Source organism: Nyctibius grandis, chromosome 6, assembly GCF_013368605.1.
Source record: "Nyctibius grandis isolate bNycGra1 chromosome 6, bNycGra1.pri, whole genome shotgun sequence".
Classification (NCBI taxonomy): Eukaryota; Metazoa; Chordata; class Aves; order Nyctibiiformes; family Nyctibiidae; genus Nyctibius; species Nyctibius grandis.
Window position 1 is genome coordinate 63,937,942 of NC_090663.1, and position 70,737 is coordinate 64,008,678.

At 40.9% G+C, this 70,737-nt stretch overlaps 2 protein-coding genes across 5 annotated transcripts in view; both read left to right on the top strand.

Moving 5' to 3' along the window:
* The first annotated feature begins 391 nt into the window (after positions 1 to 391).
* On the top strand, positions 392 to 42,164 carry LOC137665063 (transmembrane protease serine 11A-like). Its single transcript, XM_068403845.1, has 10 exons — positions 392 to 555; positions 8,516 to 8,637; positions 9,359 to 9,477; positions 22,455 to 22,522; positions 25,804 to 25,967; positions 35,175 to 35,213; positions 38,343 to 38,538; positions 39,352 to 39,611; positions 40,378 to 40,520; positions 42,003 to 42,164. The coding sequence occupies exons 1-10, from the start codon at positions 392 to 394 to the stop codon at positions 42,162 to 42,164; spliced, it is 1,437 nt and encodes a 478-aa protein (XP_068259946.1).
* A 6,569-nt stretch (positions 42,165 to 48,733) lies between these two features.
* The window catches only part of UBA6 (ubiquitin like modifier activating enzyme 6), a 33,627-nt gene continuing 11,623 nt past the window's right edge, over positions 48,734 to 70,737 (top strand). The window contains exons 1-24 of one of the 4 annotated variants that reach the window (XM_068403688.1): positions 48,734 to 48,797; positions 49,033 to 49,210; positions 51,503 to 51,565; positions 53,103 to 53,197; positions 54,025 to 54,053; positions 54,851 to 54,945; positions 55,438 to 55,549; positions 56,648 to 56,728; positions 57,283 to 57,405; positions 59,267 to 59,390; positions 60,636 to 60,739; positions 61,535 to 61,597; positions 62,629 to 62,705; positions 63,378 to 63,444; positions 63,846 to 63,989; positions 64,651 to 64,718; positions 64,982 to 65,060; positions 65,267 to 65,347; positions 65,715 to 65,792; positions 67,093 to 67,274; positions 67,865 to 67,970; positions 69,023 to 69,112; positions 69,223 to 69,303; positions 69,923 to 70,051. In XM_068403688.1, coding sequence (XP_068259789.1) covers positions 51,525 to 51,565; positions 53,103 to 53,197; positions 54,025 to 54,053; positions 54,851 to 54,945; positions 55,438 to 55,549; positions 56,648 to 56,728; positions 57,283 to 57,405; positions 59,267 to 59,390; positions 60,636 to 60,739; positions 61,535 to 61,597; positions 62,629 to 62,705; positions 63,378 to 63,444; positions 63,846 to 63,989; positions 64,651 to 64,718; positions 64,982 to 65,060; positions 65,267 to 65,347; positions 65,715 to 65,792; positions 67,093 to 67,274; positions 67,865 to 67,970; positions 69,023 to 69,112; positions 69,223 to 69,303; positions 69,923 to 70,051 — 2,049 coding nt within the window. In that variant the 5' untranslated portion in view covers positions 48,734 to 48,797; positions 49,033 to 49,210; positions 51,503 to 51,524. Of the gene's footprint in view, positions 48,851 to 49,032; positions 49,211 to 51,502; positions 51,566 to 53,102; positions 53,198 to 54,024; positions 54,054 to 54,850; positions 54,946 to 55,437; positions 55,550 to 56,647; positions 56,729 to 57,282; positions 57,406 to 59,266; positions 59,391 to 60,635; positions 60,740 to 61,534; positions 61,598 to 62,628; positions 62,706 to 63,377; positions 63,445 to 63,845; positions 63,990 to 64,650; positions 64,719 to 64,981; positions 65,061 to 65,266; positions 65,348 to 65,714; positions 65,793 to 67,092; positions 67,275 to 67,864; positions 67,971 to 69,022; positions 69,113 to 69,222; positions 69,304 to 69,922; positions 70,052 to 70,737 lie in introns of all 4 variants that reach the window. The other 3 variants (XM_068403687.1, XM_068403689.1, XM_068403690.1) reach the window with 3 other exon arrangements.

A 70,737-nucleotide genomic window follows, 5' to 3' on the forward strand; every position in this document is an offset into this window, starting at 1 on the left:
GTGTTGGCTCTCTCAGGAGGCAAGTGACTTAGCGTTGTGGACAGTGCGGTGCCTCTCCTGTGTGGGTTTTACAGTGAGTGTACAGTAGAAGGTGCTGCCGCTCAGGAGAAGGCCTGCTGTAGGGATACAAGTTGGACAGAAAGGGAGTGCTGGAAAAGGGAAATCTCACGCACTTCCTGTTCTGCTGTGGTGAAGAACAAGTCTTCTTGCCTGGGCCGGTTTATCTGCTCTGTCCATCTCTGCCTGGGGAGCTCTTTGATTCGGAGCTGATCTGAAGGATACAGTCTCCTTATCAACTCCATGCTTACCTCTGTTTGTTTTTATTCTGAAGTTCGCTCCCTCGTTTTGCAATAACCCACAGAGTGCTGGGTGTTGCGCCAGCTGTGCCTCAATGAAGGATCTTCATTCAACACCTTTCCCTTCCCATCACACCAGTCAATGCGACTCCTGCGTTTTCCAGCAGCATTCGCTATGCAGTCCAGACTTTAGTCAAGCCTTGGTTGGCGGTCAGAAAGGCTACCAGACCTACCGGGACCTACCATGGGATCTTCAAAAGTAGGTGATGTGTTTTAACTTGGCAAGTCTGATTTGGAGGTGTAATGGTGGTAAAGGATACTGTCTATGGTACAGCTTTAGGTCTTCAAGGACATATATAGGTCCAGAAAAGAAATCTGTTTGTTCTCTTGCCTGACCTCAGACCTCATTGCTCTCTCTCTGCCCCTTTCATCTTTTTAGATCTAGGGTACATCACGGATTCGTCTGAAATGTGCAGGCTGAGAAAGGGCGATAGATGGAGGGCAAGCTAAACAGTAAGTTGTAGGCTGAAAGGGAGGTTTTGGCGGTTGTGGTCTGGATGAAAAGAATAACATATGGCTGGAGTGAGAAATGCAGAGGGAAATCCTACCCTAGCATGGCCAGGAGCACAAAGATTTGCTTTCTGTTTAGAAAGATGATGTGATGGCTTAGGGAGACACTTACCTTTCCTCCCTGTGATTGTCTTATCCTGCCCCCAGCAGGCTTTTATTGCAGCAGTGCAGAATCCAGGAAGCTCTTTTGTGTCAAAATCAAATGTTAGTAACACGATTTTGGGAAACCATGGGTTTTGGTCAGGTCTGTTTGCAATATTATTTAGCCCAAACCCTGCAAAAGGTCCCATTATATCAGTGACAGCAGCATAACTAAGTAAGGAGAGCGCTATAGGTGTTCATCATTCCAGTTTTGACCCAAGTACTTTTAAGGAAGAAGCCATGATTTCTAGGGAGTAATGACAAGGTATTTTGTGTCTAAGTATTTTGCACAGTCAGAGATGCTGAATGTTGTTAGTTTTGTTTTACTGTAACAATATTTGAGACAGTGCTGGAAACTTCACAGTATTTTTACAAAAATAAGTCTCCCAGCTGTGACACTCTACTATCCTCTCTTGGGTCAGAGCAGGGATCCGGTCATAAATGTACAGCGAGCCCCCTGGAATTTGTTGTTTCTGTTCAACGCTCTGGCTCCTGGATTCATGTGGCAATAGGAGATGCTCAGTCTCCCCTGAGTTTGTTTTTTGTTGATGCCTCAGCGATTGATGAAGCTTAAAAGTATGACCTCAGATACAAAACCAAAAGAATCTGAAATATTTTTTTTAACACCCTAATGATTTGGCTGGATGGATGACTTTTTATGTGTGTGATTGCTAAAGACTACAATATTAGTCTCCTCTCTGGCATTTCTTTGGGCAAATGTCTGTGGATGATTGCAAGATACTACGTATTTTTTCCATCCTCAGTATTGTTAAAAATTGGGAGCTTTTAATAATTTCTGGACATGCTGAAATAAAAACATTGCTTCTGGATTGACAAAACTTATTCTCTATGCCCACTTAAGTATTTTTCTTATTTTGTGAGGACAATTTCATTTTAGTCAACACAGTATTGACTTTGCCAGGAGAAGATTGAGTTCAGCTTTTAGTTCTGTGCTCCTTAGTGGTACCCTGCTCAATACCCAAAGATCCTCTGCCCTGTTTAATATCCATACCTTAAAAGCTATGCTGCTCTAACTGGCAGGTGAGGAAGAAATCCCCTTCAGTTGTGAACACCAGTTTCTGCATGTTACAGAAAGCGGGAAAACTGAGAGAGTTCTCTAGCTAGCAGAACTGAAAAGCCATTCCTTTTTCTAGTTAGATGTAAATCTAGTTGCCATGTCTTATTGATATCAACAGTGGTGTAAATAATTTTAATAACAGTGTGCTAGAGGGTAGTTAAACAACATCTGAGTCTAGTTTGGTTGCCTCCTAGTTAGGAAAGTATTTAGTTGTTTAAATAGTTGTTTAGATTATTATAAAACCTAAAGTACATTAGGGGAAATCTGTGTTGGATAATTAAGTATTTACACATTTGGGAAGGGATGGAGAGTGCCTGGTTTTAATCAAAGACCCTGTGTAGCATGTTAAATGTCTAGAGTTCTTTGGTGGGCAGGGATGTAGATCTGAGTGTGGAGCTGTAAGCCTTGCTGTTTGGGCTTACCATGCTGTGCCTTAGTCTCTCACAAGAGCAGTACTTCAGTATTAGCTTTATCTGGTTCCAAGATGCCTCTTTTCACAACATTTCAAGATAAGTTGGAACACGTGCTCCATAAAGGAAGCAAAGCTGCTGAGGAAAACTGGGTGGAGTAGACAGCCTTGCTGGTCTTATTCCTCCTCTGTTGTGCTGTGTCCTGCAGTCTGGGGAGCAAATGCAGTGTCCTACTGGCAACTTCCTTGTGAAGATCTTGTGCCCTGGCAGGGTGGAGTAAAGACTAGCTGATGTTGTGTATGGTAGTCTAAAAGTGAATATGTAGGTGGAAATGCAGTGCCACTTGCACCAATTTGTCATGCAGGAGGTGGGCAAAATGAGTGTAAATTACAGACTGCTGAGGTGTAGCAGGAAATGGATACCAGCCCTGGTGCAAGGACACTCATGTCCCATTGGCATTAGTGGGAGTTAACCTTGATTATTGCAGGAGGCAGATGTGGTTCCTGCATGGTACCAAACAGAAACCTATTCTGTTCAGTTTGCCCCAGGGTAGATCCTGATTCCAGGAAATGCTAGTGAAATACTTTTGGTTCTAGTACACACCACACCTGATTCGTACTATTTGTGTTTCCTTGCCCCATTCACTGAGTTTCTGACCATTTTAGACAGGAAAACCAGAATGAGAAAGGACCTTCTCCTGAGCCTTAAAATCTAGTCGCCTTCATTAACTGAGCCAGCCCCAGTGTAAATCCAACAGCTTTTCTGCCGTCTGCTGTTCCTGTTAGAGGTGTTGCAGAAGTGCCTCACTTTATTAACTTTTTTTCACAGACAGTTTTATGATTGGGCATTTTGGGTCAGCATAAGCTTTTAAAATCAAGTCATTCTGCTTCCATCACATATTCCTTCCATGTCTGTATTTCTGGTTACACAGAGATCTTTGTTCTGAACAAAGTTCAGCTAACACAAAGCTTGGCATGGCTTAATTTGACATGCTTCTGGTACAAGGCAATCTGAAAACTTCATGTGGTCTGTGGACAGATTTGGTGATAACAGGGGAACAGATTTCATACAGAACTGAACATGGGAATTGTCCAGTTTCTCTGCCATTGGAGAATTGTCTGGGATTTCAGAGTCTCAGCTGAACTTCTTGTCTAAGGAGCCTTCTCTAATGTCAGCAGCATTTGTCCCATGAAGAAATTTGTCCATCTCTGTTCAGTGAAAATACACTGCTAGATTACAGCATCTCACTGTTTATCTACCCAGCCTAGCAATTCTTTATTATATATAAAATATAATATATGAAAAAACTAATTATTCAGCCTGAAGCATAAGCTTCCAAACTACAGGAAAAGCTGGATACTTTGGGTCAGATTCTCAGTGCATATAAGCTGTCACAGATGCACACAAACGATCACAAAGGCAGAAAAGTTGGTCTGTTGTATCAGACTTGAAGAACTCTTCAGGAGTGGTATAAGTGTAGTTGTTCTACAGTGACATTTCATATACCAGTAGACAGATTTATTTCAGTACACAGATCAAAAGATCATCACTGTCCTATTAGGTGTGTATTTATATATTACAATTATTGCTAAGTCTGATACAGTGTTTTTTATCAATTTTTTTTCTCAAAGCACCTGAATGATAGAGGTGTACTGCATATATTCTAAAATTGTGGCGAAAATTTGTCTGTCTAAGCATGCCTCTCTTACAGGACTAAAACCAAAGGACATTTAATAGCCCACAAGAGATCATCTCTAGGTGACTGTTTTGGATTTGGCTGTTAGGTTGTCCTGTCAGCACGTTTCTTGGGCAGACACAGTCATGCCAAAGCAGAGCCTGTGTTCTCTTTCATGGTGCTTGCTGACTTAGCTAGACACTGTCTCTGATATGAAGCTCACTGCAGTTAATGGAGAGGTTCCTACAGGTGTCAGAGCATGCTTTCTGCCCTCCTGAGGAAGACCTCTGAGGCTTTTCCTCTGAAGCAGGCGATTTGACTTGTAGAAGGCAGTTTTAATTCTGTTTCTTTGCAAGAAGTGAACCTAAATTCCAATAGGTAAAAGACACTCTTATTTCTGTTGTAAACTAACAGCTTCAGGCTGCAGTGAGGCAAGTGCATGCATGATTTATTTAATGCGATGTTTATGATACGTTTATTGAGTGGCACCCTTAAAAAAAAACAAGTTAACATATTAGGTAAGATCTTTAATTTTTCTTTGAGACTGACTTTTTTTTCCCCCATACTCCTCTGTTACTAAAAGTCAACAGACATAATTAGCTGTGTCCTTCTTATGTCTGCCTTGTAAAATGCATAAGGGGAGGGATCCCTCTGCCTCTGTGTTTACTGGTGTGAGCTCCTTGTTCAGGGAAGTGTTCCTGGGGGACACCTTTGTGCTTGTGATGGGGGGGAACCAAAGTACAGAATGCAGGGCTTCAGATAACCTACCACCACTCAGGAAAGGTCTCAGTGGGTATTTCTAGGAAAATGCCAGCTGAAAAAGGCAAGACAGTGTTAGGAATTATTAGGAAACAAAGAAAGGACAACCAAGTAAAATTGTTATGTCAGTGCCTGCAATTTTATACCAGTTTTTGTTGTTTCTCTTTGTCAGCAAATATTTCACTCCTCTTCCTAATCGAAAAAATCTTAATCTGGGATTTGGCAGTCTTCTGCCAAAAGATGAAATCCAGTCCCTGATTGTAGTGTGTTTAAGATTACTGCATGGGCATGGTTGTCTGGGAAAGAGAAGAGTCTCTGGGGTAGAGGGGAGAACCATTTAGGCTGCCGGCAGAAGGGACCCTGACAGAAAGCCCACTGTGGTTCAACTGGTATTTGTTTCAGTCTTAAAATCTCAATTTCTACTCTGGAGGATTTCAGTGACCTTCTCAGCTGGAGTGTTTTTAATCCTGCTGTGCATTTCTAGGTTATGCTCCCTGTTCCCTCTCTGTTGAGCAGATAGTTCCCAAGGAGTTAGCAGGGACTGCTTGACTCTTGATGTGAGAAAATGAATTCCCACTGTTGAACTTTTATCAGCTCTCTGCAAAGTATTCAGACTCTGATGGGTCATCATGTGGATCGAAGCTGTTTCAGTTCTGGGATAGTTACTTCTCTTCTGTGTATTGAATCCCTGTTAAGTACTGTCCAACTTTACACAATGGGACGTGTTGTCAGATGGAATAATTGATCTTTGAGGAATGAACCTCAGGAGACAGAGCAAAGCAGCAATAAAGCTCAAAGTTAATGGGAATGGAAAAATATCAGCCCAGCAACCTTTGTGTTTTTATTTCTCAGATATCTTTGAAAATCTGGATTTGAAATCGTCGTGGTGTGCTCAGTCTGCCCTTCTATTCAAATGGGGAAGTATCTAGATGGTACAGCCTAACCAAGGACATTTTGCTCAAAAATACCTCTTGCTTTTCAAACCAATTTTTGTTTTTAAAACAAATTAGGAACGGAGGGTAAAGCTTAACAAACATTTCATATTGTTATTTAAAAGGAAAGGGGAAAGTTTATTCAGAAAAAAAGGAAGAAAAAAAAGATATCCCAAGTCCCAAAATAGGCCCCCCCTCTATTAGGTGACTTTCTAAGATATATTTATCAAACAGCTTCTAGTCTGAGGAAATTCAGTTTAGAAGCTGATGCTGAGTCCCCTCTGCACCTCTTTAAAATGATGCTCTCAAACAGGTTTAATGAATTAAGTGAAAGTCACGTGTGTGAGTAAAATTACATGTGTGAGTAACTGTTGTGGACTGTGTTTTGTTTGCTAAATGATAACATGGAAATTGAAAGAGAAGAAAGAAAGAATACGAATTATAAAAAAATGTTATACTATATACAAAAGAATGCTCAAAAGGTTTCAGCTTACATAGTACTCAGTAATTAACTCTGTCCCAGCCATGTTACTTCTGGTCTGAAACCGCTTTTTCACTGATAACGATGTGCAGCAATTTCTTCACGCTGCCTGCTGTGGTGTAGAGGTGGCATTCAGCCTTTCAAATGGGCTTCTCAAACCCAGCATTTTGGTTTGGGGCTATGCCAGGATCATTATAGCTGAAAGACCTTCGGAGTGTTTTTGCTTCCATGCAGCTTAATGAAGACAGCTGCTTTTTAAATGAGAGTATCTACAAGAATGAATGTGAGTAGGTTGTGTCAAGTTAAATGTGGTTTTTTGTTTGCTTTGTTGGCTCTTCTTGTAACTTAATCTCACTTCAAACATAGTAGCAATGTTTGAAAAGCATATAAGCCATGCAAAGGACTACTAGCTGGGGTGGCGGAAAAAAGAAAACCACCAAACCCATATGACAAAGCTGAACTCGTCACTGAATTTATGGTTTCACATAGAGCTACTATTTAGAAATATTCTTCTTAATGAAGTAGAGCCCTGACTATTTATACCTGCATATTTTTCATTTCTCCAATTAAAGTTTTAAGGCAACTTTCATACAGTAGTCTCAGAAATAACTTTGGAGCTGCTCATCTCCAAATTCTTAACAGGACTGTTTAACTTCAGTCTTTCTTTTTTTCTGCTGTGGATTCATGGATGCATTTTGAAGCAAGCAGATGAGATGAGAGGTTAATTAATAGCTGTTTTAGAGGATAGCAGGAGTGAAGGAAACACTAAGTAGGAGATCCAGGACAAGTCAGAACAGATACGAGTACATACAAATGAGTATTTCCATTTTCACCTAATCAAATGTCACGATGTTTAGCCTGAGTCTGTTGTTTTCCAGGCCGAAGTAGTAAGGCTGTAATTGTAAGGCTTTACAATGAAATTAGAATGAAATCTCAGAACCTGCTTTGATATTTATGTACAGTGCACACTGTGCTTGCTATCTCATTCCTGCACACAGCTGCAGTGGTTGCTTGCAATTATTTTCAACTTATTTTAATGTATTTAAACTTATGGCTCATGAGGTATTTGTTCTAGAAGTGAGCTCTATGTACTTTGTTATGAATGTGGGAACTCACTGAGATGCCTCATACCCTCAGGAGAGGATCCCTGCAGCCTGCTTTCCTGGGGGAGGCTGTACCTTAACCTGAAGGTGTGCATGTTTGCATGAATGAGGTAGCTGGCTCTAGAATGAAGGACTCTTTGCCAAAAGTTGTGGCTTCCTGTTCTGTATTTTGTAATGGCTGATACATAAAAGACAAATGGCTTTAAGAATATTCAGATGTCTTTGAGTTTGTAGCCAAAGGCAAAATTTGCTGTAAGTAACCTTTTTCAGGCAGTTTTTTGTCTAATACTGACCTACTGACTGTTGACTTTCCTTGAGTTAGTTTATTTGGATTAGCACCTGTGTAATTAAGAGCATGGCAGAGAGAAGTATCTGGCGAGGCTTCCTATGTTCCCTGGTCTGCTCACATGTCCTTGCCCTTCCCTGTCATTCCGTCATTTCAGAAAATACTGCTTAAAGCAGCGCTTGCCTTTTGCTTTTAGATTTAGTCTGAGTGAAACAGGAAGCATAGGCTGGCCCTTTGAAATATCTTTCTCTTTTTTTGTCTAGCCTGTTTTGCAGGCTGAAATGGACTGAGCAGCTTGGATAACATATAGATATGTACTATACAAAGCATGGGATGCTTTTCACCAATTTTATTGCACAAAGCAGTTTTGAGAGCAAAGGGGCAAGTGTGTCTGTGACAACTGGTTTGTTTAACCAATTGAAAGCTGCCTACATTGCTGTATGAAAGTTCACCTAGCTGAAAAGTAAGTTTTATTCTTGCAAATTTCCAGTCAAGGGTCACATAAGAAAGTGCTTAGTGGGACTCCTATTTAATTGCCCCTAAGAAAAAAAAAACAAACCCTCAAACACTGTCTGTGTTCGATGACTTCTAGCATATCCCAACACCTATTTCAAAATAGTCTTGAGTCATGGTTTCATTTTCAAGGGTGTTGGAGGAGAAGTCAATTAATACTGCTGGGAAGAATCAGCTGATGTTGAAGGAGAAAACTTCAGCTTCATTTTTGAGGGCTTTTAAATAGATCTCTTACTAACCTTCTCCCTTTGTTCTTCTTATTTTCCCCCAGAATTCATCAGCCAGCCATCACAATAAGACATCTTGAGCCCTGGAAAATTGCTCTAATTGTTATTGGAACAGCAGTGGCAGCAGCAATCACCATTGGTCTCCTAGTTTATTTTCTGGTGTATGGTAAGTTTTGCATAACATATCACTCTTCCTATGTTTAGTGCATTTCCTTTGTGCTTGTTGTGCCACACAATGCTGGGAGTTTGCTTTTCATCAGTCTAAAGCTCATTTGGGGAAAAAAACACTGGCTTCTCTAGAGCTCTCTTTCCTTCCTCATTTTGCGTCTTTGCAGATCTCTTAGGAACGTTTCCTGCTGTGCAGGGTGGTTTAGGGCTGTGGTTTCTGTTGGCTTTCACTCCTTTCACATCTTCCTCACGACCTACTTCTGTGATGAGGTCAGCACAAGTCTTCTGGTCTCCCTTATGTGAGTGGCAAACGGAGCCTTCTGCTTGTGTGAAACACCTGTGATGTTTCTCTGTTCCCTTACCCTGATAACCAGCAGCTGCCTGCCAGGGCTTGGTGTTGAGTGGACATACAGGCCAGGAAGGAAGGTAGCTGACCAGCAAGATGCAGCTTGTGATCCTGTGTGAGCCCAAAGTGCTGTTGGTTGGCCACAAATGTAACTGTGGGTTTTTTTGTCACTACTTGGCTTAGATCACCTAACTCAACTGTGTTCTCGCTCCTGGGCTCCTAGCTTTTGGAAGCTGTATTTGAATGGGTTGGATACAGGTGAAGGCTCATCCACTCCCTAGATGTCTGGATATCAGTCAGCCCCAGGTGTTTCTCTAAAGTACATTTCTCTTGGTGCTTTGAGTATTGCCTGTTCCTCTTCTTTCTCTTACAGATCAGAAGCTGTTCTATTACAGTGGCAATGTAAAAATCACCAACATCCGGTACAATAATGAATTGTCCAGACAGTCCTCAGGAAGGTTTAGAGACCTGAACGAGAGGGTTGAGAGACTGGTAAGTTTGGACAGTTGTGCCTTTCTGTTATTAAGGACTGTGTGATAATACAAGAGTCATTAATGTGAACAGCACACTCTTAGACCACAGGTGTCTGGTGTATGCTGAGCCCCCCATGGTTAGCAGACCTGGGAAATGGATAGCATGAGAGTCATGATCATACCTGGCAAACCAGGCACTTGCCAGTCTGCTAGTTCTAGCATGTTGCTTCTCTTTGTCCCTGCAGTGGTGGAGCAGATATTGACAATAATCTCAGCTCCCTCCTATATCACTGATCATTTGTGTGTGTCTTCTCTTTCCCTGCCCTGAGCCTGGCTTTGTGATTTATGCCCCACTATCTCCTAACTATCTCATGCTTTTACACCCTCTCCTTTATGGGGTGGGGAACTCTACCGGTCAGGCTGTTGCTGTGTGTTGAGAAAACAATACACAAGCCCTTTTCCTGCGCCTTTGGTATGTTTTGTTGGGAAACCCTCCTACAAATAGCAGAGGCTGCTGAGTGGCTCTCAGTCATACAGTAGCTATGGAAATAAATAGACACATTGCAATTTCCTTTCTTGTTTTCTCTTTGAGACACTTCCCCACAAATGATAATTACAGAGTTCAGCTCTTTACAGCAATAAGCACGTGATTGTACTTGTGGCTTTTTGTGTTTCATTCATCAGAATCTGATGCATATCTGTTTCCTCCTGTTTAGCAACCTTGCACAGATTGATATTGATAGGACAATCAATTCTTTGCTCCCCATTGTCATTTAATTTAGGGCCATGCCACTTGTCCACAGCAAAATGTGAGCTGTGGTGAACACTGTTCTGTAGAAGTAGGGTGCTATATAGGGACTTGGCAGTGCTAGCATCTCTTCCCAGCTCCACTGCTGAGGGCCTTGGAGATCTTAGTCAAGTTGTCCTCTTTTCTGTACTTGCTTCCTTTCTGCCCTCTTTGCCTACCAGGGACTGTACCATATTTCCCAAGATCTGCTCCTGGTGCATATCTGTATGTATAGAGTCTTACATAAGCTGCATTTACTTAGGTGCTACCACTTTACAACTATTACCTAATAATTGCAGGCTTTTAACCTTGTGATATAGGACCTTGGAGAGGGAATGTTCTCCCTGACCAAGAAGACATTGTGTATTGCTGAGGTGGGAGGACTGCAAGGGCTGGGGAGAAGTCTGAAGAATAATGCTTCATTGAGTAAAGTTGTATCCCTTTCTCCCACTCCATTCCCTCTTCATTTTTTAAAAATGTGTCTCCTTTGGCAAAGAAACACTTATTTTAGCTCAGAAGTTTTCAGACAGTGTACAATGCAGTCAGATTTCCTCTGAACATAGCTATTAATTTAGATGCTTGAATGGAAGCCAATGCTTTAGAAACCCTGTTTCCTCTATGGGTGTTGAGCACTTCTGATAGTAGTGACAGTAAATACCAGTACTGGTTGAGCAGTGAGAACCATTATTTCAGAGCATGTTAATTGTACCTGATAAGTAACACCATAACAAACATACAGAGAACTGTGTTGCCTTTCCTTCATTCCTGTGACTTTTCTTAAGAGCTGTCTAATTCATCCATTAACTTCTACCTCCCTCTCTCAAATTTGGCGAGTTCTTTGCTGTAATTTTAGGTCAGCTGATATAAATGGTCCCTGCCATAATGGTCCCTGACTTTTTGCAGTTTTAGCTCCAGGTGTTCCATCTGGCAAGGATGTATGAGATTGAGAACTGTCCATAAGCTTATTTAAAGTGACTCCATACACTAACGAATAACAGTGTGTTCCTTGTAAGTCTGATTCTCTACAAGCAAAACTCAGGTTGTGGTGACAAAAATCAAAGTAATCTTTCCAGAGACAGAAATATCCTCTTGACTTCTTGACAGACAGCTGTCTCAGAACATCTGCATTTTTGTTTTCAGGGTTTTCACACCATCTCTTTAATAGAGGAGGAGAGAGTTGAGCTTTTTATCACATTTCCTGATTTGTCCAGATTTACCAAAGTCCTTTGCAGTCTTTCCCCTGCTGGTGTCAGGGTTTTGGATGTCCAAGCCTTCCCATCCTCATAGTAGTAACAATACCTTAAGCTCATGTTGTGAAACAGTGAGTCAATGCAGATAAATGCAATGTCTTTCACAATACTTGGTGCAAAGTGAACGAAAGTGAATCATCTCTGATAATCAGAAGCATTCAAATTACCTGAGTTAGTGCAACTCCCTGCTCTCTTCTCTGATCCTCTGATCCTTCTCTGATTCATTTGTCCCCAGAACAACCCTGAAAGGAGCTCTTTTCAGAGTTGATGTTTCACCAGCAAAAATGTTTTTGCTCCCATAGGGAAGTCATCCCATGCCTTCCTTGGAACTGGCAGCAAATGTCCTGATGTTTGCTTTGGTTTCCAGAGTTGAGTAGTAACACCCATTGTGTGAATGACATTCCCAACTCTCTTATCTCATTGAAGGTGGGAGGGAATGTAGCGAGATCATGCCAGAGAGCTGATGAAGCTGGTGTACCAGTCAACATCTCAGGGCTGACTGGAAAATCTGGAAAATGTCTTGTGGGGGTGGAGCTGGGGGAACCGAGGAACAGATGATGAAAGGTCTTTGCTCCTTGCCTGGCTTCCTGAAAGTGTCTGTGAAGGTTCCTTTTGTGCTCTCTTGAAAAAGCAGACCTGGCTGAATGCCACTGTGGAAAGAGATGTTCCAGCTCACTGGAGCCTCCCCATTTTTCTAGCTGGACCAGTTGTTCCCCCCTTGCCAAGTTAAAATGCACTGTGCCAGACCGTCCCCTCTTGCACTGGATAAAAAAAGCAGAGACACAAACTTGATGCCTCCTTTCCTAAGGAGCCTCTATTTTATAGTGGGTTCATTTCGTGCTTGGCTGATCTGCACATCTTTTACCCACTGGTTTTCTCCAACTCCTGCACTAGACTTGTTTTTTTTTTCTTCTCCCACAAAATGTATTAATTCTTCCAGATTTTCCAAGAATGCCTTGGAGGCCCTAACTACCCTCTTACTAACAGCGTCACAGAGGAGACTTCCAAGGCCCTGCTCTAAACTTTGCTTCTTCAGCCCCTCTGCCACCCCAAAGAGTGGAGGGAACTGAGACAGACAGCTCTAGATAGACCTGGATGACTGGGATGATCCCAGTTGCCTGCTCTGGGCAGCAGTACTAAGTGCCGTGTGTGCAGGGAGGAGGGTGGAGGGGCTTTGTGTCCAGTGCGGAAAGTCATCTTTGACCCCAAGGGAAGGAGGTGTGCATTCAGGAGAGCTTGAAATGAGTACCTCATCAAGCCCATCTTAATGAGAATTGTCTCAGCTGAAGGATGGCAAGTGTCTAGATGTGAGAGAGTAGGGGATACCAAGCAGCCACAGCATGTGACACCTTCAGTACATGGCTGGTTGCTCAACAAAAATGGACACCAGCCTTCACCCTGCCCACCAGTGACTTGCCTGTCTGCTCTTTTTTACCACTATGGTAACTTTCTGGTACTTTCCCCTAGATGTTGTGGGCTTTCCCCTCTTGGAGGACAGCCTATGCCGTTTCTCGTATCTCTCTGTCTCCTTCTCTGGCCAGAGCTGTTCCCAGCCTCACTGTCAGGCTGTTTCTCCCTGTCCTAGTTGATGTGTCTTTGACGACTCTTGCATAAGACACTGTACCCTGTCCATTATCCCCTACTCTCTCCTGCTCCCATGTGATGGTAAGCCAGTCTGTGGGTTGGGTGGATGGATGCTCCTCAGGTATGAATGTAGCATGTCTCCCTCCTTGGCTGAGTGGCTGGGGGAGAGGTGAGGTGTTTGTTTTCCCTCTGTGAGTGCCTCAAGCCACAGAATAGACTGGCATGGATTTCTCTTGCTGCCTCATCATCCACAAGGCACCTGGGCTCTCCTCTCTCCTTCCACCATCTGAAACCAACATAGAACTAACTGGCTGGATCTGGGCAGAGTAGTTGGGGATTGTATTAAGAGGATACCTGGGTACTTCCCCTGGGAAACTACTGCCTATCCCAATATTCCTATTGAAGTAATTGAATTTCATCAGTAATTCTTGACTCAGGACTCAGTATTGTATGTCAGGACATCTCTTTTAGAAACAGACCTCATGCTTTAGTGACTTCAAGTGATAAGAGAATGTTCTGTGTCCTTAAGTACAGATGCTGGTGAAAATTTTTAATGAGTACAGCTCTTGAAGTTTGTCCTGTCTGACAGAATTGAGTCAGTGTGGGTTTAATTCAGAAATAGTGTCTCTACTGGGTATTGCAGAGGCACCTGTGATACCACAGGAAAATGCTGCAGAATAGTTCTGATGACTGCACCTGTTCTCGGTCAGTTTAAGGACTCACTGATGAGTCCCTGTGCTGGAGCTGGTACGGAAGGAGGCAGTTTTCTCCACTGGGAGATGATGATTTTAGAGGCTGTTAACACATTTCTCTCACTACGAGGGGGGAGAAGCAGAGGGGCAGGCAGGTGCCATGCACCTCCCTCCCCACACACACACCTCCCGTTCTTTGTGCTACTAAGGTGAGTGAGGATCCCAAGGACTGTCAAGTGCAGCATTTGGTACTCAGTAGTTCTCTGCAGCTCTGCACTGTCCCTGACGCTTTGTGGCTCACAAACAGGGCTTGTTAGCTGAATCCAATGCCTCTGCTTAGCTGCCCTCTGGGCCACCACCGTGAAGGACACCACTGGGGTGCAATGGGAGCTCACTTTGTCCTCTGCATCCTCAGTGGTGCAGGTTCTCAGCTGCTTCAGCACAATTCAATTATGACCAAAGAACCCTGCAGTTTCCCAGCCCCCTGGGCACTGATGTTTCCACTGTGCAGACTGGGAACTGAGTTGGAGAGAGTCAAAAGGCCAAATCCATAAAGCCACTTCAGCACCTGAGAAGAGATGCCCAGATACAGGAAAGAATTTTTCAGGTGCCTATGGGTAATCAGGATAGGACCCACCTAGTTTCTTTCGCACACTCAGGTTTTATTCACCCTCATCACAGTACCTGAGCTTCTTTGTGTTTATTCTCTCTTAACTCCCATGTAGACACTTACACTTCCATGGAAAGCAGAGCTTTAGCACCTGATAACCTTGTTTGGTGGATATTTGTAACTGAAAGACACTCTGCTTTATACCCAGTGATAAGTTTGCAGTCATCCTGATATCAGGAAGTACCTTGTATCATTTGAGTTGTGAATAGCTTATTGTCACATCTGCAGGGCCAAAGCCCTGTACTAAGGCTTCCTCTGAGTACTAAGGTTTCCATCTGAGCTGAACTCAAAGGAAGCCTAGCTGAAAAGACTGGCAGCAGTAGGTGAGTGGAAGAGACCACTGTTTTATGACACCTGGCCTTTTTAGGGTCAGATGTGACTCAGGTCTTCCTGAGAAGCAGAAGTGTGCATGTGTGTATTTGGGAGAGAGAGGGAGGTGAAATACAAATCAATTCAGAGCCAAGAGCTAGCTGCAAAGCTGGCTGAAACTGTACATGAGGTGTGTTTGTCACATCTTCTATGTGGGTGTTCAGGTAAAGCTCAGAAGCATGTGGCTTGCTCGATCAGTGCCTTATGGTCCTTGGGTCGGGAGGTTAATTCAGTAGGAGCAGATCCCCAAGGCAGCAGGTTTTTGAAACACTCCTAAAGACTATTTGCTCTGGGAGACCAGACTGTAAGGACTAATTTAGAGGAGATAACTGAACGTGCCCCAAGAAAAGGGAGTGTGCTGAAGTTCAAGGGAGCCTAACATGACTCTCTTTTTTACAGCAAGTATCTACAAGTATCATGTAGCTTCATTTGCTGTATATGTGCTGTTCCCCCCCAACCCCCATAAAACACATCTTTTCCCCCAACTCAGCCCCTGAAACAAAAGAAAACTGAAGATAAATTGGACAGATCACAGAAAGAGAAATTGTGGTAGCTGCAGCAGCCAAATCCAAGGACTTTTCAGCGTCTTGCAGCATCCGACAAAACTAAGAAAGAATGTTCCTGGTTGTAATAAGTTTCAAAAGAGTTTTAGTAGTGTTTTCAGATACAGATCCTAAAATTTAAAACCTAAGTCCTTATTTAAACCCAAGTATTCTTAGGCTCTGTATGTGCTCCCTCAAGTACCCACTTAGTACCGATACGAGGTGAAAAGAACGGAACTTTCAATAAAAGTTTTTCTTGTTCTTCACTGAAGGCAATTTTATTTAGAAGTGCATCTATAGCACAAAAGCCAAAAAATGAAGCTTTTTAAATTAAGCTTTTTAGAGACTTTTTAATAATACTCTTCATTCGTCTTCTGCAAAATAATGTTATAAAATGGAAAAAAAAATCTTTTATGTATGTAAAAAAGATCTTTAAGATTAAGGAGCATTTTGAGAAAAAAAAGTCATAAAATAAATTTAGAGCATTTGACAACTTCTGCTATAAAAGCTTTACTTTAAGGGAATGGTTCTCACAAATAGGAATCATTGTCCTTGGACTAGCATGGTACAATAAAGGTGCCCTCTATGGGTGACAGGGGCTAGAAACAAAGCCGAAGGCATCCTTCCACGGTAATTCAGCCAACTGGGAAACACGGCAATGTAACAGTGGACAAGATGACAGTGTGGCAACTTGTTTATTCAGCTCTGGAATTAGAGGTTGACAGCACTCTTGGCTGTCAGTATGTATATATACAGGTGTGGCGTTAAAGATATAGGTGAAATGCTGTACACTGAGAGAGGAAATAACTCACAGAAAGCACTTGCATCTCACTTGTGATGCTTTTTTAGAAATTTGTATTGAATTCAAAAGAAGAAAAAGACCACTGTCATAGGCATATACTGCACTGATTTAAAAACTGAGATGTTTTCTTGCTTAACTTTTGTTTCCAGTTTTTCCTGTTTCCACAGGTCATAGTAGCACAGGGAACTAAAAAAAAATTGAGGAAAATACCAAGTACTTTTAAATGCTAGCGTGAGTTGATGCAGTGTAGTGCATGAAGCTGTAGCTTAGTTATTTTCCTTACCTGTAAGATCTCAAACCGTCAGTGTACTCTACCTAAATAGCATGTATTTCCAAGATGAAATGGTTAGTTATCAACAATGTGCCTGATATCCAACTTTTTCTTTAACTTACTTAAATTCAATGATCCTTAAACTTCATTGATTCTTTGACATATTAATACAATGTAATTTTCTCAAGTAATAGGCATACAAGCTGATTTTTCTTTTTCTTTTTTTTTCTTGGTTCATCAAGGCAGAAGGTCTAATAAGCATGTACAAAGCCAGAAAAATCATAAGAAGACACCGCCCTGCCCCCCCAAATAAGTAACTGTAATTCAGATCCAGTATGTGGCAAGAAAAGCTATAAAATGTGCACAAGGAAAATGGACGTGAACCTGAGCTGGAAAAAGGAATTCAAAATGAAATAAAGTGCAGTTATCGATAGTATGTGTGATTAAGGGTAGAATCTTATCTTAATTATAGACCCACAATCCAGAATTACTGCATTGTTTACAGGTAATTAAATCAATGAAGTGATTCAAGATGTGAACTGGTGTCACTGAGATAAAAATCTGGTTGGTCAAGAGAGTGGTTGTTTAGAACATGGTGTTATCAAAAGGGAGAATCCAAATCCAGTACTGAACTTGCATAGTTGGTGGCATTTGGGCATTTGTAACCTGAATACATCACTATTGATCTTCCTTAGATTTCATAAAACTGTTCTCTCCCTAAGAACTATTCACTCCTGTGTTTCAACTCCTCACCTCTAAGTATCGCTTAAAAAACAGAGGGCACAGAGGCATTTTCCTGTGAAAAGCATACTGGGCAGGGGGTACGGACAACACCACAGAAGTCCTTCTCTTCATATTGGCCCAGATGGTTTTCTCTCTGAACTGGATTTTTCTCTACAAAAGTTGGAAAATCTCCTCCCTAAGCGGTCAAAATTTCAATGGCAGTGTGAAAGTTTTAGGAAGGTAATTACAGACAATTGAAAGCAGGGAGTAGGAATGGGAATACTTAGGTGACCTTAATTCCAGCTGTCACTATTACATGGCTATAATGAAACACTAATGCCATTACATGCCTTTGAAAATGGTTGCACTACACATAAGCGTGATACTTTAAATCCTGACATTATCCCATGTATTAGTCCTCTTGGTTTCTTTTATCTGAAAGACCGATCTTTTTAGGAACTACTGTACACGGTCAGTTATTTCTCTTTTGTGGCCAGTGCCTCCAAGAACCATCCGGCTGAGCTCCTTATTTTAGTTCAGAATTGGATAGTGTTTACTCCCAGCTTTAGCAGTCCAGTTAGTTTAAACTCTGTGAAGAGTTTGTGATACCATTTGCAGATGTATGGGATCACGCTGCTCTTGCCCGCCATGACACATGCTGTCTTTGCGTATGTGTGGTTTCTGATGGGAAAGTTTCTCATCTTCTGGTTTGCTGGAGGCCCATAGATCATTACACTCGCTCTATTTCAGGTCCATATACTTCACCTTGGGCAAGCACTGTGGCTGTAGGGCTGTCGCTGCTGCGAGTAATTGGTATCTCTGTTTCTAAGGGGAGTGTGATGTCCACATCCTGGTTTGGGATGGTGCCAGGTTCAGGTTTTGCTGTCCCTGTCTGTCTTTCTCCTCCTGCCCTCTCTCCCTCTAATCCCTGGTAGGGTTCCCAACTAATCCCTCAGTTGAAACCTGGGCAGCAGATACGTCAGGTTCTCAAGGGAGCTGCTATTGGATTTGCATTATGGTCAGCTCTGGGGGTCTCAGCAGGTTGAGCTGTAAATTGGATGCAAGTTGGAGAGCAAGTTGCGTGCTAGGCACAGAATTAACACAACTGATTAGTAATTCATATTGTATGATTGCCACAAAACTGGAGAGAGTCACTGAATGAGATGGTATGTTCCAATTAATATCTACGGTCAAAAAGCTTTAAAAATCACTAATAATAGGCATTACATTCTAAAGAGCTAGTGAGGCAAGAGGAAGAATGTAGTATGAGGATAGCTGTTGAAGGACTAAACTGGCAGCAGGCAAAAGAGCAATAGTATTAAGCAACAAGAGGATTTGTGCTCCCAAACCTACTGAATCCTTTGAACATCCCATGCAAGCAATTCAGTGGCTTTAGCAAATATTCCAGAGGAAAGTTCTGTCAAACTAGATTTAAGATAACCTTTTTGATAAATCCTGTTACCCTGCGTGCAGTGGCAGAGCAGAGTGTGGTGGGAGAAAGCAAAGACTGATGCAGCCAACCTTGCTGGGTCACTTCCAGACCCAGCTACACATCTGGGCAAGCCCAGCTCCTGTCAGCCCCGTCCTACACTGGAATGATTGGATCCCTGTCACATGTGACCTGTTTCCAGAGCTTGGGGTTTTTTTTAGGTCCCAGAGAGGCAGGGCATATCAGGTGACTCTGAAATCATGAAGATTTTAGTAGGTTGCTCACAGGCCTCAGAGTGTTGGCCATGGTGTGACATGAGAAAAAGAGGATAATTATGAGATCCAGAGTTACTCAAGATAGGATAGGAAAACACATCTTTTTCACCAAGGTGTAAAGCAACTTCTGGCTGCAAGGAACAAGGAAGAATTTCCTTTGTGTCTGGGTTCATACAGGTGGGAATGTTTTGCCCTCTTACTGTGTCTTTGGTACTAGCCACTATTAGTTACTGTATTGGCATGGATGGACCAGTGTTGAGGAATGAAGTCCAGTTTATCTTGGAAAATTATACTGCATGGAGAGAATTTTTGTAAAAAGGATAGAGGATATGAAATTAAATTGAGGAAATACTAGATGGAATTAAGCTAGACTAGCCAGCAAACATTAATTTAAAGAAAATCTTGTTTGGATGAATGCTAAAATAAAGGCTGTCGGGAAAATGCTGCTCACTTGAAAGGAGCAGGACTTGGCACTTTGTTAAGAATGCTTGTAGACCTTGCGTGCAGCACCGACTGTCACCATTGATCAGTTGCTAGACAAGGGCCAGTAAAACAACTGTGATGCACTTAATCAGTGGTGAATTTAAGGGATCTGGTCATGACAGAGTCACTTTTGAGTGGCTGTAATCAAAGCAAAATGCTTAAAATTAGTGTAGGTGCTTCTCCTAGGCAGGACCGGGTCCCACCTAGTTACCAGACAAAGTTCCAGTTGCTTTTGCTTCCAGGGTTGTGACTCAAGCTGAAAAGAAAGCTATAAGCAGGCTGGAGAGAAATGTTTACTGTTTGATATGGGTGTGAAAGGCTTTACCAGAAGATGAACAGTAAACACATGAGACAGAACATTAATCTTTGGAAGTTATTATCTGAAGGGATCTTGCTATGTCTTTTCCTATTATATAAACTCTGTATCAACATAAAGATTACTGTTAATTCAGGTTACTAAAATCATCATTGAAGGAAAGAGGAGATTTGGGACAGATTCATATCTGTCAAATGAATTCATCAGCAGGTGAGAGACAGGGGCCACAGTGCAGAGGTTCGGCTACCATGTCTTTTCTGATAAGATACGACAGATTACAAAAGTGAAAAGTACCATGTCAACTTTGAAGGTGTTAAAGGCCCTGCAAGGATCACTGAAAACAAAACCACTCACCAGTTGTTTTTTTTATCTATTGATGATGTAGTACTAGAGCAACTCTTAAGGAGGGGAAAATTAGTGACAGCATGTAACAGGAAGAGAAAAGTGGCTGCTTTTCCATTCAGATATGAAATTGTGAAAGAGAATGGAAGTAACACAAATCCAGTAATTTTGGTATCATTTTAAATCACATGCTTACTGTTCTCTCCATAAAAATAACTAACATCCCTTTTGGATTGAATTTTCTGAAAACAATGTCTCTTGCTGATAGTTCAGTTTCATTTGGACTCCTCAAATTCTTTTCATAAAAAGCACTGTGTGTAATCATGTTCTGTCAGATGCCACTGGAAATCATTCTTTGCTGCAGCACGTGGTGTTCCTGACCAGACTGTGTAGAACATCTAGGAAGTGGCCCAGGGTGAGGAGAAAAGGAGAAAGCTGAACCTAGTCGGGAGTACAAAAACCACAATCACATGAGCTGCTCAGGCTGTAGCAAAGATACACAAGAGAATGGGTGACAGAAGTAAGGATCCCTGTATCTGCTGCAGAAATGCAGGTGGAAAGTGGAGCAAAAACACTTGCAATCTCTGAGGTGAGACAGTACAGATAGATAGGTTGAAAACACAATTGCCAGGAGGAGATAAAGCATTCAGGAATGTCATATTGACTTAACCCTCCCTTGCAAGGGATTGTGAATTCTTGCCCTCTTCAGTCCCAAGCTTAAAGTTAGCCTGCTTTCGCTTTACTGTTTAGCAACGTAGAAGCCTGAGGTGTACCTCAGCACAGCTCAAGGGTCTCTTTTTTTTGCAAAGCACTCTGCAAAGAAGTCGCTGTCCCAAAGATCTCAAAAGTTCTTAAAACAGTGCAGCCAAAGACAGCACATGCCACTGCATGCCACAAAGCTGGCAGTGCTGCTTAACTACATGCTTCTGCTTACATGGTCATCAGTGAAGCAGCACCCAAAATCCTTTTTGTCTGAGGGCAAATACTTCCAGTAACCAAGGGGGGTGGTGGTGAACAGGCTGCAGGGTTATAGGAAACAAAACACTTTATTCCTGATTTCTAACTGTGTGCCTCATAAAATGCAATGATAGCAGCTGGCAATCTGCGAAGTGACAGGATAAAGTGCATTCTGCATATATACAGCAGCTTGTCGCAGTTGATGTATTTTTTCCATAGAACTTTGTCTGTTCCAAATGCTTGAGTAATTCCAGATGACTGCCAGTAACAGCAAGATAAAAGGTCAGCTCGGTGCATGACCATTAAGAACTTTTCTTTTTTCCCTTACTAATGTATGCTTAAAATCACCTTAAAATAATAAAATGTGCAGTTTTCGTCTTGAAATTATTCTGCTTCAGTGTCACTGTGTAATGACATGAGGCTTCATCTTATGAAAGCCAAGGCTGGAAAGAGGGGCTTTGTGTTCTTTGGGAGGAATCACCCCCAGCTTTCATGTTTACATGCTTGTTTCTGTATCTGAAAGATTTCAACATACTAGAAGTTTGAGAACCATTACTTTTTCTTTCCTTTGGTAGACAGAATATCTGGAGACTTGGCTAAATCAGACAGCCTTTATGGGCTAAAAGCTACAAAAAAGACAGCTTGCATGATTTTGTAAAGCATTTCTGTGTACTTTTTCCTGTAATGCATTTGATGTTTACAGGATATGTTCGATTTACTGGGCCTTGCTGGTAGGAGGAACTGCATAACTCACTGGTGACTTCGCTATTTCTCAACACTTCAGTGATCCTGAGCCATTCCTGGCAGAATTTCATGCCATGTTATATCACACTGCACTGTCTCAGACTGATCATGCAATCTTGAGGCAACATTCAGCCTAAAGCAGGATGTGGTTAAGCAGACACCAACAATGATGTAAGGAATCAATCCCCAAATGATGAGTCCTGGAGTTCCGATTTCTGATGAGAATTGCTTGACAATTCCCCTAGCGTGTGGCAAATCACAAGGGTGTTTTGGGGGTATAATTTGAGATCACTGGTAGTTTTGCTGTAAATTTCTATAGGACCAAGAATAAGTGCTGTATCAGAAAGGACCCCTACAAGAGAGGCTCAGTGCAGTGCAGAGCACAGCATGCTGTATCCTTTCTGTAGGCCATCTTTAGGAGACTGTGCTTTGGGAGATTGCAGCAGTGCATTTCAAAGATGTTTATAAATATCCCTCATTATGCCTGGGAGTGGATGGGACAGCACTATAGTCGCACACTGATGTAGTAATGGGATATTTAGAAAAATGAGTTAACTTTTTGTGATGTGTCTTAGGCCAAGTGGGAAACGATTAGGAAAAGTCTGTGGCAAATGTTATCTAGAGGCTGGGCTGGATTATGTTTCTTGGTTCTATGAGCTGTGAGTTTGTAACTGAATGCTGTTTTCTGAATGCTCCTTCAAGCAATATGTCAGTTTCCCTCCTTTTTTGTTATTATCTTGTATTTTTCTTTTTTCAACAGATCGACAAGACATTTTACAATTCCATTTTAAGGAAAAAATACATCCGTTCACGCTTAATCAGAGTGAGGTATGTGAGATTATAATAAATGCACACAGGTGAGAGAAAATGTAATGTACACCAAGCCCAGCCAGAGAGCCATTTGATCTGATGCAGTAAAGTGTATTTTATGCAAGACCGGAGCATAATCCCCAATTGAGCATAATCTTATTCTGAACCATGCTTTCCTTTGAATCTTGATGCAGAACATAAACTTCAGTCAGTCTAAATTCTATACAAGTTTATGTTCAGATCTTGAGCAAGCTTCAGCTAATAAAGCAGATATAACTTGAGATACCTAAAAATAAAAAGAATTTTCAAAACTACTTCCTTCACTATAATGCAGATGTCATTTTACTTATAGTATTGCTACTAGAAGCAATTGGGCTTGTCAAGTAAAACCCAAGCATGGCTGTGCTGGTTCAGAAGGTCCTGCTTGTCACCGTTGCGTCTCTAAGAACGGGCATAAGTAGGTGCTTAGGAATGGTAGCAGCACAACAGACATGTATGATAACTGCTTCTTGGTATGCTCCCTACCTCCAGCTATTTACCACTTGGGATTTCATGAAGTGGTTGTGGTTTGTTTAGCAGCCCCTGGTGGAGTTATTTTCCAAGGACTTGTCCAGTCTCCTCTGGACCCTTGAAATTCATGCTCTTCATTCCTTTAGTAAGGAATTACTTGTGAAGAGCCACCTTCTTTGGATCATTCAATGGCCCCTAGTTCTTGTGCTGGAAGAGGTGATGAACAGTTGATCTCTATCCCTCCTCTCCATGCAATTAGTGGTATCGGACACTTCCATCATATCCCTTTTCTCTCCTGTACCCCATGAGCTCTACTCTTTTTTTTTCAGTTGAAAGTCCCAACCTGCTCAGCCATTCTTTGCAGGAACTGTTCCTTGTCACCCTGTCACCCTGCTCTGTACCTCTTTCAGGTCTGCTGTCCCTGCTTTTTGAGATGACAGGGTCAGACCTGTGGTTGGGATTATCACTAAGCAATGTCTTTTATTCTCTTTTATTCTCTTTTATTCTCTTTTAGTTTGTTTGCCAGTAATACCTAATGTTTGATTTGATTTTTTGACCACTGTCGAGTGCTGAAAATGAGCTTTTTATAGAACTGTCTATTCTAATACTAAGTTCTTGTTCCTGAGTGGCAGTGCCCATCACTTTGCAAGTAAACCTTGAATGTCTTAATAATCATATGCTAAAGCTGCAAGACTAATGATAGCAGCCTCAAGATCTTATTCTTGTGAATGTATTTCTCCTTGTTATTCTATGGTTTGTGACATCTTGCCTCCTGCTTTACCTTAGCTTAATCCCCAGTTAGGCAAATCACACAGGCCATTACTCAAATGTAGCTTTAAGAATATTTTTCGATACTGACTAGAGTTTTATAAGTGTAGACAAGGTGATTTAAGGATCTGAGAGGCCAATCTGTAGGGAGAAGTAATATTTTTCATTACTTCTTGTTCCCAAGAGAGACTGAGGTATTTGCTGTGATGTTTGCAGTGTTGGATGAAAGACTTGTATGCGCCAAAGCTTGTTTATTTTTTCAAATATACAAGCTTTATGCCTCTTAAAGTGCTCAGACTGCAAGCTTTTTAAGCAGGGTCATTGTTGTGAATTTGCTTGGAAAGTCCTGTGCATATTTTTTGGCTCAGTATAAACAGCGCATTAGTAATAATGCCCACTGCTCACTGAGAAAGACAAAACAAATCTTGATGAGGTGTCTTTGGCTCTGGACCTTTGCTATATAGTGAGTGATTCAAGGCAGGCTGTACTTACCTGAGGGTTTCGAGAGGTGTGGTGTGCTTGCAAGAGTCGATACAGTAATTCCAGTGTGGCACAGCACAGGAAGAGGAGTGGGGGGAGAGGTGAAGGAACACCTCAGAAATGCAGAGCAACACCCACAGTTGGATCAGATAATATATGGAAAATAAAACGGAGTGGCAATCACGCTGAAGTTGGCACAAAAGGAAAAAACAGCCTTTTGGAAAGTTCACGTACAGCTACTCAGTCTCAATTATGAGATCCTCGAGGGAAGGAACGTGTCTTTCTGCTCAGCTACGAAACACTCAACATGCCTTGGTGTGCTCATAACACGTGGCCTTTTATTTGGCCTTCGCTGGTGATAGCAGGAATGTCTGTTTCATTTTGGTGCATATTCATTTCAAAGATCATAGCCTGATTGCATGACTTCTGTATAAGCTACTTGCCTTCTATTTTTATATTTCTTGTTTTTCCCTTATATAATTATAAATTTCCAAGATAGTGAGATATAACTGGGAGATCTTCTCTTTTCCTTTCTTATATGAATGATGCTTAAGACAGAGCAACTTGCTTTTAGCTTGCCCCCTGTATGAATTAACTGTGATTCCACCTGTTGTGGGGTGCGTCATTGCTTCTTGGCTCAGGTAGGAGGAGGCACAGGAGAGAAGGTTCTCGGTGCACACTCTTATCTTCCCTGTGTAATGACCAAGGATAAGCCATCTGCAAGCACAGAGCAAGATTTACTGTGCCAGATTAGACACTTTGGTGTTTGTAGTCCAGCATTCAGTCTCTTGCAGTATCTGATGCTTTAAGGAAAGATAAATACTACTACTGCATGAATTCAGTCTGTTAGAAGACTTTTCTTCCTTTTCTTTCATCAAAACTGTGGAATTGTGTGTACCAGTGCGGGTGCTGCTTGTACTTTTCAGTGAGATGTTAGAGGCCCCTTTTGTGGTCCATCTCTTGGACTGTGATAAGTAGATTGTGGATATGCTGCTGAGCTTCATTTATTGCTGCATAACGTGAGGTTGTTGGTCCCATTCTCCCAAAAGGTTGCAGTGGTGGGACTGGGTTGTGTGGTCTCTCTTCTTTGCTCGAGTATCTTTTTGATGATGATGATTGGAAATTTTTATTCTGTGTATGTATAGGGCCCTGGAAAGGTCTGTCTAGATACCATTAACCATCTACCCGATGTTTCTGAAGTGCTGTGTATCCAGCTTTTCATTGCAATCAAATCAGTTCATTCCCTCCTGTTCTTGTGTCCCAAGCATGTAGTCAGTGACTGCTTTTAGACTCCATTATAACATTGGTCTGGCCATTTGTTCACAGAAAGCATCATGCCACCTTCTAGCCTAAGATGCGTTTGTCCAATCAGAGTTTGCTTGGATTTCTTTTGGCAATTCCTTCTCTCAAGAATGTGCAAAATGTTCAAGAATGTATCTAATCCTTTCTGTTACATTGCCATTGCTAGAGGAGCTAAGATGAAACCTAAGAAATGCAGAAATGGGCTGAAGGTAACCAAACTGTGTTCCGTTGGTTTGTAGCCCAGATGCTGATGGTGTGACAGCAGAGGCTTTGCTCACGTTCTGGTTCTCCTCCACGGATTCTAGAGAAGCATTGCGAGAAAGAGTTGAAAGGATATTACGGAGGGGCCTGAAAAAATACAAAGGGCCCCTGCGAATAAATGTCAGATCTTCTACCCTCTCAAGTAAGTATATTACATCACTCTTAAAGGTAGTTCTTGCCCTTTTCTGATTGTTGGGACTTGATTTTTCCCTTCTGATGGTGGCTGTTACTGAGTCTGAATGACAGTCCTTCCTGCTCATTAAGTTAGAACAAAATCAGTGTCAATGTATAAACCCCACCTAAGTCTTTTAAATATGTCTTAAATATGGATAAGCAGGAAGAGTTGCTTTGTGGCCTTGCAGTACAGCCTTAGCATCCCTCCAAACTTCAGTACCAACCTTATGCTACTACCAGGGTGAAGAGTAGGAGCCTCACCGCAATGCTTCAGTACACAGCAACACAAACATGCTCCCTAGGTCTTTGCTTCTCTGAGGAACCTGGAAGTGCAGAAACTATGCTTGGATGACAGTGGGGAAACAGCTAATGCAATAAAAAAATATATTTGGTGGGAGGATCAAAATCCTTGCAAATTCCCCAGGGGAAAGGGAAAGAAAGGGAAAATGTTCTTATCTATGTGACTTCTCAGCTGAGGAACTAGCCCCTCTATGCAAAGCGGACCTGCATCTGCAGGTTGTGAAAATTAACAGCACTGTCTTTTTGTTTTAGTGAATTACCAAACAGACACTGAAAGGCAGGTTTCCCTCCTCTTCTACACTTCTGATCTGTTAGAGAATTTTTGTGCAGGGTTAGACTATATATAGTCAACACTTTTTATGGGTGTCAGACTTTTCAAGAATGAGTTGCTAGTTGAAAGGAAGGGGCAGATACTTGTTCCATTTGTTTTTGCAGACCTTCCGCTTGCTCCTAGCACAAGGGTGACAGTTCAGCACATGGGTGGGTACTTGCTGCTTGCTTTTCCACACTAGACTACTTAAACCAGCAGAGATCTGCAGAGGCCAGATGGCTGTGTTGAAAGAACAAGAAGCCTGGGCCAGATTCCATGCTGGATGGATCCAGACTTCCTCCCACTCAGAAATAACCAGGAGCAACCTCTTGTTCAGCCTCTTGGTGCTTGAATTGAGTGTACTGCATTGCAGTAATGCAGTAAAACTCAAATATGAGCTGTCTCACACCCGTCATTTCTTGATGGGTCAACCAGTCTTCCCCACTGGAATGGTTCAAGATGATAGGTGTCATCCCTTTGGGCAAAGAATCACCGTTTCTCTGCAGTGTTGTTTATATGTCAGTATTTCCTCTTCAGCAAAGAGCACATGTAATTTCTCCCAGATCAAGAAAGTGTGTGGGCATCAACTAGAGAGATTCAAGGAGTTTTTTTGAGTTTTTTGTTGTTTTTTTTTTTTTTTTTTAAAGACAGTCAGGTCATGATTTAGTGAATTTTGAAGCTTCAGTTTAATTTTGTGCCTTACATAAAGGATAAAATTGGAAGGAGTCAAAAAATGCTTGTTAGAAAAGGAGTGTGATCTTCTCATTGAGTTATCTGATTAGCTGCTTTTATTCAGTCTGGTAAATGTGGGAAGTGACTCAAAACTCTTTTAGTTGACCTTGAACTGCAGCAGGGCTGTTACAGTAATGCAGTAGTTGCTAGTTAAAATTGAATCACAATGTTTTCATTAAACATTTGGTCTCAGTAAAAGATGGCATCTCTGTGTTACTTTGATAAAGTTGTAAGATAAACTTTGCGTTGCTTTTCTTGGCTCTCCCAGCCTAACCATAAAACACAGACTACATAGGTCTACTACTCACTACAAGACTAGCGTTGTGCAACTGTTACACATGACGCAAAGGAGCATGAACAATACCTTGCAGTTTCTAGGAGATGACAGAAAAAGGTTCTATTTGCATCTTTATTTGCTAATAGGATTTCAGCAGTGCTACGAGGCTTACTCAAGTTCCTGTTGGTGCTGCCGTTTAAGAAGGCTCACGTGAAGAGTATAGAACAGAGCACTCCTATGCTTTTAGAGGAGATGCAGGTCTCAATTTATAAAGCTCATCATCTTCCTCATGCCTGGGAGAAGTGAATTTTCAGCAGGTCCTGGAAGTCCGGAGAGGGATCTAGGTTTTGCATTTCCCACTTCTCTCTCCCCTCCTGAAATATGCTGTCCAACATTAGTATTTAAACGAAGGAAAGCTAAGAAGCCCTAGATTTTTTCCATGCTCTGCAGTACCTCTCTAAATTTTGCTTCATTGTAGCTTTGAGGGTTTTGCCAACTGGAATCCTTGTTTATGTTGAGGCAATCTCAGAACATTTTTCATAATGGCTTGTAAAAATCATTAACCTGTTCATCATAATCACCTTATCAGAAGATTCTAATTCGGGGGCCATAATATATAGCTTAGTTTAGTTAAGCATAGCTAACCAGTTGAACAAATACAGGTCAGGCACTTATTTACATTGCATGCTAGGAGGGTCTGATAAGTCGAACCTCCTTAAGTCTTCCTCCCAGGATCTAATCAACTTGTTGTTCAACACCATGTCTCAAGTTACACTTCACTCAAAAGTATTTGCTTTGGGGATCAGCTCCAACAAACTCCTGCAAATTGGGTGCAACACTTGGGATCTTCAGCTGTAGTTCAGGGCAGCAGTACAAAACTAAGTAGTCTGCCAGCCCAGGGGTAGAACTTGCTTTGCCTCTTCATTCCTGAGAACTGAGAATAAAGAGGGAATAAATCTAAGCTGACAATGTTTTATTAGTTCAGTTTTTTTTCAAAACGAGAGAGAAGCTTGATCATACAGATGTGAAAAAATAACAAGTGTGCAAAACTTAAAGGAAAACAAAACGTCTTTGTTTTGTATAATCACTAAACAGTAGATGTTCTTGACATAGGGCTGCAAAAATACATTTGTATCAGAGTTTCTTCAGATGTGTTATGCTTTCTTATTTAGCTAGACTTCATAGTCCCCTGGTCAAAGACAGCGGTATCTCCAGATGCCCACTGTAGCTTTGATAGAAAATGGGAGGTGATCGAGGTCTCTGCACTTGTGTACAAATCTCACTGGAAGCTCAAGTATTTTTCAGTGGAAAATGAAGCAAACCAAGCCCTATCTTCTCTAAACAGTAGTGCAAGGGCCAGCAGAATGAGATATCAAAATCGTGTGACTTGGCAACACCCATTTTAGGACTTGCTCTTCCACTGAAAGAAGGTGTTGCCATTTGTCCTCTGTATAGTTCCAGCACCAAAGAGATCTCCTACAAGGCTGAATTTTTTTCCCCAGGGTTTCTTGCTTAGAAGTAGAGTCACCCCACAGCTTGGATCCCTATTAAGCCAAGTGTAGAGCAGCTTGCCAGACTATTTCCCTTTGTCAGGTAGGTTGGCAGTCTCCCAAAATGTATTTTTGGGAATGTACTTCTGACGTCAAAAAGAAACTGGTTGCAAGATCACTGGCACTGTTCAAAGTGAGTAGGAAGTATTCCCACTTGTTGCACAGCCAAGGGTTTTGACCATGAACAATGAGTCATGAATTGGTTTTGATCAACAAGTTAACTGTTATTATTTCTATTTATCTGGCATCTGGGGCTTGCTAAAGCTTCTTACAAATACAAAGTACAGAACCTAGGAGACAGATTCTCACTTTTTTATCAAGTCTTCTTTGGGAGACATGTAGATGAGTGTCTGACCTGAATGATTGAATGTTTAATCCTAAATAACGTATGTAGCAGTGTGGTTTTTTGTACTTTACTAGCCAGAACAGCAGCTTGGGGGAGTGGAAGAGGACATGCATCTGTACATTGGGAAATAGAGTGGAGATCTGACGTTCCTTCACTTTGATGCCATTAGTTTGGCACAAGGTGGTACATTTCAGTGTTTGCAACAGTCTACAGAGGCTGACTGAAATGGGAGGGACTGAAACATATTTTAAAATGAAAATTTTGCAAGGACATGCTTGTGATGAAGGAATTAAGCAGCAAGTCATCCTGACCCAGATAAGTTGATTTAATTAATTTCCTCAGTCAATTCTTGGTTTTCCCTTTGTCTGCCTTGCCTGCAGAGGTTGCAAATCATTTGGGCTGCCCTTACAGTAGTGAGACCTTGATTGCAGCCGGGGCATTGGTGTAGGCCAGTAAGAAAAATAATGCTAAAAACTTTATCAGCTTGGCTACACGCTACAAAACTGATACATAGTTCCCCATGCAGATCCCTCCTCCGGCTGCAGGACAGCCAGATGGAGTTGTAAGTACGCTGTGAGGTGTATACCTCTGTCTGTCCTGATGGACAGAATTAAGATGTGGCTGATGTGGGGGGAAGTCATGGATGTGACGACAGGTCCAGCAGACACAAGTAGGGAGGGAAGGGCTGGGTGAGAGGGACAATTAGAGGTACCAAGCCTTTGTCTTGTTCCTACCAGGTTACTCTCCTCTGTTGAAGGAATGAGAATTGCATCACCTGTATCTAAGCCATGTTTTGCTACTTCTGCAAGGATGCATAACTCTAGGGAGGTAATTCCTGTTGAAAGAGTGGGGAGAATCGTGGAAGGGTAGTGGGGAGACGTTTTAGGTTGTGTGCACTATGTAACCACACATGAGCATGACATTCCTGCTGAGCCCAAAGCTCATGTTTTGCCATCTTTCAGGAAACTCGGGCATTTCGTCACGGGTACAGTTTTTGGGAACATGATTGAATCTGCTGCTTACTGCTCTCATTTCCATTTCACCCAGTACCTCGGGGCCTTCATGGTCTTTAATGTAATTAAAGAGTATTAGGGTAGAGCTATTATCCCCACATCTGTCTGCACTGCAGGACGGATGCACTCTGTGACATTCCTCTCAGCTGCCCAGGTTGGTGACCTACTGAAACGTAACAGAGATCCTTTTTTTTTGCCTGCATGCACTGGTACCCTAAATAACACTGAACTAGGTGAGGCCCGTTTCTGATGCAGCTGAGAATTTTGTAATTCTCTCTCTTTTCGAGGACGTTGTTATTAAAATGTGACAAAGGACAGTGGGGAAAATGCTTCCTCTGCTCCCTGGGGCATTTCACAAAACTGTGCTTCAAACGCATGTCCAAGAATGTGTTATTAGTACTGAAACATGTACTTTCACTTAATTTTTTTTTTATGTTTACAATCCTCTCCTCCCTTCATATCGAATTTAAGATAATCTTTACCTTGCCTTCTCTGTGGGGAAAAAACAACTTACACAAGCAAGGTGTGGGAACTTGATATAATAGAGGATGGAGCATACAGTTTGCCTTTGAAGCTAGCAGTTATACTATGACATGGGTGGAAACCATTAAAGAAAATCAAGTTTCCTGTGGGAATCAACATCTGTGAAAGATTATGTAATTGGGTAAAGCTGTATCAGATTTTTAAAACAGATTTCTCATCTTTAATTTTGCAGCCATGTCTGGCCCTTTCCACATGGAAAATGCATAATATCCCCTAATAAGGCATTTGCTTGCCTTGCTTGAACTACTTCAATATAATGTCTGCTCCATTTATGTCACTGAGTTCTGCCTGATATTTTCTTTTTAATATAAACACTGATCTCTGTGGCTAAAATAAAATGAGGCAGTGGACACAAGATTAATTCCTCTGATGCAGTGACACTGATATTATTTAGAGACATGGCAAAGTGAGAACATTTTTCTGTGGGAATCTCTGAATCCCTCAGAGATAAGGGGTCACATTCACTCTGTAGTTAACTATGAACCTGCAAACATTTAGATGATTGCCAAATAGATCCACAGGCTTTGGGCACTGAACTCCCTTAGAAATTCTGGCCTTAACTGGCTTTTGCAAATAAACAATTACCAAAATAAAGATGCTTTCCTGCTCTGGCATACTCCACTTTTCTCTCTCTGTTTGCTCAAACATATATTGAGGAGTAAAAAGAAGATATTTTCTGATAAGATATTAATCTTAAATAGTAACTGCAAGTCACTATTCTCATTAGTATGAAATTAAGACTGATAATTTAAGTGTGTTTTAATGTTATTGTGTTTACTAAATATGCAAAATAACTGTATTAACAAAATTGGTTGTCCAGTTGGAAAACAGAGCCCTCTTCTGAAAGATGGAATCCCTAAGCCTTGTTTCAATAGATTATTGTGATTTTAATTTAAACAGTAGTTTTCTCTTTTAAGTTAGGCAAGCTTTAATTAAATAGCAAGTTCCATTTTACGGGTAGGCAATGCATGTTCAAGTTGAACTTGTTCTTGTTTACAGTAGAAGCCTGAACACTGTTTTCCTAAATGTGGCACAAACAACTATTTTTGCAGCTGTATGTGGTTGGGACAAGATATGACACTTTAATTGTTACTAATTGATGCTTTTTCTTGGTAGTGCAAACAACTAGGGCAGCTAGTAAATGAGCAGGGCAGCGAAATTGTCTCTTGTGCCTTACAAGTGATTGCTTCAAGGCAGGGCTTGCAACGTGTTGGCTGGCACAACGTGAACAGCTATGCTGTTGACCATACCAAAAATGTCAAGCTAGTAACAAATGAAGGCAAGCCCCTAATGAGGTAAGCCAGTAACCAACCTGATTTTCGGCAGTATCGTGTAACCCGAAGTGCTCTCTGGTTTTGACGGGATCTACTGCGGGCTCGGCTTATCTGAAAATAATGTCAGTTAGTTCAGGTTTCCAAACACATATGTGTGCTCTGGGTTTGGGATGTTGGTTTTGAGTCCTGGATATTGTGCCCTTAATTTCAGCTGTGCTGATCTGCACAATGGGTTTCTGGGTCTGTTGGCAGACAGACCTGCTTTTACTTCTTAAAAACTCCCTTTACTTTGAGGTTTTCTCTTGTTGCTGTGGTGTTTTCTTTAGTATTTGTGTTCCAGCTCCCAGTGTGGGATACATGGTCAGCACACTGTATCTGGTAGATCTCTACAGCAAAGCAGTGCCCCTACCCTGGTGAATATAGCATTGAACTTATTGACAGGTGTCACTGGCCTTTTTCCTTCAGCATTGGCTGCATAATATATTATAAAATATGATATATTATAAAATATGCTAAAATTCAAAGCTGTGCAGACATCCTATTTAAGACTTGCAGTGTGTGTGTGTAAGACTTGTTTCTCCAATTACACACAAGTTGGTCCAACTGGAAGCAATGGGTAAAATTTTGCCCACGTGAGGTTTGTACTTTTTTCTAGGTGCCTTGTAAAAAGGCAAACAGAGATACAGACAGGTGCCTTGCAGAACAGCTGCGTGACTCACAGCAAAACTCAGTGCTGAACATGCCAATTGAATTGCTTCTGGCACCGCACTTGAACAAGCTGGTTGCTCTTTTTGTCTTCTCGATGAGCTTTGCAATATAATGTAAGTGTTAATAATTGACTGCAGGCTTTATAATTAGGCATTATGAGGTAAATGTCTCTCCACCCAGAGAGGAGTTAAAAAAACATTATTATCGATATTGCACTTGAAGGCAAAAGGTGTTCTTTCATTGTTGATTATATTTGTTGGTTTCCTACCAGTTTCCAGTTATAAAATATCGGAGTGACCCAAATGATGAGCTAGTTCTGAAGTTTGTATGAATTTCTAGGAAAACAGTGTATGCTCATCATAGTTGAAATAAACAAGTAGGGCCAGATTTTTCAAAGCACTTCTTGCCAATATAAACATATAGGTCAAGTAGCCAAATCCTTAGAACAGCTCAGCACCCATTCCCCCCACCCCCCCCCCACCCCACTTTGTAACTTACCAAACAGGAATGTTTGCACCACTGCTGAATCCCTCTGCTGGCCTAGCTTTTACTATCTGGTATGATTACATTTTGATGTAAGGGAACTTGGCAACAACCAACCATATTATCCATGGAAATTCACAGAATACAACCGATATTCCTGAAGTGCAGAAGTACTTGTACTTTAGGGTTTTCCTTCTTCTTTCATATGAATTGAGAAAGTACAAGTGAGCATTTTTACTGAAAGGGGACCTTGCAAGTTGTTGCTTGCCCACCAGTAAAACTTATTTATCTTTATTATATGAACAGTTCCTGATTATAGTGAATAAGACTGTGTTGCTATGTAAATGTCCAATTATAACTCATCTCCCAGTCTTACAAAATAAAGCAGTGGCTGCATGCACATACAGCAGCCCTAGCACTGCCTTTGCTCTGTAGCATTCCCCACAGTCAACCTGTACATGCACTGGAGTTGTGTTTGTTTCCTTTTCCTATCATAATCTGCTTAATGGCATATTAAGAAATGAATGAGTACATGTCTAGTAATGGTGGATTGTAAACATGCAATTCACTCTGCATACCAGGAGAAGTGTCAAGCCCAGAAGGAAAACACAAGTGATACAAGGACAATAGGTGACAAGTATGAGCCAGAGCGCTTTGCATTCAAAAGAGACTCCTCCTGGCTTGCTGTAGTTTTGGATCAAAACTAGGATATTATTCTGTGTAGCTGCAAAGAGAAATGAAGTAAGTGGATAAGGACAGGGATCTGCTGGGAAAGGCTATCCAGCTGCAAAATGTGAAGTTGTGGATGCTGTATGAGAATCACTATATAATTTAAAAGTTGTATTGAAAGTGTAATTTTTTAAAAAATTTGTTTTTACTGCTGGCGAGTAAAATGGTAGCTCTAGTAAAAATAGCATTCTGGAAGAAGGGGAATAGACTTATACCTTGAGCTAATACTTGTTAGCATGAGCATACTGTATTGTCCATAAACATTAACATGCATATTAAAGGAGGTAATGTATTGCTAGAACCTTCTGTGCCATGCAAATAAATTTATATTAACTATCTCTTTTTGTATTAATAGTGTACCAGACACCCTGTTGCTCAATAAGATAGGAGAAATGAGAGTGAGCCTCTGCTATTGTAAGCTGGCATTGCTGCAGTGAAGTCAGTGCCTTCTGATCTTGAAGAGGGCACAGAGTGAGTACCAGATCTCCTCTGTCCCTCACTCTGGTGTAAAATGCAGCCAGTTGTTTTTTTACAAAAAAAGGAACTTCAAAACTTTCCACTGTAAAAATCTCTCCCTGACAAAATTGTGGATCTTGAGTAATACAGGGCTTGTTTTGTCTCTGCTCCGCTCCAGAAACATCAGGGTCCAGCAGGATGGGGGAGACCCTGTACCTGGTCCTGAGAGGATATCGGCTGGCTGGAGAAGAGCAAGCAGCACCACAGAGAGGAGTGCAATAGTCAGCGCAAGAATGTGACCATATATGAGCTACACTGATTTCTGTAGCAGCGCCCCTCAGCTGTAGCTCCTGCTGTGCCCTGTACTCAAATAGGTGTTGGGTGGGATGACCATGCAGATGAGGAACCTTGTCTGTGCTGTCCTGGCCTTACCCTGACTGTTTGTTTGTTTCAGATATGGAGACGAAAAGAGCAGAAGCCCTCTTCAATGACAGTAAGTGAGGGCTTTCTAAGCCTGGGAAATCTCCAATTGTTTTAATTAGCATTAATAGTCTCTGAGCACTTTTCCTGGCCCTTAAAAGCCTTTTCTCATCCTCCTGTCTAATGAACGTGACCGTGTACTTCACACAGATGAGCCGTGTGTTTAGAAATCCTGTTCAGTCACGAGGAAGCCTTTTTTATTAGTCTCTTCTGGGATACTTAAGACTGGCTTGAAAATAGTGGTGATGGGGTGAAAAACCCTTCTAGAAAAAGTCTACACCCACTGCTGGGTTCCTTGGTCAGTTTTTTTGCAGTAAGACGCTCCTTCTGTTAAAAATATCAGCAATTCTGTGAGAAAAGAGCATGTGCTGAGGGCTCTATAGAAATCCTCTGTGTTGGGCAGAGAGGAGACATGCAGGCATGCTTCTGCCTCCAGCAGTGCTGGTGTGGAAGGTGGAGGGTGCATCTTAAATGTAAACCCTGCCATCTAGGAAACAGAGGACTTAGCCAGTAAGGGCTGAGCACTGTAATGTTCAGGACACTTGTTTATTTATTAGCCTGATCCAGTTGCTGTTGGTACCAATGAGAGCTTGTACACTGTGTCTGCTCAATTGCGTATTTGGACACACAGAGACTAAAGCCATGTTTCTACATGAAAGCTAAGGCATTTCAGATGACTCCTAGGTGTACGTAGTAAAATTGAGTGAGTGAGGAGGACTTCCAACAAATAAAAGAACCTAATTGCTTGGGCTAGTTGACTGCTTTAATGTCAGGCACAGCAGCTCGCTGAAAGGTGTACGATAATGTGCTGAAGGCAGGAGAGTCCTTATCACGGATTTGAGTGCATTTTATATTTGAGCAGATTATAGTTAGAAGCAATCTATTATAAATAGATTAAAAGATGTACTTAAATAGAATACTTTATCAAGTCTAATCCTGCCTGCACAGGGCAGACACCTTGTCCTCTGTCTCCCTCATGTAAAGTATTAGAACTGCACCTTGGAGCAGTGACTGCAGAATCTGTTTCATATATGCTTGTCTTGGATGCTGTAGCATAACAATTCATCTCCACCTTGCTACCAGCTGTTTTCCTGTACACACATTAAGTGATGAGATTGACACCTGAACATGTATCAGCATGTTGTTCAATTGGTGCTTTAAGGATGGCAGCCTAGCAGAGACCTCTAACGCAGCCCGCGAGTGAGAAGTGCCCCAAAAGCCAATAGGATTGGGCACATGCAGAAGAGTTTGGAATAATGGCTTTCTGTGCGCTCAGAAACTGGGAATATGTCATTTTCTTTAGTGTGTGTTGGAAGGAAGGAAGGACCATAAGGAAATGTATAGAAGTTACTTCAGCCTATGATTATAATGAAAATGTTCTGGATTTTAGAATGGCTAGTCGCACAAAATTGTTCCTTACAGAAATACAAGGCAATATGATTGGGCTTCTCAAGGTATTGCTGTAGGGGTTAAGTTGAGGTAGCTTGTTTTAGAGATGTTTTTGAGCTTTCAGAGAAGGAATTCAGCTTGTTGGGAGATTTAATAGTCATAAAAAGCCATCTTTGCTTAAAAGTTGATTTTCTTTTAACTCTGGGAAGGTTTGATCAGTTCCTTAGCAGCAGGCTGTCAAGTAATGGAAGATTAAATAACACCACTTTTTGGACATCACTTTTTGGGTCTGTTTTAGGTGCTGGTGTTCTAGGGCGCTGATGAAACTGTGAGTCTTTCCCTGTTTTGAACATTGACTGCTCAGGTGGTTGACAGGATTGTGTGGTTTTAGGACCAGTAATTGAGGATTACCAATAGCTTTCAGGAGGGAAACATGCTAGTGCAGTCAGTCTTATCAGTTATGGTATATTCTCCAGTTTTTCTTTCACACAGAAAGTTTTGGACAAGTGAATTTTGATTTCACTGATTTCTTTCATCATGATTTTAAATCTCTGAATGGGGCAGACTCTACACTGAGCACATGAGATGCTCAATATTGTATGACTTTTTGTTCCAAATTTATGAACAGCTTTCAGTCTGCTGTGTTATTGCTGCTGCTTTTGACTATGATGTATTGTTAACATAACCTTGTGCAGATCCTAGCAGGAAGGGGCAGAGGTTACACTCTGTGTGGCTCCAGTGTTTCGCTTCTGAGGACTTCAAGGGCCCTGGGGCTGGCAGCTCTTCAGTGACATACTACTGATTTCTGCTTTGTCCCCCTCTGGGTCACTGTCTGCAGGAGACAGGCAGTGCAATGGTTTGGATTGTGTTGTTACTATGCAAATAATTCTTAGCTCTGTCTCTCCTTCAATGAATTGGGATAGTCCTGTCTGTCAACTTCCCTAATGTCTAGCTGAAATCGGGGCCTGGATGAAAACTAGTGGGTCTTGGTCCAGGTAAGATGGATTTGATGCTGTTTGGATGGGAGAGGACAGCTGAAGCAGCTCTGTCCATTGAGGCAGTTTCTAAAGCTACGGGGGAGCTTCAGCTGCTCCTGAATATCCTGAGTTTAGTGGCTGAAACCATGGATATTTTCATTTCTCTCTGGGTTTGGAGGGATAACACTTTTTGTCATGGATGCATGCTGTGCTGGAGGTATCCATGTCTTTGTCATCTCTGGCTTGGATTAGTGTGATGCCCTCTGCCTGAAGTGCCTCTCCAGGTTCACTTGCAGACTGCCACTTGTGCAATGAACAGTTTCCTGATTCCAGGTGACACCTTGCTGATGTAACTCGCGTGCATGCATTGTAAAAACCCATGGCTTGGATCATTCCAATCTTAGATTTTGCCTTGTTCATGTTTTATCCTAGTGACAAATTACCTGGGACATTAAGGTTGGCAGTCTCTGTATTTGGTCCTGGGTGCATGGTGAAGGTTTTAATTCCTGATTTGGACTGCTCATGCAGCTAAGCCTGAATGGTTGACCACCATGGCTTTCCATAATAGTCAGTTGTTCATTCAGGCTTCTAACAGAATGGGTTGTGCATGAGGACCTCTGATTTGGGGGGCTGGTGGAAGGTATGTTTTCTCGTTGATGTTAATACTGTTAGAGAACCTAGGTGGTGTGTAATTTTACATATGTTTTCCACAGCTATTGGCAGGCATATTTACTAAACAGAAGAATAGCTAATACACTTTTTCTCCTTTTTGACAGTCTGTGGGTTGCGGCAGAATAGATCAGTCAAGTCAATGGCAAAATCATCATCATTACGAATAGTCGGCGGATTGTCTTCTGCAGAGACCGGGATCTGGCCGTGGCAAGCTAGTTTGCAGTACAATAATATCCACCGCTGTGGTGCAACGCTCATCAGCAATACGTGGCTTGTATCTGCAGCTCACTGCTTCAGAGAGTAAGTTCCTGTCTTAAAATCTGCAGCAGAATGTGCCCTATGTGTATCAAGTTGTGTGGCTTTCCAGATTTGCACCACACCCCTGACTCTTTCCAGGGGAACAATTTTCTGCCTTGGAGGAGAAAAGTCAGGGTTAAGCAGACCTATCACTTGAATGTTTCAATGAGAAATCAAAGACTGACTCTTTGGAGCAGAACTGGCAATTGCATGAGTGGAGATCAATAGTCATTTGGCATATTGAGCAAAGAAGTGCAGAAAAGCTAATGTGACTGAAATGGCAGAGTATTTGTTTCCTGTTGCACTAAATATTTCTAAGGGTGCTTATTTGTGTTACAACTAGGTTGCTGCAGCTGCAAGCTGCTACCAGAAGTTATAATCCCACATACCTACCTCTCCATTCAGCCATGCACTCCCAGTACTTTTTTTTTCTAGCACGGCTATTGTGAAGCTGCAGGGCACGTAAGATGGAACAGCTGATTGAACAGATTACTAACATGCAAAAAGACTAACAGAGATGAAGTTTTCTATCAGAAGAGCTTTTTGATTTGATTACAGCCTGCGGCCACACAATGGCTAGACCAAGGATCAGGGGATGAGTATGAAACCATGGTTGAGGAGGGCACGCAGGATTGCCCTCTTCTAGCAGCAGCCCACAATCACGTGGGACGCAGTGTTATGGAAAGTGATGGATGCCTTAAGAATCTAGTAGGGAGCTGGCTTGAAGGAGCTTTACAATAAAGGTGCTTACCAAGTTTGAAGTCCTGAACACGTATATTTACAGCTAAATACTTACAGCACTCTTATCTTTTTCAGCATGAGTCACCCTGAGAAGTGGAATGCTACTTTTGGAGCTCTTTTGAAGCCACCAAGCTTGAAACGATCAGTCAAGACTATTGTTATTCATGAAAAGTACCGCTACCCAGAACATGACTATGACATTGCACTTGTGCAGCTCTCTAAACGAGTTGAGTTTACGAGTAGCATACACCGTGTTTGTCTGCCTGAGCCATCTCAGACTTTTCCGTACAATATTTATGCTGTCATCACGGGCTGGGGAGCACTTACCAATGATGGTGAGTCCTGAGTCTACCAGGTGACCCATATGTTACATAAACAATGGCTCTGATCTACTGAATTGATACCACATCTGTAGCCATATGTTGTATGGCAGCAAGCCTAATGCTTTGTCTATAAGCAATAAGTTTGTTAAATCGTAAGCAGCAGTTTCTTGTTCTAAAATTAGACCGGAACAAGACAGAGCTACAATCCACTGAAGCAGAAAGCAGGAAGAAGACTCTTCTCTTTTTCCAGCCTTTCCATTTCATATTGCAAATTCTTAAGACAGGTAGTCCCGCCATGCATGTGTTTATATAGCACCTAAAAAAAATACTCTCCCAGCCCTAGCCAGAAGCTCCAGATAACTCTGTGTGCTTTCAGGTAAATGTGCAGAGTGAGCTGCAGATGGTGACTTACCCAAGCTCACACTCTTATCGGGCCATGCTAAGAGTAGATTTAGCAATGGAACCAAGATGTCTTCATTTCGTATCATCTGCCCAAATTGCTAGGTAATTTGTGTCCTGTGGTATTATATGGAACATGTAAAAAATACATGGTTTTACACTTAAGGCACTAGGTACCGTGCAGTCGTTCCTTTTGTCTTAATGGTACAGTTCCTAAGTGAGAATATGAGTATGTACATTTTCCTTAAAGTCCTAACCTAGACAGATCAACAAGCAAAACTTCCATGTTAAACCAAGTCAAGCTGGTCCTCCATAAGAGAACATTAAATGCTCTTCCTATACCTTAACTACTGCAAAGTAATTCTGTATTTTCCCTCAGGTCCAACTCCAAATGCTCTTCAGGAAGCAACAGTGAAACTTATCGACTCAAACACCTGCAATAGAAAAGAAGTGTACGATGGGGATGTAACACCCAGGATGTTGTGTGCTGGATACCTGGAAGGAGGAGTAGATGCTTGTCAGGTAACTGTAGCTGAAAATGAGAAAGGAAAACTATTTTAATGCTGACTCCAGTATCTGGTTGACCAAATCTTAACTGACAGTGTATTAGTCCTTTATGTAGGCTCCATTCAAACAGGAATTAAGTCGTAAAATGAAATAGCGTTTAGTACACATCATTTAGCACACAAACCCCATACTAAGAGAGCTAAATTAGTATAATATTCAGAACGTAAACTTTTCATGCTATTAAATTAAATTCTTATTCTGTAACTCAGAATAGTTTCTACAAGCCCATTTGCTTCTCATGATTTCTTGTGTGTGAAATCTAACTAACAATTTGCTTGCGAAGTGATATGACAAGACATTGACAGAGATACTAAATGCTGAAATACTAAATATGAGCTAAAAATTAAATGTCTGAAGTAGCCAAGACCAGACATCTGTACAGTTGGGATGGAAGAAGTTTAAGAATGTAGCAGTTAAGCTGCCAGCAAAAATGCACTATCACTCATTGAAATTAAATTCTGGACGTGATCATATCATAACAGATCTGTTAACACACTTGGATCAGTGGAAGGAAAACTGTCTGAAACAAAGATAACTATAAGGAAGCTAGGTGTAAATGGAATGGTAAGGATACATATGTGGTGCAGGTTTGCAAATGTTGCAAGGAAATGCTTATGTTCAAACGAAATATTTCCATAACGATAACTTTTAAAAAGGTAATTTCTGTTTATGTTAATTACAAAGAATGTACTTCTAAGTGCTAGTTCAAAACAGACCCTTTCCAGAATCCGGGTCTTACAGATTTATGCCCTTCAGAGTAAGTCTGGGTTGCTCAACTCCTCTGTTCCTGTTTGGCTCAGCATTGAAGAGACCTGAACAGAAGGGTGCAACTGCTGTTTATTTCAGTAAAGCATTTTGGTGGAAGATGAGGAATTTGGTCTGTTGTGTGAGGATTGCCTTTCAGCCTGTAAGGTTTCCAGTTTAACTATTATTACCATGTCATGCTATTAACAGTATCTGAATTCAGCCTTTGGAAGTGGCTAACACCTTAAGGAGATATTGTCTAATTAGAAGACCAAGTTCCTGATGAAATCCTTTTTGAAATGTTATTGCTGCAAGTGACTAAAAGAACTTGTTGAAAGGATAGTGGTCACTGGAAAAAAAAAAAATCCTGTTGGATTAGATTGCTGTATATATTTCTGTTTCCCTACTTTGGGGCAGGTGGGAAGCAGCGTTTCACAAAACAGAAGAGAAAGCTTTTTCTTTTACTGTAAAACTGTAAAACCACAGAGACAGGTCAGGATGTTCCATGGCAAACAGGAAAAAGCCAAGATTTTCGACTCAAGTTTCAGAAACAACCTGGATTCTGCACAAATGGCAGCTCTTGAAATACTGCTTGCTTTCTTCTCTTATTGGACACACCCCCCTGTCTATGGAAAGAATTATATTTTCACTTCTGATAAATTAAATCTTTTTTTCCCCCTCCTCTTTCTCTAGGGGGACTCTGGGGGACCACTGGTTACTCCAGATTCTAGACTGATGTGGTACCTCGTGGGAATAGTGAGCTGGGGAGATGAATGTGCCAAACCAAATAAACCTGGAGTTTACACACGAGTGACTTATTTCCGTGACTGGATTACCTCAAAAACTGGCATCTAATTCCAAAATCAAAAATGGATTTAACTACATAGACTACATGTAACTCATATTCCTCTGTAATTCCAAAATGTTATTTTTTTAGTATATATATTACTATGTAGTTTTGGTTGAAGTAACCTTTGCCTGCAGCAAATGCTATCTTTGCTGTCAGAGATCCTAACCCCTTGTGAATTTATACTAAACATATGAGATTGCCTGCCTCATCTTTGAGCCTTGAAACATTCTCACTTATCAGAAATTACAAACTGATGTCATTAAATTAACATTTAAAAGCTACCAATTTACCTGCTTTATAAATACAAACATTTTCCAGGAAAAAAAAAGAAGAAATTTTTCTTCAGCCATGGCTGAGGTCTGAAGCTGCACCTTCTTCCTTCAGTGAAGCAAATGCTGTCACTCCTGCATTTCTAGCAAAGCAAACCTTTGATTCTTGTGAGACACATCTGCACAGACTGCAGCCGAGACCCTGGATGCTCACCATGCTCGGTGGCCTTGGTAGCTAACACTGGATCAGCCAGGACTGAGGGTAGGTCCTAGCTAAGGAAAAGGAGGATTTCTGTGCTTGCAGTAAGTCAGAAGGGAAAAGAGAAAAGACTGATGTCCTTCTTTCGAAGCAGATTTTTAACAGGAAATTTTTTGTGCATTCTGTGAAGTTCAAGTTACTTGAAAATGCTATTGTGGAAGTGCTTTATCACAATAATATGCTGCTACCTCTGTGCCAGTTGCCTTCAAGATCTACTCCGTTCAACTCACAATGTGCTTAAGATACAGAAACACAAGCTCTACCCAAATTCCTTTGTAATAAGTGTGTCCCTATGAACAACTTCCCTGGAAGGAAACCCAGCATTTAAATTCGTGCTAAAGGAAAAATAAATATTCACCACAAATAAACTGGGAATTATCTTTTTTGTTCAAGAAATAGTGTGCTTTTCCAAGGGCATCCCAGCCAGTGGAAATCATCTGACTGCAAAGAAAGCAATTAGTGATACTGTCTTGCTTCACTGATGGATTCTTCTCTGCCATGAACGAATATGATCCTGTCTTATGAGGCTGAAGAGTAATTTCATATTAAAGAACAGTCCCGATAAGAACTTCAGAGTAAATGCACTCCTTATACACTGATTAAGCACTTTTCCTACCTCTGTGCATGACATCTCATGGATTGCTGGTGGAAGGGGGTCCAGTGACGTGACTATCGCTGTCCCCTAGAGCCCAGGCCTTCAATATGAGGATCCAAACTGTCACTCCAGTACTGTTTCCTGCAGTCTTTGACTGGCCACCGGACTGCTTAGGCTGTGAATGCAGGACTCGCAGGAGTCTGTATGAGACATGAAAGAAGCTGCAAGTCCCACAGCTGAACCTACTACAGCTGAAAATTTCTCCGAAGCATCCTGCCTCCCCTTCTGCTCAGGACTGGGTCTCTCCTCAGCCTTCCTACTGTGCAAGCTCTCCAATAATCAGCATCCCTAGGAATGAGATGCTTGGCATTTGTTGAAAAGTCACACCCTGAATGACAAGTCTACATATGGATGGAAAAGCCTATGTTTAAGCCTAGGTGGTGGAGGAGGGAGTTGTCTTATTATTAGGCTCCTTTCATCTTTCTAGATATCTTCTGAATTTTAGTACAAGACAAGATGCCTTATCTCAGAAAGAAATCTATTGAAGGTTTTAAATTAGTTTTGGTTTTGAAATAGTAGTATCTTTACTCTGATTTTCCATGTCCATTATAAAATGAAAAGGATCTTGGGACAGTTAGGAGGATAGTTAGATGCAGCAAATCTGTTTCCTTAATTTATTGATGAAGTTTGTAATTTATGCACTTTGGAGTTGCTGCTATTTTTCAACTCAGAATTTACTCTGGGCCAGGTTCGGTTACAAAATAGAAACTTCATGGAGTTTTGGATTAGGTCACCTGAAAACACTGTTTTCTTCCAGTGTTCGGGTCCCCTTTTTTTCAAAGGCATCCTTTGGAAAAAAATTACATCTAGTTTTTTGTGCCTCTGATTGCTTTGAAGGTGAAAATCATGACAAATGTCCTTCCTTATAATCTGCTGGTGAATTGCAATTGAAAGTAAACAGTAGTTCACTTTCACAGATAGCTAAGGCTTTGTTTTGCACTTAAATCTGTCTTTTTGCCTAGCAAATGGAAGGGCATCAATAAGGAGGCGAGGCCCAGATTAGATACAGCCCCTATAAACTGGTTCCTACCTCACACTGCAAGTGACATGCATATATAATACCTTTAAAATGAGAAAGGCAGCCTTTATTTCAGATTTTCTCGTGAGAGGCTGAACAGCCAAGAGGTGTGTGGGAGAATCTCTACCTTACTCAGGGAGTCCTGAGCCAGCCAGATGCACTTTTCACAAATGCAAACTGTTTCAGCAAACTGTTTCAGCAAACTGTTTCAGCAAACTGTCTGGCCTGGGTTTGTCTTATACTCCATGTCAGTGTTTTATTTATGAAGACTCTGTTTGTTTTCTGCCCTAGAATAAAATAGAGAGAATATTGTGTGATTAAAGAAAAGATTTTTAAAAACCTTTTATTATTGTTGATGTTAAGATTTAACAAGGATTTAAACAATGTAAAGGTAATATGTTTCATAACATTAAATGTATTTAAAAACAGTTGCTCCTTTTTTGTCCTTTTTTTGCTTGCTTAATAATAGCCAAGCTAAAAATTGTTTATGATTCAAAATAGACTAATCTTCCGTATTTTGATATAAGACTATTCTGAAACTGCAGCGCTCTCTGTTCATTCCCCGTCCTAGAATTTGTCTTTAACAGTGGTTGGAGCTTTACAGACATTTCAGCAAAGACAAGGTGGGACATCTGCTTTTCTAAAATACTCAAAGCTGAATTTCAGTTAAGCGAGCGCTATGCAAATATGAGAATGGATCTGCAGCTTCATCCAAGAATCCACCACCTTGCTTCTGGCCTTGGAAAAACTTACCCTTGTAGTGTGGCATTCCTGGAAATCGGCTGTAGGGAGGTCTACACAGCTGACATACCAATACTCCTGAGATTTCCCAGGCAGATTTAAAGCATCAAGAAATGTGTTCCAAACTTCTTGTTATTCAAATCAGGTTGTCTGAGGCTTGTCCAATGCTAATTTTCAGCCTGGAGCACAAGTAGGAAAGAAATAAGAGGCTGATTGCACAAGGCCTAATCATGTGAGCAGGTCTGGTTGAATTACATCGATCTGTCACTGGGATTCCTTGTGTAAGAAACACCAATTCCATATCTGCTGCTCCTGTTAACTAATTAGAAGAGCTGAGAGCCAAAAGTTATTCTTTAACCCAATGAACATTTATCTGGCAGCTTGCAGCCTGCGTTAGAGATGCACATGCATGGAAAAGCTGGCTCCTGTTTTTGAAAATGCATTCACGCACATGTCAGCGTGGAATCAGCTTAGATAATTGGTGCCCTTGTTTATCTGGATCAGGATTTTAAGAATGTTGTTAACATGATTTCTAGGAAGGTGTCACTTGCTAGAGCAGCCTTAAGTGACAAGATCCTTTGGCCCACTCATAGGGAAGCTGGAGTCCTTCTAAACATGCCAGCAAAGCACTCCTACACCTCATGTTGTGCCAAAAAGAGGAGACAAAGCCTTGCCAGTCAGCACCTCACTCCTGCAAGAGCTGACGGCAAGCCATAGCCTATGGCAGGATGTTTGGAAACCCACTGAAGGATGTTGATGTGGATTTATGGCCATTTCTGCACTGGCCTGTGTTGGCCAACTGAATGGTGTTGGCCTTAGTACTTTCAAGTAACATAATTTTTAGGGAGAAAACTACATAGAGTTTTGTCTGCTAATTTGCTTATTAACTAAATAAATTGGGGAAACAAACATATTTCCCCAAATCCCCACTTTGGAGTCCCCATTAAGAATGTGGAAATCTGGAAATTAAAAGACGGGGGGGAAAAAAAGTGCAAGTGGCTGGGATTTTCCCAGCAGATGGAAAGGAGATTTGCAGCTCTATCAGCTTCAGCTCCTTTTGAAAATACTGGCTCTAAAGATGCATTCAATACCTGTATGCAGAATTAATCTACATGTGAGTAGTGCACATAAATTGAAGTCACAGGGATTTGGGGCATGAAAAGGCTTGAAGTCCAGAGGTGGTAGTGTTCTTCTGACCACAGCCATGTACCAATCATTGCTTCAGCAAGTCTGTAAACTGACACCCTTGCTTCGTACCTTTTGCCAACCTCAACAGCTATAGCTGACTTTAACGTGGTACAAATGTAGAGTTGAGATTTCTTTTAAAATTAATTTATTTAACGAAATTCACTAAGATTTTTAGGGTTATATGTATTTTTAAAAGAGGAGGCTATAGGGAAAAAGAAAAGTCAAATGCCTCCAGATGTTTTGAATTTTCAGTCTTGGAAAATAAGAGAAAAACCTGGATGTTTCTTGATTTGGTACCATCAGCCTAGAGGGCTCCTGAGTACACCTAATAATTGATGCATTTGGGAAGCAGTTTCTTTGGCTTCTGGGGCAAATAGAATCTGTCCATTTTTATTTGCCAATTTATCTTAGAATGCTTGTGTTCATGGTTTCACTGATGGTTAGTCTTTGCTTAATTACTGCTAAACTGTTAGGTGAGAATTAACTGGATGTTGCTGTTTCTCTGTTTAGGCAAAAGGCTTTTCAGTATTCACTGTTACTATGTAAAATCTATTTCATGTGAGATGACTGCATATTGAAGTGACTGGTATCTTAAAAAATGCAATAACCAGGACAGAAAGATGGTATGTAGCAGATATTTTTTAAAATTTATTTTTCACAACACATTTGATTGGCAAGTCCTTAAAAATAAGAATCGTTAGTTTAACCTTAAAAAAAAAAATGAAACAGGTTCATTTTTAAAGAAAGAAACCACAAAATTAAAGGTAAAAATCACTGACAGAGCTGAAAATTAGCAAAGTGCCAAAACTGAAGCTGATATTTTTTGCTGTCTTTAAACTTCCTTTCACTTTTTTTCCTACCCTTTATAGCTGGCAGTCCTGTTAATTCTAGTCATCAGGTATGTGCACTGCTCTTTGAAATTACTTTATTGAAATAACAGAAGTAATTTTTTCTTGTATTTTCCGATTTTTATGTATCATGTGAAAAAGCTACAAAGCAAATACCAGCCTTAAATATAAATTCCTTTGCTGGTAAGAACTGCATTCTTCATTCTGAAGAACTGAACTGTTTTCTCCCTTTATCCCATCTTTCAGTCCAGCATTTCAGCCTTCGAGTGGCCTCTAGTGGTTTTTTGAAATTTGCCCACATCTGTCTAATTATTTGTGTGTCACAAAAAACCTGTGTAGCAGACAAATAGTTTCACCATGACCCTGCCAAAGCATAGCTCGTGTTTGAACGAGCACAGTGTTGTCCAGCTGCTCTTAGTCTTTGTTACTAATTCAGTAGAAAAGCTGTATGCGTTGATGGACTGAGGTGTAAATCTTGAGGAAGACATGGAGGGGTTGCGAGAATACTGTTCATTAAAGAGAGAGAAATGCTAAAATAATGCATTGGATGCTCACAAAGAGGACAGAACTTGGGTCTTCTTGCCCCTAGAAGTTCCCCAAACCCTAATCAAGATAGCGAAAAGGCTTGGGTTTTTTTTTCCTTGTGTACTGTAGGATGCAGATAGTTGTTTATTGTTTTTTGAAAGTTACAAATATTTTTAAAATATAAGGTGACTATTCTGTATACACTGTATGCAATGACTTTTTCAGTTGTTGTACAGCAGCATGAATCCCACCCATTCTAAGATGTGTTTATGACATCAAGAAAGATTTAAACTCGTCTCACCTACCCCAGTGATTAGGGATAACGAAAGGGAAGGCAGGGTTTAAATTGAAGGGAGATTAAACTGCCTGATGGGAAGGTGGGCAGTGCTGGGATCTTAATCAGAGTCTGGGAAACAGGAGAGAAAATATTTATAGGAGGTGATGCTGAGGTGGTGGTGGAGGCAGAGGGATGGTTGCCGCTGCTTGTTTTCTCCTGGTTAAATGCCACCCGCCCCCCCCCAAAAAAAAAAAAACAACGGAAAAACGTTTCCACAAGCCTGTCTATATGCCGTGTTGGTATGGGACGTTGTACGTTGTTTTTGACCACTTTTTCCCAAATCTGCGCTCCTCTACGGCCTTGGATGCTCTCTAGCGTTTCGCAACTTTGCTCCCTAGCCCCATTTAATGAAATTTTGCCTATTTTTGAGGTAAGCAGTATCTTGCGGGCACTCTCCTGCAAGATGCGGAGACAGTTACCTCAGGAGCAAGGCTCAGAAGCGCTCTTGATCGTCTACACTGGTAACACTTGAACCTAACGGGGATGTTTGTGGTTTTTTTAACAACACAGTGTGTTACTTTTGGAGCAGAAAGTGGTGGGGTTTTTTAATGCCTTATGCCTCTCCTGTTGGGCGCTAGCTAAGCAGGTGCTGCACGCCGCCATACCGCGCCGTCCCCAGTCCGCCCGCCGCCGCCCGCTCCAGGAGGAGGCGGGCCGCCTTAGCCCGGCCCCTCACATCGGCGCAGGCGGGGAAGCGCCGTGGCACCGGCGCTGCCGTTTCCCACCCCCTTCCTGCCTCTTCTCCCGGCGCCGCCGGCAGCGCTCAGGCCTTGATCGCGACGCCAGGCCGCCGCGGTGGTGAGGGCGGGCGGCGGCGGCGGGGGACCCCTGAAGCGGGCGGCGAGTCCGGGGTAGGCCGGCCCGCCGGGTGGCGGTTCCCGGCGCCTCAGGAGCGCCCCGAGAGCCGGGGAGTCGGGGTGGGGGCTGCAGCCGATCTGGCTCTGCTGGGACCTGGGTCGGGCTGGTTTCGACGCCGGTCGGCTCTGTCTCGGTTCCCCGCTGTACATCCGAGGTGTCGTTTTTCCTCTATTAGCCCGGCTGGACAGTGGTTCTGACCGACCTGTCTCTTTGCCGACTGCACAGGGAGCCTGTGTCGACTGGAATCCGCCTCTGGAAACCCTGGGTAGGTGGGATGAATCCAGGCCTCCCCACCATCCCAGCCTGCTGAACAGCAAGTAGTTAATACTGCTTCAGCCAGCGCTGACTTGGAGGTAAGAAACACTGAAACCGGCCCACTGCTACTGCTCCTGTGGCTTTGTTCCTCTTCAGAGCATCTTAGTCCTTCTTGGTGACATGTAGTGTCTCACTTTGTCCCTGGGTTATGTAGCATAAGTAGCTGAGGCTTTAAAAAATGAAGGACATTACTTACACAGTTAAATAGAAGCCTGGTATTAAAACTGATAGTGTTGGCTTTTAAAAGGAAACAGGCAAGTGTATAAATGTCGAGCATCTGGTACGAACTAGGACATAAGGTTAGAATGGCTTTCCGCCCCGGCACTTTAACGTGCCTTTGTTTGAGACAGATTCAATACCGGTTGAACTAAAATGAGAAGTACAACGTGGATGCGGGAACACATTAAAAAAACTTTGTCCTAGAGCAACTTGACAATGGTACCACTAAGTCCTCCTTTGGAAGGAGGTGTTTTGCTGTGCCTGATGGGTACACTGGCAACAGCTCAGTGCTGTAACAGAGAATGCAGGAGGAGAACTGGGAATTGATAAATACATTGGAAGAGCCACTGTCAAACGGGTCTGTGTGATACAGGTGAAGAAGGTTCTCTTGTGGGTTGATTGCACATCCTCATTTGCAAAAGGCTGTTTGTGAGGGTACACTGATTGACATGGCTGTCAGCAACCACAGTGGAGGAAGCTGGTGTTTTTATCCTCGGGTGGATCGCCTTCCCCACCTTAGTAACACAATCTGTTTATGTTGGGCAGTCCCAGAGTGCCTGTACTGTTTGTGGAGTGTGATTATGGAGGAGCAGAACAGCTCGGGGATGGTTGCTCTGGGCCGTTGTGAGATAGCGCTGGCTTGCTTTGAGGGGAACTTCCAGTCTTTTGTTTCAGGCAGTGGCTGAAATGAAGGCTTTTACCTGACCTGGGACTGAAGTCAGTGACTCTGAGATGAGGTGTGTTGCTCTCTGGTTTGAGATCTGGGTCCTAGGATGATCTAGTAACCTTGGCATTGCTTGTCTTCAGCCCTTGTTGTGTAAGGGCACGGGAGCTGCACTGAAATGACTGAAATGATGGCGATGGAGGTGCCTCATGTAGACCGTCTTGTGTGCTAGATTATGTGTCGGAGTTAGTATCCACACTGTGGAAGAGCTTAACTGGAGAGATTTGTGGCCTGCTTTCAGTGTAACTCTGTCCCTGGCTGTGCTACTTCAGTGCTTTCTAATTCAGCCTAAAAAAATCAAAAAGACAAATTTCAAGTCAGAATGTTGTAGTCAGGCTGCAGGTGCCGCACTTCAGCAATGTTAAAATGCTTGCCAAACCCATCTGAACAGTAAATAGGAGTTAATGTTTGGGCAGGATTGCCTTGAAAGCTGTTTTAGGGTATATCTGTGCTCTCAGAGAAAAAACTCCTTACTATGTCTAGGCCTTTACTTTGCAGTTTCTTGGGAGAAAGGGTTGTCAGCCATGTCTAGTTTCCAAGGTAGTTTGTAGGGAGTTGAAATAAGATGTGTACCTTCCTAGTAGTGATGGGAACTTATGTTCTGGGTCAGACACGGGGTCTGTTTTGCTCATCCTGTACTTGGTGGCAGTCACCTGCCAGGTCCAGGAAGCACCTATTCCCAGCCTGCATAACTTAAGAAACAAGCTGCCTGGTGGAAGTTTTTTCATAATCCTAGTGCTTACTTATCACTAAGGTAAGTTAACAATGAAAAAGTCTTTGCTAATGACTGAAGACCTTAATAAGCACAAGTTATATATTTTCTTAAAATCCTATCGAACCGTTTAACTTGATGTCTTAGTTTAATGCATTAATTTAGATCTTTGGGTATTGATTTCTTCAGTTAGCTAAAACAGTAACTTCTTTGCTAAGGATTTTCAATTAATAGAAATAATTAAACATAAATAACTATTCCTAGTCATTAAGGGATCTCCTATCTTCTCTTTAAAAAAGAGCAACAATCAGGTAGATCCAAGTTAAACAGCTTGGAGCTGTTAATATAAAATGAAATTGTACTTTTAGTAAATCTAACTGTGGCAAATACAAGAAGTTAGTCTTGTGTCTCCTCAGTGGGGAAATTAATATGTCTATATTTTGAAATCATTTATTGAAGGTTTGGGGGTTCTTGTCTTCTGGCTCCTGTGCATTTTAATTACCTAGATGCTGTGGTGTTCTATAGGCTTCTTAATGTTCAAAGTGATTCCTATGTAACATCACTTTCTGTGTTTTTCACTTCTTCTATTGAAGAATTGAGTGGGGCGGGGAGGGGAGGCCAACTGTGAAATTCCATCCAGTATAACCAGATTTTTTCTTTTTGTAACCCTTCTAGTGTAAACAAATCACATTGCACCATGGCGGCAGACTCTATGGAAATTGATGATGCTTTGTATAGGTAAGAATTTCTGATTTTTAAGCGTTGCTCATGACTTTTAGCAACACTTACATTTGCAGGCAGTAATGTGAAAGACAAGACTTGAAAACTATCTACTGCTGGTTAGGTAAAGGTGAGTTTACTTGGGATGCAACTAAACACTTGCTGCTGCGTCCCTCCTTTTGTAAGGCAAAAAACTTGAAGTGTTCAGCAAGTGGAATAGGACCCACTTATTGCAAAGTTAGTGTGAGAACTGGTTGAATTGAAGATACGTTCCAGCTTTCTGTAAAACTGTTCCTTTATTGGTCTCATAACAGGTGTTTTCTGACCATTATTAGTATTTCAGCAGTAAAAAGCCTAGGTAAATACTATGGAGTTGTACGAAGTTCCAATATCAATAATGTGTGCTTTTTGGAAAACAGGAATAATACTTCTCCTATTTGTAATATGGATTTTCTTTCTGCCTTTAGCTTGTTTCCCCTTTGACAAAGTAGATGTTGCTCTCTTTCTTGTTCCTCATCTTCTTTCACTATCTTCTTTTCACCTTCCTTTTTGACATTATTTAATTTATCTCATTCATCATTTCATTTATTCCTCAGTCTTTGCCATACTTCTCTGTCCTCGTGAACATCATCAGTATCTCTGTTATCCTCCAGACTTTAGGGTGTTGGGTTTTGTGGGCTTTTTTTGGTAGATTTTTTTAAAAAATTACTTATTTTTTGTTATTATTTTTGTTTTAATTTGTTAGCTGGGAATGACTTGAGATAACTTGGCATGGCAATAGTTTAGCGAGCCTGTACTGGAACAAATGGTATCCGTGGAAAAATGTGGGATGAAAAGCTTTTCTATATATATTAAAAAAAAAATCACCTGTATGCTGAACAAGTGAGGCTTCCTTTTAATTCAGCACAATGCTTCCTGTGTTGTAGGTGTCATTTTTCTGTTTGGCACTAGTCTTATGAAAGTCATGCTTTTCCTTGGTGGAAAAGGTGGTATTTAGAACAGTTTAAGTTTAATTTTATAGCTGAAAACTTGGGAGCCTTTCAGAGCTCAGTATCTGACTACAAAAACTTCTGCACCCTCTGGTTTAAAGATTTCTGGAAAAGAAATTCTTTGGCTTGCTTATGTCTTCAATAGTTAATTCCCAAAACCTACTATTCTGAATAGGTTTTACACTGATTAAAAGTTATTTCTCATCTCTAAAACCTGGTACTGAAAAGGTCTGTACTAAATGTATTTCACTGTGTGGATTGTGAGTGCAAATATTACACTTGATGCACATTTATTTCCTAATCAGCACTATACAGTTCTGATACATGCATGTTATGTCCTGAGTTGTTTGTTGAACGGAGGGCTGGTAAATAGAACTGTGCACGTGTCAGTAGTGACACGTACTCATCTGCAGAACTTGGTATTGTGGATTAGGAACTGATTAGGATGATATAATAACTGAAAATATTTGAACTTCTTTTGAAATGACTGTGAATTCTTGACGTGCTTTCATATGCTCTTGGCTTTATTTGTATCTCGGTTTGATCTGAATTTATCTTTGCTGTAGTCGCCAGAGGTATGTTCTTGGAGACACGGCAATGCAGAAGATGGCTCAGTCCCATGTGTTCCTGAGTGGTATAGGTGGTCTTGGTGTGGAGATTGGTAAGTTAGGTAACCTTTATTTAAGCAGACACAAGTGTGTGTAAACATACTGTCCCAGAATACTTGTAAAGCTTATTTTAGATATAATAAGCATGTCTGAAGTATCCAAGTGAATTTATATGCGCATGATGCATATGAGTAACATAGCAGATGCAGGAAAAATCCCGAACTTTTCTCTAGTAGGCTTTTTACTAGAACATCATTTCAAATTTTACTTTAAAATGTGCTTCCATGGGCCAGATCGCTTTACCTAAAATCTTGTGTCTTGGGTGAAGGGTGAGGAAGTTATTCCTTTAGGCATCAGGATCAATGAATGTAATACAGGAACAGCTATAGCCTGAATTATCCCCATATAGGCAATGATGGGGTGGGAGGTAGGAGAACAGATGCAATTTGATGAAAAATGCATAACTGCCCTGGTGTAAGAGACTCCTTAACAATTTCCTATACTCTTTATGAGCAAGACTTGCCTTGGCTGGTTCTTAATTGGGCTATTACCCTTTCAGTTGGCTTTAATGGTACTCTGCACCAGATGCCAGAACAGAGTCATGGGGTTTTGCAGTTTATTGTCATTAGTGTCTCTGTAATCACGCTTATGGGATGAACAGCTGACAAATGACAAATGCAGAGAGCCTTTTTAACCTTGCTCATGTTATTCAGCATTCAGTGGTGCTGTAGAATGCTTGAGCCAAATGTAAAAGAGAACAAACCCCTAAGCTGTGAAGTTCTTAGCAATGACATACTGTTATTGTCCACCCACGTAACTATTCAATTACAGATTTGCTAGAAATCTGCAACAATCCCTCTGTCTTTTTTTTTTTTTTCAGCCAAAAATATAATTCTGGCTGGAGTAAAGGTATGTAAAACAATTCTGTTGTTGGGTATTCTTGGATGAGCAGAAGAGCGGACAACACTACTAGCTAGCTAATCTTAAGTTTCTGAAACTGTCTTTCAGTAGGAGGATTGCAAAACATTTGAGGACCTGGAGGTGAAAACTTTTGATAATCTAGATGTTCTAGTGGTACAATCTGAGCCTCATGTTGATGTCCATTGCACTCTGAAATATCTCATGTAATATTTTAGCCAGCTGCTGATCAGACATGGAATCCTTTTGTACAAAGTGGCCTCTCCTAAATGGAATGGTGTAAACTCAAAAGCCAAACTATTCAAAATATGTTATCCTATTCTGTCATCCATCAGAATCCTTTTGTGTAGACGTTAGAGTGGTTGGGTGTTTTAGTCCAACAACTGTTTTTGTGCTGCTGGGATTAATTTTGTTAGAGAGAAGCCTTTTAAAACTCTTTCTTCCAATAAAAAAACCCTTGTTTATAATTTTGGAAGTCCAGTAATTTACAGATCGCAATTGCCCCTTAATCGCATTGTGGCAAAAATCATCCTCAGTATCTAAATACTCTCATCACTGCAAGCTGGGAGGAAAATGCTTAATGAACTGCATATTCCAGATGCGTTTGTGTCTCTCAAACAGTAAGAGTTTTCTTAGAAAAGAGGTTGGAGGAGCTTATTCTTATACATGGTACAACTAAAACTGCAGTGCTAGTCCTCCAGCATTTTAAGTGGGGCTTAATCCCTCCTTTTGGGTGCTATGACCATATACACTTCTTCCAGTAAATGCTTTTTGCCCAACTTTCTTAGGCTCTTACCGTTCATGATACCAAGCAGTGCACGAAATGGGATTTGGGGATCAACTTCTTCATCCATGAAGATGATATTACCAGTCAAAGGAACAGGTTGGTGAAGACTTTGGAGTGAGGGAGGACTGAACTTGACTAGGAGTAACAGTTCCATCAGCAGCAAAAATAACAGTTCATTGTCCAAGAGCTGCTAATACATATCAAATACTTGCTAAACCCTTCCTCTGGAGTTACAGAGTACAGCGCCCAGGTTGCTATTATGGGAAGTCTAGGTTGGGACTGGAGTTCTGTCTGAGGCAAACATCTCACTTCTTGCAGTTGGGAGCTTGTAATGTAAATTTAATAACGGCGGCCAGGGTGCATTTCATCCTTGGGCTGTCTCAACCAGACCATCAGTGAGTCCTGCTGTATATTGGACAAAGCTGTTTTCCTCAGACCTGCTAGGAATTTAAGTGTGAAAAAATGAGTTGGTGATTGTTGCCAGGAGACTTCCTGAGGGACTCTCGCAGGGCATGTGTGGTATGAAATTCTGTATTGAAAATACAATTTTGTAGAAGCATAAAAAACTTGAAACTGCTGTTCTTTCAGGGCTGAGGCCACACTTCATCGTATTGCAGAACTTAATCCGTATGTCCATGTAGCAGCATCAACTGTGCCACTAGATGAAACCACAGATCTGTCTTTTCTAAAGCAGTACCAGGTATGTCACTCTTAAAGCAGTTGTATGTGGTATTTTGCTCAAACAACTTGAATTTTTTTATATAAGTAAATAAAATGAAAACAAACTTCAAAGTATGTTTTGAGATTATCTAAAGAAAGAAGTAAGGCTTGTATTTGGGCTAATGAAGTGGTCGTGCTTGTTTTGTTCAAGGCTGAAACAGTGGTTTTGTGTTCCTAGCACTTTCTTATGACACTGATTATGGAATTTACTATGACAATAAATAGCTAAGTGAGAATGCCATACAGTTTTTTGGGTTTTTTTTGTTCTTTGAAGGTGAAACTGTGACTTTCTTTGCAGCTACATAGCACAGATATTCTACATATATTTTGTGTGCTATGTTCCAGGCAGTAGAAACTCAGGGTATATAATTAGAAAGATCATTTATGTATGTGTGTATCTAATGAAACGTAAGCTCCTCTGTGGTGGAATGAAGATGTTTTCAGTTGTTCAGTCAGCTGTCTCCTGCCTGTGTGCACGGCTCAGTCTGAGTTGGGAGCTTTTGCTGTGTGGCTATCAGTTATACCTGAGCTCACCAAGTTTCCAAATGTCCCAGCTATAATAAGCCATGTATAACTGAATGGGACACAGTGCATATGCTTTGTAACCCAATACTATCCTAAACTTTAAAAGAATGCTTGCAGAAATTGTATATCTGCAATTTGATGAGCACCAGTATTTGAAGCTTGTGCAGACTTCTTAGGGTGCACTGAGTATTATTTGTATTTGTTTTGCTAACTTTAATCTTGAAATTCAAGATCTAAATTTTCTCTGAGATTATCTGTAACTGTTTTTGTAAGTGTTCTAATTAGGTTTTGAGTTTCACAGCTGCCGTAAAAAAAAAAAAGAGTGAGAATTTGCTGTTCCTGCTCTTGCTCATCTTGTTTTCAGAACTTTGGAGCAGTAACCCATCTGTTCTAATGTGTAGTGAGAAAACTGTCTCAAGACTGCTTTCTCTGTTATGTGTGGGGGAAAGCAATCAGGATACCTGAGTAACTTACTGTTAGTACTGCTTTTCCCATAGCCTGAAGATGTTGGTTGCTTTTGGTGTCTTAGATTTATTTCTGCTCTTGTTCACAGTGTGTCATATTGACTGAAGTAAGTCTGTTGCTGCAGAAGAAGATTAATGACTTCTGTCATGCTCAGCAGCCACCTATTAAGGTAATAGAAAAATAAAACACAGGAGTAATCCGTACAGTGAGCAACATGTTCTATCCAGAAATGGAGAAAGCTGGTTATGAGGTACATAGTTCTACCCAGATAGCATGTTGATGGAGCAGTATGAGTTTTGGGAGTACACTGCTGCTACTCTGTACATGTGTCTCGTGTTATCTGGATACCAGCGCAGATAACCATAGCTTGGTTCTTTAAAAGAAAAGCAACAGAGTTGTTCTGTTAAAAAAATAATTTTCGCCATTAACTCATGATTGTTCTGAAGGAACATGCTGAGACTGAATGTAACAGTGGTAGAAATGGCAGTATTTCACTGTGTATTGGTGTGATTACTGTTTTTTGTGTGTGTGTGAGTATGAAGCTCATGCAGCTTCAAAGTCTGTCATGAATACTGTGCAATATAGTTAGTGGCCTGGGCACACATGACAGGTTTCTGCCGTAGAAGTTAAACCTGCTAGCCTTGGACAAGGTTGAATGTGAGAGGTCATTCTTTTGGCTTGTGCTGTTTTAGGAATACTCATGATTTTTACTTTTTCTTGTAGTTCATCAGTGCAGATGTATATGGAATATGTTCACGTTTGTTTTGTGACTTTGGTGATGAATTTGAAGTGCTGGATACAACAGGAGAGGAGCCAAAGGAGATCTTCATTTCAAATATAACACAAGTAAGGGATAGAAGTCATTGTGCTGCTTTAATTTTTTTATAATGACTCATTTTTGGCTATGTGAGCAAGCAGAGCGTTTCACTTCACCCTACTAAGCAGCTGAAAATTAGCAGTATAGCAGAGGCAAAGGAAGTTACTTAGTTCTTGTGCCTCGATCAAAAAACAGTCAGTGATAATGTGCTAACATTGTAGAGCATACTGTTGTCTCCTGATCATTACTTACAATGTAACACCACAATATTGAGTCTTTTTTTTTTTTTTGCGAGAAAGAGAGAGAGAAATGAGGAGATGTAGAGAGAAGAGGACATAGCCTTGGTGTAGGAATAGGTTAAGTCTTCTAAGGAAGCCCTGAAATAGGCATAAAATTAGCCCTTTTTTATGAGAAACTGCAGCATGTATAGAGCAGGACTACTGGAATGATCAAGGGGATTGAGAGCCTATTTTGAAAAGAAATTTAAGGGTTTGTTTTAACCTACCAAAGCAGAGGTGACAAGAGGATATTATTGCTAATACTTTCAGTGCAGAATGTTAGAGAGGATGTCCGTTTGAGCTTGTATTATTGTTCTATAAATGGAAACGACTTTAGCTTCTTCTCTCAACTCTGGAAGTCCAGACTAGAACCTCATTCATCCAGTAGCAAGTCTTTTGTCATACCTCCAGCCTAGATGTAGTAATAACCAAACTACAAGGGGTTGTATAGCAAATTGGGTTTGATCTGAATTAAAGCTTGTGATGATTCGGGTAGCCTGTTCTTTGGTATCTTTAAAAGGGAATGGATGACTTGATTGTTTTCATAAATTACATAAAGAGTACACTGTTATGTTTCATGGCTTGTGCTGATTGCCTGCCAAGTCAAGGAATGAATATATATCTGCATATATATCCTGTGATTCATAATCTGATACTTGAGTTTAGTTGTATCTTACTTTCCTCAGTGTAAAACTGACCAGGATTACAACTCATTACCAAAAACACCATGAAGTGGTTGGTCTTGTCCTGTGGACATGGTCAAGGTGGCATTCTGTCCCTAAATCAGAGAAGGAATTTTCTCTGGTCAAGTCATGTGTCTTTCTCCATGCCACAGAGAATGTAGTCCACTGTAATTACGATTTATGCTACTTAACTGAAATCTTTCTAATATTGGGAGCTCAGGAAGACAGGCCTGGCAGGAGACAGGCCAGGCTTGCTTGCAGATCCACTGTGTTACAGCCTGAGCTTCACCACAAGGTCTTGATGAGCTGTCCTCAGACTGCAGAGGGGTCTCTGTGTGCATGGGAGGTTGGCATGACATCCTGTAACAGGATGAGATGTTGTCCGAGATTCCTGCAAGTGTAAGCATGTTTGTCAACCCCTTGAGGTAATGGCTTTCCTGTATTTAAGAATGTCCAGCTTTGTAAGCTTCCTAACTTTCAAGAATGATTTTGGGGTGTCCTTTGTAAGGAGATCAGATGGAAGGGAAGCATGGAGTAATAAGGACCATTCACAAGACTTCATTTCTTAATGTCTGTGAAAATTTCTTTGTATGTGTAGTCTATTTTTGATTTGGAAAAAGGAGATAAATTTGCTACTACTTCAGAACAATGAATTTGACTGCTAAGAACTAACAAATGCAGTTTGCTGACATGCTTAGAACTGTAAAAGGTAAAAAAGAGAAAGTCTGTGTTATGAAAACACTGTTAACTTTTTCGGTCCTGTTATTTTCAGTTTATCATAGGTAACTCCCTTGTTATGGCAGAACTGAGGTGCTAAAAGTATTAGAAGCTACAGTTTCAGTAGGCAAAACTATGTGTTTACGACAAAGTGTGACTCCTTTACACAAAACACTTTTCCTCCTTGCTAACTTTGCCATTTTTGCTTGCAGTCAAATCCTGGTATTGTCACTTGCCTTGAAAATCATCCACACAGGCTTGAAACAGGACAGTTCTTAACCTTTCGGGAAGTTAATGGAATGTCATGCTTGAATGGATCCACACACCAAATAACAGGTAAACTGTTGGTGACTCATTTGCAAGGCATTTATTTTTTGACCTGTTTTAGCTCACTGTAGGGTTAGTTACTGTAGCCAGAGGAGTGCTGGGTTGTGCAGACCTGCAGTGAGCTTGCACAAAAAAATTGCTTTCTGGTGCAAAGGTCTTCCTAGTGTTGTCTTGACTCCACTTCCATTTAGTAAAGTCTTTCCAAACTCATCTTGCTGCTTGAGGAGCAGTGGAAACTCTCAGCTAGTGGAAACTAGTTGGCAGCTTCTGAGGTTACCGTCATTAGTTTGCTGATGAAACTGTTTTGTTTTCTGGAGGGTCCCATAATGCCTGTGCTTCTGTCACAATTTTGGACTAAATTAACACCACTTTGTGTGTCACTGTTTGCCTTGTGGTTTTTTTGGTGACAATTTAAGTGTTCAGGGATGCATTGACATCACTCTGTTTCTAAGCATGCTTTTGAAATGATTCTCATGATTTATGTTTACCCTGCTTTGGTCTGCATCATGCATGTCTCAAGGCATACTACTTGGTTCCTGTTGGATGCTGAGGAATTGCCCAGTTCCCAGATGTGAATGACTGTTTGGAGCAGAAGAGAGAGCGGGTGGGTGGGTTGGTTGGTTGTTTTTAACTATTTTGTGGTCTGAGACAAAAACAGTACCCTTGAAACATGTGGTTGAGTCTGTTTTCTCTGGACCCTTTTGTTTTGCTAGTGCTCATGCTGTGTTCAGTTCCTTCCTCTTAATCACAGCCCAGCTTTTGGTTTCAGTTTTCCATGAATTAACGTTTTATATCTTCTTGCTTTATCTGAATGATGCTCCAGGTGGTATGAGAGGAAAGATGTGACTTAAATGCTCCAGCTGCCCTTTTTGATTGCCTGTTGTTCTAGTCATGGGGCTAAAATCCTACTCTGAGCAGTATACTGGACACTTCTGTGCACAGTCTAAATAAAACTGAGAGTGATTTAATTTTTGTTACAGAGCTGTAGTCATCAGAATTCTTGTTCAATCTGCTGCCACTTTAAAAAGCTTATTTCATAACACATCATGTGAAACTAATACTTCAGCCCAGAAACTGGCAGAGAGGGACTATCCTGTTAGTTATGAGGATCAGCTGTGTTTATGCTTTCAAAGCAAGGTGCACACTACAAAATTACAGCATAAAAAACATTGGCAAAACCCCACTTTATTGTGTACAGAACTGTAGTATCCAATGACACTTTTAATTATCAGTCACTGTTTATCCTCTTTTCAGTGGTGTCACCTTATTCCTTCAGCATTGGCGATACATCAGATATGGAGCCTTACTTACATGGAGGCATAGCTGTCCAAGTGAAGACTCCCAAGATGTTTTACTTTGTAAGTGTGTGCTTGACATAACCAGGTTCTTGACTGTTACTGGTCTGAGCACTGGAAGCAGAGTTCATCAGATACATGATTTGGTTACTCATGACTTGGGTTTACACTAATATTATTTGGTAAGAATAGTGATACTGATTTACTAAACCCTAAAGAAATACTTCAAAGTTACCTGCCAGTGTAGGGGAGAAAAAATAAAATTATGGGCAGCCTATCCATGTACTGCTGGGGACTCCTTGAAGGTCTACGAATATGTGGTTTCTTGGCGGCCTTCCGAGAAGAAGAGACAGTTGGATGAGTTTGTATGAGAGGGATTGCAAGCTACATGATGCTGTGTACCTTTTTGGGCCCACAGAAAACAGATCTTGACTGCCCTCAAACATTCTTCTGAAAAGCTGGGAGCGAGGACCAGCTGCTTCTGATATGAGAATGCACAGCTCAGTATCTTGTCTCTGTGAAGCAGTAGCTTCCTATTCTTCCTGAGTGGAGAAGCTCTACAAGCAAACAGCCAGTTGCATGTAAAAATCTCTGGTAGCCAACCTCAGAGCAGTTTGAGATGCATCCTGCCACTAGGATGTGAAACACCTCTCTGACCATTTTTGATTGACAAAACTTGCAGTAGATTATTATTTTATGCATCTTTTGTGGCATTAATAGTGGAGAGAGTAATAGCAACGCTAGTAAGAAAGGATATTTGGTTCTTAGTCTCTCCAGGAAGAGTATTGTTTTGTCATGTAGCAATGACTGTCGTGTCCTTAAGTGAGTGTGGTGTTGTCATGAATTCTGTTTTTCCAGGAACGGTTGGAGAAGCAGATAACAAATCCGTTATGCCTTGTTGCGGATTTTAGCAAGCCTGAGGTAATTAGCATGTGGGGATTTGGGCGTAAGTGCTTTGATGTTAAAACAATGTTAATGTTAAAACATGGAATGTAATCTGCAGTTGTATGTGTAGAACAATATAATTTCCTAACTCTGTTCTGTAGTAGTTAAAGATGAGCTTAAAGTGTGAAATAAGTTTGTGTGGTCACACAGAATATGCATTATGGTTTATATCACCGTAGAGGCTTGTTTTCCATGATTTGCACCAAGTATATTGTAAATGCATAGCTCAGCCACCTCTGCTGTTTAAAATCTCAGTTCTCAGAGTGTAAATTTTACAAGTGACACAATGATTTTCCCTATATTTAATGATGTTTGGTTGGTAAAAATCACATGGGCATCAAAGCTGGGATAATCAGAAAAAGTTGATCATAGGTTGGTTGGAGACTGAAGTTAACAGTGTAAGAATACATTTTTTTTTCCTTTGAAAAAAAGATTCAGAGGTATTTTTAAAATCTGAGAGGAAGCGAGTGGTATTTGCCTCTACCACAATTTTAGTTAAATGTTACGGACATGCAAGGCATGTAAGTCTTGGGCTCATTAAAATCTTAAACTAAAAAATGTTGATCTAATGATTTTTTTGTTTGTTTGATAACATAAGGTCTTGACTTGCCTGTTCACATTTTCTACTTTTGACCCTTAATGCGGGGCTTTGGTATTGATGTTTGGCAAAATGCAATGCATTCTAATGTCTAGTTAAAAGAAGATTTTCCAATTTCAGGACTTAATTCTTTTGGGGACTCTTTAGGTGGACTTAGTTGAAGTGGGTCCTGAATGTGTGTGAAGAGTATTGCATTATTACTGAGTAATACTTTATAATCCCAGTTTGTGAAAACATTAGTGTAGGGCATCTCAAATTCACTTTTTAACTCTATTTAAAAACCTTTTTGGAGCGGTATGGTTAAGAGACAAGGAAGTGAAATGGTAACAGAAGAGTTCAAATAATTGCTTTTGTTTCCTTCAGTTTTCTCAAGTTTGTAACTGATCAACAGCTGTTGTTGTCTTAACAGGCACCTTTCCAGATCCATGTTGCCATGCTTGCCTTGAACCACTTCCAGGAGAATTTTGGTCGTGGACCGAACATTGGGTAATGCAGCAGTCTTGTGTTTGCCAAGCCTTGAATCAGACAGATCTCTTCTTTTATTGTAGTTACTGGTTTGATGTACAGTCGAGTACCTTGTCTGTCTGGTACTTAATAGATGATACAGAACTAAAAAGTTGAAATCTAGATGAAAAATGTTACCTAATGCATGTCAGGGTTTGTAACAGGGCTTTCCCAATATAGCAGTGGCACTTTCTGGGCCCGGGTAGACAGAAAATCCTTCTGGAGGAAGTCTTTCTCTGTTCCAGTTTTTTCACATTGTGGGGTTAATATGGAAAAGTTACTTCAGTGATTCCTGAATTGTCCTGTAGCTTATAGATTTAAAGAAAAAAAAAGTATGAAGTGTTTGTTTTTCATTTTCAGAATGTTTTTTTCAGCTGTAGTTCTTGATGTGCATAATTTTGAGTTAAATGAGACAAAACTACTTACAAAGTGTAAATCTTAAGACTGGACTTGCGCACGGGCTTCTCCACTGAGACTCCTGTTCTTGAGCTAACCATAACATTTAGAAGTGCACCTTTAATGCTCACGGTTAAAACCAATATAAATTTCCAAACTCTTCCTACTGCATCCAGTGCTTTTTTCTTCATTGATTGTGTTTCTAGAAGGACTCTGGAATGTTTAAGTGATCATTATTGTTTCTAACCTGGTGTCTAGATGCCTTCAGGATGCTGAGGAAATGCTGAAAATAGCCGTGTCTATAAGTGAAACACTGGAAAACAAAGTAAGGAATTATCATCACTATGAGTCATTTTTGATGCGCTCATTTACTTGCCTAAAGGTCATGCTTTAGTTGTTGGCCCTTGTTCTGGTCTTTGTATCCATCTTTAGATGGATCAGCTGGCTTTCCAAAGGCCAGGAGAGGAAACAGTATGGTGTTTCAGCACGGGTGCAAGCTGACATGAAGGCTGAATCCTGTGGCTATGTGAATCCAGTTTTTAGATAAATGCCATATTACAAGCACGGGGTATACAGTTGGATCTGTCTTGGCTGCAAACCTCTTTGCTACTTAGAGGGAAATAATTTGTGTGTTTTTTACTGAAGAACAATAATGTGTCACACTGTCAAGCACTGACTTGCTCAATTGAAGGGATAAATCGGTTGTTATTATGTATTATTTTTCAGCCTCAGGTGAATGGAGATATGGTGAAATGGCTGTCTAGGACAGCTCAGGGATTTCTATCTCCTCTGGCTGCAGCAGTGGGTGGTGTTGCTAGCCAGGAAGTCTTGAAAGCAGTGACAGGAAAGTTTTCTCCGTTGCAGCAGTGGGTAAGGCTGTCTTTGCTTTTGGATCTTTATTTTGACAGTGATGTTATGAATGTATGGTTGTGTGTAAATGCTGTATGATCAAAATAGCCTGAACAACTTCTATAACAGGGGGGAAAAAAAAAGACTTGATACTGAATTTAGGAAAAAATGTATTTTTTTATGTGCACAATAAAAGTGCAGCCAGTTTTAGTTAAAATTTTTGTATTTTAGGTTCAGACATCACATTCTTTTTTCCCACAAGCAAGGAGAGCATTAGCCTGTCAGAACATGGCTGCAAAGGGGTGATACAGTCCAGATGCCAGCTTAAGCTACTGTACATAAGAGCAGTGCTTTCAGACTCTCAGGATAAGTGTCAGAATAAAGTTAGATTTAAAAACTTCACAGTCTAATTTGGAGGGGTAACATGCCCGTCAGAAGTCAAAAGCTTGCGGCTCACGTTTCAATGAGCTTTTTTTCCCCTCTGTGTCCAGGTGCTTTTCCTGTCCACTAGAATTGTGAAGTGAACTGTAGGGAACTGCATGCTGTATAGTCTTCCGCTGACAGTAAAAACCTAGTCCTTCTAAATTTCTAGACTCTGTTGTACATAGAAAACTTTTACTTTTTTTTGAAATGAAAATAACATGAATGTGTTTGACAGATTTTTATTGTTTTTTTTTTACAGCTATATCTAGATATGTTAGACATTGTGACACCTCTAGAAAAGATGGGCTCTGAGGAATTTCTCCCACGGTAAATATAACTACAATCTGCTGTTTTATGTACTTTTCACATCTGAGTCTCAAGCAGGCACAGTTTATGTCTTTTAGAGTTAGTTCAGTGCCATTTGCTGGAGGGACAGGTTTGGAGTTGAGAATGTGTCCTGTTTGAGCATGGGAGGAATAGTAATTATGAGGGACTCGGTGTGATTTTCTTGTCATGTCAAAGTGCAGTTTGGCATCAATGATACTGCTGTGATAAACGGTCTTTTGCTTTTGTCTCCTATGCCTGCATAGGGGAGATAGGTATGATGCCTTGAGGGCTTGTATTGGAGACTCTCTGTGCCAGAAACTGCATGATTTGAATGTTTTCTTGGTGAGTATGACTGACACTGTTACACTTTTTTGCAAACGCTTTGTCAATACAGCTGCTGTCCACTGTCTTCAAAATAATGAGAGCAGTCCTGATGATGTGTGCCACTGCAGAATGAATGGTCCAAAATTGTAATGGGACTTGTCTATTATACTTGTCTTCATGGTTTTCACTTACGTTTCTGACGCTAAAAATGTCATTTTCTTCAGGTTGGCTGTGGAGCGATAGGCTGTGAAATGCTAAAAAACTTTGCACTTCTTGGTGTCGGTACTGGGCAACACAAAGGATTGGTAAGTCACCTGTTAACTTTGCTTATTAAAAGGTAATGTGACAGGAATAATTAAATAATTAGACTGCTTAAAAATGTTAAAAGTCTAAGCCTTATTTCAGGTTGATCTCTGCGCAGAGGGTAAAATGGCCTCAGGATGGAGTAGAAGTAGCGTGGAATTAGAAGCAGAACACACTTGGAGCAATCTTGCTGTATTTTGATTTTAAAAGAAAATTTAATCAGTCACTATAGGCAGAGCTGTTAGCCACAGTGGATGCCAACAGAGTGCTTTGTTTTGACAAGTTTCTGTAGAGATTTCATCAAGATTATTGCTCAGTGCTACTCTTAAATTGTAACTTCAGCTTTTGCTTTTGCCCCTTCTGTCTTAGGTTACAATTACAGATCCAGACTTGATAGAGAAATCCAACCTGAACAGGCAGTTTCTTTTTCGACCTCATCACATACAGGTAGGCTTCCTTGTTCAGTAAACTTTCTGGACTTACTGTTCTGTTTCCCTGTCCTGTGTCCCCACTGAGAGCTGAACTTGTGAGTGTATGTACTTCTGTCCAGAAAAGACTTAAAGGCTGTAATGAAATCCAGTATCTTTTAAAACAATACCTAGAACTAGGTTGGCATCCCACTTATCACTAGTTATCAGTTGAGTAAAATTGTCTGGTCTGATCTTAATTTGTACTGGTGTCTTTGACTAATGAAATCTCTCGAACTTGAAAATTGAGTAAGGAAAGCTGTATTGCATAAGAAGCTGCCATGGTTTAATATGCTGGAAATGCTTTACTATACCACTGAAATTCAGGGAGAATAAAACAAAACAACAAAAAATAGACAGCACTGGCAGAAGTATTCTCAGTAGAAGAGCTACTGCTAATGGAACATGACCAAAGTTGCTATCTTCTGACTTATTCAGTCTTCATTAAGCTGGTAAACAGCTTGACAAAAAAACATGTACATTCAGTAAATGCATAATACAGAAATTGTTAATTCCTTAGAAGCAGAGAGAATATCCCTGTATTTGCAAACACAGCACAAAATAAAAAAAGTGGCTCAGATCTTGACAGCATGGGGAAAAGGGATTCCCCTGTGCAAAACCCAGCAGCTGAATTTTCTGCCTCCTGTTAGTCTAGCAAATCTGGGAACAGATTATGTTTTGGATGGATAGATAAATAGGAAGGTGAACTCTGCAAGCTTTCGGAAGCTTGTCTGTCTTGAGTTGTGCTGTTCTAAGTGCTGGTCCCTAGATAATTGCATGTAGTGTGGCTAGAAGTGTCAGGTAGGTTAAGAACTCTATTTCAGTTAAGCTTCTGAAATTGGCTCCGTGTGGAATGCCTGGCAGTAATGTGATTATTCACAGGTGTTTGATGCCTGTGCTGCATAGAAATAGTCACAGTAACTAATGGGTTTGTCCTCTGGCAGTCATGAACTGCTTTCTTATGGCATTTTGAGAGCATGAAAGGCAGCACATGGCATCAGTTTCAGTTACTCAATACACTTCTGCTGCATCATTTAAGCACTTCCACCTTGTGGTCTCTCACACACTACTTTAAATAAAACTAAACATAAGACTAGCTTAATAAGATATTTATTAGTGAGGGAGGTATATGGTTAAAGAATTTCCTTTATTGTGTGTTTTGCATGCTAACATTTCTGTCAGTGAATTGTTGTCTGACCGGCAAATGAAGTTGATACTTCTGCGTCCCAGATGTTCTTTATCGGAATATTGTTGATATGTATACGTGTTTATACTTTCAGAAACCTAAAAGCTATACTGCAGCAGAAGCAACTCTGAACATCAATCCTTACTTAAAGATCGACTCATATATTAATAAAGTTTGTCCAGCCACTGAGAACACTTACAGTGATGAATTCTATACCAAGCAAGATGTGATTGTAACCGCTTTGGACAATGTTGAGGCAAGGAGATACATTGATAGGTAGGTTGTGGAAAGGAAGTGAGGACTGCTTTTCACGTTCTTATGTGAAGTCTGCTTTTCTGTTCTTGATCTTCCTGATCTGCAGCTAGCTATAAGATCTGATAGCAAATTGCTCACACTTGTCTGGCTCCTTTATAGGGATGCTAGCTGCTGGGGAGGAAGGGGTTTACAGTTGTGGAGGAAACCAACTCTGCGGTTGTGCTGCTGCTAGTGTTCACATGGCAGAGAGCTTTGGAGCGAGTTCTTGGAAATTACTAGCTGTCAGGGTCTGATGAAGGGGAGAATACTGTGGCAGTCTTAAGGTTGAATTATTTATGCATAAGAATATGTATTTAAACTTATAAGTAGGGACGTTTACATTTAAAAAGAATGACTAATGCTCCTAATCCAGGTAGGCTCAGGTTTATTGTATCCTGATCTAACTTGAAATAGCTCTTCTTATTTAATCTCCTCTTTTCCCAAGTTTGGTGTAAGCTTTCCACTCATCTGAAAATGCTTGGAGTCATTTCTGGTTACACTCCGGTAATGTCTGCAAGACAAGAGTGTAGTGATTACGCTGTATTCTGATAGTCTGTGTCTTTCCATGTCAGTCGTTGTGTAGCAAACCTGCGTCCTCTTATAGACTCTGGGACTATGGGAACGAAAGGACACACAGAAGTTATCGTGCCCCATCTGACAGAGTCCTATAATAGTCACGTAAGTGTTTTAAGACCATTGCTTACCTTCTGTAGCAAGTCCCATAATGCCCTCCAATTCTTCAATTATTTATGTAGTATCTGTCTAAAATAAGTGGCCTATTTGAGTTGCTGAAGATCAGTACTATTAGGAAATAATTACTTACTTTTTTTCTGAAGAAAAGCTCACAGGAAATAAAATTGGAGCAGACTGGAGATGCCGTGTCTGCTACCTAACTGATGATTACACCTAGGCCAATAGTTAAAAGCAACTACTCTATGAATCATGAAACACAAGCTTTGGAAAAAGTCCTGATTCTGAAGTGTTTCCAAGGGACTGACTTTTTTTCTTTTCCCGTTGAAAACTCCCTTCTAAATAAGAATCTAGTCCCACAATGGCATTGCAAACTGGTTTTGTACTTGTGGATTTCTTTCTTAGAACTGCTTTCTGCCTGCTCATTCTGTTCTTGGTGACTATCACCTCCAGAGGCAGGTAGGAGAAACACAAGCCTTTGTAGTAGGAATGAGTCTGCCAGTTTCTACAAGCATTCGTGTGACAGTTTTTTGAATGGGGAAAGGTGAAATGAACCTTCAAACTCTTGCAGTATCCCTCTAAGTGCTTGTGAAACTGCCTTTACAAGGTAGAAGTTCACTAGTTGAGAACACCATGAAATGGTGCCACATGGACACAGAGATAGGATTTTGAGCATCCTAATAGTTTTGCTAGGGTCCACAAAGAGAGAAGTCTTTTTGGCCTTGAGTGAAAGGGCATATTTCATGTTGAGAGTGTGTGTGAATGGAAACTGCACATCTTGGAAAAGCTGGCTGGCAGTTTCTTCTGCTGTTTGTGTTTTAGAGTTAGGTTTTGCTTTCCAGTGTTGAGCTTAGTCTATTCTTCATAAACAGGAAGTGATATGTTAGTGTTCATAAAACAAATTTTGTTCTAAGCATAAATAAGCCACCTTGTATTTTATAACAGTGGAGTTTTAAACTTATATAGTCTAGAAATTCTTGGTGCTATTATTAGCAATAAACTTTAAGCCTGCGTTTACACACAACTCTCCTTAATTACAGCGGGATCCACCAGAAGAAGAAATACCTTTTTGCACCTTGAAGTCTTTCCCAGCTGCCATTGAGCATACGATACAGTGGGCAAGAGATAAGGTAAGGGAATAAGCTTACTGGTTTTCAGCATAACTTAATGTGTATTTGGAAAGGTGAGGGATCTGATATACTTCTTGCAAAATGCCATATTTGTTTTTTCTATTTTCTAGTTTGAAAGTTCATTTTCTCACAAGCCGTCATTGTTTAACAAATTCTGGCAAACCTATCCATCTGCGGAAGAAGTTTTACAGGTAGGGGAATGTTGCCACGGTAAAATACAAGGTTTAAACTAATGGTTTATGGATTTTGTTTCTATTTAAGTTCAGTGAGATTTGGGTTATTTTCTGATTTTATTCAGAAAACCTGAACACTTATTTGTCCAAGTCATTAGTTGATCTTTCACGGGAACAGTATTTCTGTTGTGTCTCATAATTAAGAGCCAAAGTCTTATGCCTGGGCTGCTTCTCTAGCTCATGTGTGCTCTGTATGTGATGTAGAAATATCAGAAATACTGAGGCACTGCTAGCGAGTGTATAGTAGATGTGACACTGATGTGCAACCAGATGGGAAAAATGAAGAGAAGACTTAGCTTCAAGTGAATTCCACTATGTAATAAATTAGACTCAATTGCTTAATATCTTTTCTTGTGAGTCTGTAATGGCCTATGGTCCATATGGTTGGGTGGAAATAAATCAAGTAGACCACAGCACCTGGGGAAAAACCCAGTGGAGAGGGTCACATAAAGGATAATATTTCACAAATTGACCCTCTGTTTCCTTTTGCCTATAACTTAATTAAAAACATCGTTACTGTTTGGCTGGACTGGGGAGAATCTTGTGTATTTTAACATTTTTATATTTCCTTCTCTAGAGAATAAAATCAGGGGAGAGCTTAGAAGGCTGTTTTCATGTTATTAAAACACTCAGTAGAAGACCCCGAAGTTGGACTCAGTGTGTGGAACTAGCAAGAGTAAAATTTGAGAAGTATTTTAGCCATAAGGTAGGCAAGACCTGGAAATGAGGTGGCGCTAGACTGATGAGGATGTTAGAAAACTTGGTTGCCCTAATAACTAGGTGTCCAAGTCTTTGCACTCACTTCTATCTCTTCTTTATAAATAACGAACTGTACTTGAAACTTTGAGTGCTTTTAAGTCTGGTTTATTAACTCACTCCTAGTGGCTCTGTTCAGTAGTCTCCATGCAGTTTTCTTGGCATTTTTCCAGCTGACTAGGTATTGTGTTTTCCCAGAGCGGTGGGATTATCAGTTGTCTTTTCCTAAGGACAGTGGCTTTTTGTTTCCCCCACTAAAGTTTTGTTACTGAACTCATCTTCATATCCCTGATTTTCTCAAAGGTGTCACAGAAAGGTTGGCTGAAATTAGAGCCAGTCGTTCTGAGAATCTGGTCCACAGTGTTGCTTCAAGTGTGTGTGTGTAATTTTGTAGGAAACATGTGATGATGATGATGATGTGTGTTAATAAACATAACATATATTTGTGTGTATGGAAGCCCTGGTGGTAGTTGTCACATTGAGAAAATATTGCATTCCCAATTTTGAATTGGTATGCAAGAATCCTAAAGTGACAACAGGGTTAGGGGAACGCTTTGCTTGTTGGATTAAGTGTCTTGCTTGGACTTTGGACAGATGAGGTGACATTGTCGTCTTTGTCCTGTGAATGAATGGGCA

Coding starts and splice junctions, on each gene's coding strand:
- LOC137665063 (XM_068403845.1), top strand. CDS start 392: ATGAAGGATCTTCATTCAACACCTTTCCCTTCCCATCACACCAGTCAA. Junction 22,523..25,803: donor TCACGCTTAATCAGAGTGAG/GTATGTGAGATT, acceptor GTTGGTTTGTAG/CCCAGATGCTGATGGTGTGA. Junction 39,612..40,377: donor GGGAGCACTTACCAATGATG/GTGAGTCCTGAG, acceptor ATTTTCCCTCAG/GTCCAACTCCAAATGCTCTT.